Source organism: Rattus norvegicus, chromosome 1 (assembly GCF_036323735.1).
Source record: "Rattus norvegicus strain BN/NHsdMcwi chromosome 1, GRCr8, whole genome shotgun sequence".
In the NCBI taxonomy this organism is placed as follows: Eukaryota; Metazoa; Chordata; class Mammalia; order Rodentia; family Muridae; genus Rattus; species Rattus norvegicus.
The window spans coordinates 187,126-259,214 of record NC_086019.1 but is presented as its reverse complement, the minus strand read 5'-3'; the positions used below and the strand labels follow the sequence as shown (position 1 = coordinate 259,214).

At 40.0% G+C, this 72,089-nt stretch overlaps 1 long non-coding RNA gene and 1 pseudogene across 4 annotated transcripts; both read left to right on the top strand.

The window, feature by feature from the left end:
* The first annotated feature begins 10,334 nt into the window (after positions 1–10,334).
* LOC100910337 (uncharacterized) lies at positions 10,335–17,809 on the top strand. 4 transcript variants are annotated; one of them, XR_005497150.2, is made up of 3 exons: positions 10,352–10,445; positions 12,087–13,572; positions 14,065–17,809. It is a non-coding gene; the product is annotated as an uncharacterized LOC100910337 (long non-coding RNA). The 4 variants fall into 4 exon arrangements; XR_010062736.1 differs by having other exon boundaries at positions 12,087–14,204; positions 15,013–17,809; XR_010062735.1 differs by having other exon boundaries at positions 10,335–10,445; positions 11,082–17,809.
* A 20,334-nt stretch (positions 17,810–38,143) lies between these two features.
* LOC134478860 (zinc finger protein 431-like) lies at positions 38,144–43,276 on the top strand (annotated as a pseudogene).
* Positions 43,277–72,089: the final 28,813 nt, after the last annotated feature.

Genomic DNA, 72,089 nt, shown 5'->3' with positions numbered 1-72,089 from the left:
TCCTGGTTGCTGCCGCTGCAGAGAAATCCTGGGCAGCACCCCGCGAGCAAACTTGAGCCTCGGGACCACAGGTAAGACCAACTTTTCTGCTGCAAGTGACCTACCTGGTGAACTCAAGACACAGGCCCACAGGAACAGCTGAAGACCTGAGAGAAAAACTCACGCCCGAAAGCAGAACACTCTGTCCCCATAACTGACTGAAAGAAAACAGGAAAACAGGTCTACAGCACTCCTGACACACAGGCTTATAGGACAGTCTAGCCACTGTCAGAAATAGCAGAACAAAGTAACACTAGAGATAATCTGATGGCGAGAGGCAAGTGCAGGAACCCAAGCAACAGAAACCAAGACTACATGGCATCATCGGAGTCCAATTCTCCCACCAAAATAAACATGGAATATCCAAACACACCAGAAAAGCAAGATCTAGTTTCAAAATCATATTTGATCATGATGCTGGAGGACTTCAAGAAAGACGTGGAAAACTCCCTTAGAGAACAAGTAGAAGCCTACAGAGAGGAATCGCAAAAATGCCTGAAAGAATTCCAGAAAAACATAAATAAACAAGTAGAAACACATAGAGAGGAGACACAAAAATCCCAGAAAGAATTCCAGGAAAACACAATCAAAGAGTTGAAGGAATTAAAAATGGAAATAGAAGCAATCAAGAAACAACACATGGAAAAAACCCTGGACATAGAAACTCAAAAGAAGAGACAAGGAGCTGTAGAGAAAAGCTTCACCAACAGAATACAAGAGATGGAAGAGAGAATCTCGGGAGCAGAAGATTCCATAGAAATCATTGACTCAACTGTCAAAGATAATGTAAAGCAGAAAAAGCTACTGGTCCAAAACATACAGGAACTCCAGGACTCAATGAGAAGATCAAAACTAAGGATAATAGGTATAGAAGAGAGTGAAGACTCCCAGCTCAATGGACCAGTAAATATCTTCAACAAAATCATAGAAGAAAACTTCCCTAACCTAAAAAAAGAGATACCCATTGGCATACACGAAGCCTACAAAACTCCAAATAGATTGGACCAGAAAAGAAACACCTCCCGTCACATAATAGTCAAAACACCAAACGCACAAAATAAAGAAAGAATATTAAAAGCAGTAAGGGGAAAAGGTCAAGTAACATATAAAGGCAGACCTATCAGAATCACACCAGACTTTTGCCAGAAACTATGAAGGCCAGAAGATCCTGGACAGATGTCATACAGACCCTAAGAGACACAAATGCCAGCCCAGGTTATTGTATCCTGCAAAACTCTCAATCAACATAGATGGAGAAACCAAGATATTCCATGACAAAACCAAATTTACACTATATCTTTCTACAAATCCAGCACTACAAAGGATAATAAAGGGTAAAGCCCAACATAAGGAGGCAAGCTATACCCTAGAAGAAGCAAGAAACTAATCGTCTTGGCAACAAAACAAAGAGAATGAAAGCACACAAAAATAACCTCACATCCAAATATGAATATAACAGGAAGCAATAATCACTATTCCTTAATATCTCTCAACATCAATGGCCTCAACTCCCCAATAAAAAGACATAGATTAACAAACTGGATATGCTACGAGGATCCTATATTCTGCTGCCTACAAGAAACACACCTCAGAGACAAAGACAGACACTACCTCAGAGTGAAAGGCTGGAAAACAACTTTCCAAGCAAATGGTCAAAAGAAGCAAGCTGGGGTAGCCATTCTAATATCAAATAAAATCAATTTTCAATTAAAAGTCATCAAAAAAGATAAGGAAGGACACTTCATATTCATCAAAGGAAAAATCCACCAAGATGAACTCTCAATCCTAAATATCTATGCCCCAAATACAAGGGCACCTACATATGTAAAAGAAACCTTACTAAAGCTCAAAACACACATTGCACCTCACACAATAATAGTGGGAGATTTCAACACCCCACTGTCATCAACGGACAGATCATGGAAACAGAAATCAAACAGAGACATAGACAGACTAAGAGAACTCATGAGCCAAATGGACTTAACAGATATTTATAGAACATTCTATCCTAAAGAAAAAGGATATACCTTCTTCTCAGCTCCTCATGGTACTTTCTCCAAAATTGACCATATACTTGGTCAAAAAACGGGCCTCAACAGGTACAGAAAGATAGAAATAAACCCATGCATGCTATCAGACCACCACGGCCTAAAACTGGTCTTCAATGACAATAAGGGAAGAATGCCCACATATATGTGGAAATTGAACAACGCTCTACTCAATGATAACCTAGTCAAGGAAGAAATAAAGAAAGAAATTTAAAACTTTTTAGAATTTAATGAAAATGAAGGTACAACATACCCAAACTTATGGGACACAATGAAATCTGTGCTAAGAGGAAAACTCATAGCGCTGTGTGCCTGCAGAAAGAAACAGGAAAGAGCATATGTCAGCAGCTGGACAGCACACCTAAAAGCTCTAGAGAAAAAAGAAGGAAATACACCCAGGAGGAGTAGAAGGCAGGAAATAATCACACTCAGAGCTGAAATCAACCAAGTAGAAACAAAAAGGACCATAGAAAGAATCAACAGAACCAAAAGTTGGTTCTTTGAGAAAATCAACAAGATAGATAAACCCTTAGCCAGACTAATGAGAGGACACAGAGAGAGTGTCCAAATTAACAAAATCAGAAATGAAAAGGGAGACATAACTACAGATTCAGAGGAAATTCAAAAAATCTTCAGATCTTACTATAAAAGCCTATATTCCACAAAACTTGAAAATCTGCAGGAAATGGACAATATCCTAGACAGATACCAGGTACTGAAGTTAAATCAGGAACAGATAAACCAGTTAAACAACCCCATAACTCCTAAGGAAATAGAACCAGTCATTAAAGGTCTCCCAACCAAAAAGAGCCCAGGTCCAGACGGGTTTATTGCAGAATTCTGTCAGACCTTCATAGAAGACCTCATACCAATATTATCCAAACTATTCCACAAAATGGAAACAGATGGATCATTCCCGAATTCCTTCTATGAAGCCACAATTACTCTTATAACTAAGCCACACAAAGACCCAACAAAGAAAGAGAACTTCAGACCAATATCTCTTATGAATGTCGATGAAAATATATTCAATAAAATTCTGGCAAACAGAATCCAAGAGCACATCAAAACAATCATCCACCATGATCAAGTAGGCTTCATCCCAGGCATGCAGGGATGGTTTATATACGGAAAACCATCAACGTGATCCATTATATAAACAAACTGAAAGAACAAAACCACATGATCATTTCATTAGATGCTGAGAAAGCATTTGACAAAATTCAACACCCCTTCATGATAAAAGTCCTAGAAAGAATAGGAATTCAAGGCCCATACCTAAACATAGTAAAAGCCATATACATCAAACCAGTTGCTAACATTAAACTAAATGGAGAGAAAACTTGAAGCAATCCCACTAAAATCAGGGACTAGAAAAGGCTGCCCACTCACACCCTACTTATTCAATATACTTCTTGAAGTTCTAGCCAGAGCAATCAGACAACAAAAGGAGGTCAAGGGGATACAGATCGGAAAAGAAGAAGTCAAAATATCACTATTTGCAGATGATATGATAGTATATTTAAGTGATCCCAAAAGTACCACCAGAGAACTACTAAAGCTGATAAACAACTTCAGCAAAGTGGCTGGGTATAAAATTAACTGAAATAAATCAATAGCCTTCCTCTACACAAAAGAGAAACAAGCCGAGAAAGAAATTAGGGAAACGACACCCTTCATAATAGACCCAAGTAATATAAAGTACCTCGGTGTGACTTTAACCAAACAAGTAAAAGATTTGTATAATAAGAACTTCAAGACACTGAAGAAAGAAATTGAAGAAGACCTCAGAAGATGGAAAGATCTCCCATGCTCATGGATTGGCAGGATTAATATAGTAAAAATGGCCATTTTACCAAAAGCAATCTACAGATTCAATGCAATCCCCATCAAAATACCAATCCAATTCTTCACAGAGTTAGACAGAACAATTTGCAAATTCATCTGGAATAACAAAAAACCCAGCTATCCTCAACAATAAAAGGACTTCAGGGGGAATCACTATCCCTGAACTCAAGCAGTATTACAGAGCAATAGTGATAAAAACTGCATGGTATTGGTACAGAGACAGACAGATAGACCAATTGAATAGAATTGAAGACACAGAAATGAACCCACACACCTATGGTCACTTGATTTTTGACAAAGGAGCCAAAACCATCCAATGGAAAAAGATAGCATTTTCAGCAAATGGTGCTGGTTCAACTGGAGGGCAATATGTAGAAGAATGCAGATCAATCCATGCTTATCACCCTGTACAAAGCTTAAGTCCAAGTGGATCAAGGACCTCCACATCAAACCAGACACACTCAAACTAATAGAAGAAAAACTGGGGAAGCATCTGGAACACATGGGCACTGGAAAAAATTTCCTGAACAAAACACCAATGGCTTATGCTCTAAGATCAAGAATCGACAAATGGGATCTCATAAAACTGCAAAGCTTCTGTAAGGCAAAGGACACTGTGGTTAGGACAAAACGGCAACCAACAGATTGGGAAAAGATCTTTACCAATCCTACAACAGATAGAGGCCTTATATCCAAAATATACAAAGAACTCAAGAAGTTAGACCGCAGGGAAACAAATAACCCTATTAAAAAATGGGGTTCAGAGCTAAACAAAGAATTCACATCTGAGGAATGCCGAATGGCTGAGAAACACCTAAAGAAATGTTCAACATCTTTAGTCATAAGGGAAATGCAAATCAAAACAACCCTGAGATTTCACCTCACACCAGTGAGAATGGCTAAGATCAAAAACTCAGGTGACAGCAGATGCTGGCGAGGATGTGGAGAAAGAGGAACACTCCTCCATTGTTGGTGGGATTGCAGACTGGTAAAACCATTCTGGAAATCAGTCTGGAGGTTCCTCAGAAAATTGGACATTGAACTTCCTGAGGATCCAGCTATACCTCTCTTGGGCATATACCCAAAAGATGCCTCAACATATAAAAGAGACACGTGCTCCACTATGTTCATTGCAGCCTTATTTATAATAGCCAGAAGCTGGAAAGAACCCAGATGCCCTTCAACAGAGGAATGGATACAGAAAATGTGGTACATCTACACAATGGAATATTACTCAGCTATCAAAAGCAATGACTATATGAAATTCGTAGGCAAATGGTTGGAACTGGAAAAAATCATCCTGAGTGAGCTAACCCAATCGCAGAAAGACACACATGGTATGCACTCATTGATAAGTGGCTATTAGCCCAAATGCTTGAATTACCCTAGAAGCCTAGAACAAATGAAACTCTAGACGGATAATCAAAATGTGAATGCTTCACTCCTTCTTTAAAAGGGGAACAAGAATACCCTTGGCAGGGAATAGAGAGGCAAAGTTTAAAACAGAGACTGAAGGAACACCTTCAGTGCCTGCCCCACATGTGGCCCATACATATACAGCCACCCAATTAGACAAGATGGATGAAGCAAAGAAGTGCAGACCGACAGGAGCCGGATGTAGATCGCTCCTGAGAGACACAGCCAGAATACAGCAAATATAGAGGCGAATGCCAGCAGCAAACTACTGAACTGGGAATAGGACCCCCGTTGAAGGAATCAGAGAAAGAACTGGAAGAGCTTGAAGGGGCTCGAGACCCCATATGTACAACAATGCCAAGCAACCAGCGCTTCCAGGGACTAAGCCACTACCTAAAGACTATACATGGACTGACCTTGGACTCTGACCTCATAGGTAGCAATGAATATCCTAGTAAGAGCACCAGTGGAAGGGGAAGCCCTGGGTCCTGCTAAGACTGAACCCCCAGTGAACTAGACTGTTGGGGGGAGGACGGCAATGGGGGGAGAGTGGGGAGGGGAACACCCATAAGAAGGGAAGGGAGAAGGGGGATGTTTGCCCGGAAACCGGGAAAGCGAATAACACTCAAAATGTATATAAGAAATACTCAAGTTAATAAAAGAAAAGAATTAGGAAACAACAGTCTTCAAAATAGTCACAAATAATATAAAATATCTTGCTGTGACTGTAACAAAGCAAATCAAATTTCTTCAGGAAGGGAACTTCAAATCCCAGAAAAAAGAATTCAAAAAAGATTTCAGAAGATGAAAAGATATCTCCTGCTCATGGATTAGCAAGATTCATATAGTCAAAATGGTCATCTTACCTAAGCAATCTACAGATTCAATGCAATCTCTATTAAAATCACAACTCAATTCTTCACAAAGTTAGAATAAACAGTTCTCAAATTTATTTGAAATAAGAAAAATCTAATTATAGCAAAAACTATTCCCATCAATGAAAGAATTTCTGGGATCCTCCAGACCCTGTCCTCAAGCTATAGTGTAGAGCAATAGTGATAAAAACAGCATGAAATTGGCACAGATACAGGGAAGAAGATTAATGGAATAGAATTGAAGACCCAGAAGTGAATCCACACACTTATGGTCACCTGTTCTATCCAGTGGGGGGAAAAGTATGCTCAACAAATGGTGATGGTTCAACTGGTGGTCTGCAAGTAGAAGAATGCAAATTGATCCATTTTTAAATCCTTATACAAAGCTCAAGTACAGGCATATCCAGGACCTCCACATAAAACCAGATATGCTGAATCTAATAGAAGACAAAGTGATGAGCAGCCTTGAGTACTTGGGCACATGGTAAAACTTCCTGAATGGCTTATGCTTTAAGAGCAACCGTCAACAAATATACCTCATAAAACTGAAACTTCTGTAAAGCAAAGAACCCTGTCAATAGGACAAAATGGCAGCCCACAGGGTGGGAAATGCTATTTATCAACCCTACATCTGATAGAGGGCTAATATCCAAAATAAATAACTCAAGAAGGTATACTCCAGAGAACCAAATAATCCTATTATAGATTAGAGTACATACTTAGAGAATTCTCAACCAAGAAATCTCAAATGGCTGAGAAGAACCTACAGAAATGTTCAACATCTTAATTATTAGGGACATGCAATCAAAATGATCCTGAATTTCCAAATCACACCAGTCTGAATTGCTAAGTTAAAAAATCCATTTAAAGCAGATGTTAGAGAGGATGCACAGAAACAAGAACACTCCTCCATTGCTGGTGGGACGGGAAGCTGGTTAAATCACTTTGGAAATCAGTCTGGTGGTTCCTTAGAAAATTGGAAATAGTTATTACTGAGGACATAACTATACCATTCCTTGGACTGTACGCAACAGATGCTCCAACATATAACTAGGACACATGTTCTACTATGCTTATATCAGCCTTATATATAATAACCAGAAGCTGGTCACATCCCAAATGTCCCTTAACAAAATAATGTATACAGAAAAATGTGAGAAATATACACATTGGAGTACTATGCAGCAATAAAAACAATGATTTCATGAAATTCACAGGCTAATAAATGGAATAAGAAAATATCGTCCTGAGTGAGGTAACCCAGATGCAAAAGAATATTCATGGTATGTACTCACTAATAAGTAAATGTTAATCCAGAAGCCCACAATGCCCAACATACAACCCACAGAACATTTTGTGCATAAAATGTGAGAAGACCAGGGTGTAAATGCTTCAGTCCTGCACTGAGTGTGTAACAGGATGACTGTAGGAGGTAGAGTGATAGTGGAATCGGGAAGGAGAATAGAGGGGGAAATAAGCTACACAGCATCAGGATCTCGAGGAGATATGCGAGAGTTACAGATGGTCAGGTAATCGAATAAAAAATGTGTAGCAGGGGAGGAATGAGGAACTGGGGATAGCCACCAGAGGTTCCCAGACACCAGGGTAAATGAGGCTCCCAGGACTCAGCAGGCATGATTACTATTACTACGAATAAGAATAAGAATAAGAATAAGAATAAGAATAAGAATAAGAATAAGAATAAGAATAAAAGAATAAGAATAAGAATAAGAAAAGTTGCCTACAAGACTGGCCTGAATGCATGCCTATAGGGAACATTCCTAACTATTAATTGGGGTAGGAATGCCTTGCCTCTTTACTATGGGTGATCCCTGGGCAGGTAGTTCCTAGTATCTTAGTATAAAGAAGGTAGAATGCCAGAGGGAGCAAGCCAAAAACCAACCTTCACCTGTGGCCTTGGCTACAGTTCTTGACCTTTGGTTTCTGCTCTGGCTCCCCATTTTAAAGTCACTTTACATGGAAAGTGTTGGAGGAAATGAACCCTTTCTTCCTTCTTCTTGACTTAGTTTTATGTATGGTGTTTACCACAGCTTCAGAAAACCTAACTTAAGAAAGACCCTAAGTTAGAAAAGACCACTCACCTCCTTCAGTCCCTTAAGTGACTCTTCCCTTGGCTATCACAATAAAGAGCATTGTTTTCAAGATGGTCTAACTCTATACAATGGTGGTACCACCCTAGATAGTTTGGGGCCAGTCTTGTTAAGTTTAACCCCTTCTGGTCACACATAAAGTTGACCGGGTCTTGGGGTAAATCCAGCCTTCTGTGAGGTGGCTTCAAAGGTGTCTTGTTCTAAGATGAGTATGGCTCAGAACAGTCATTCATTCACTAATGCTCTCTATCTGACAGATCACCACTAAGAGATAGTCAGGGTCAAATCACTGACCAGAATCAAACGTCATCCTCTAGAACTTCCTCAGAGCTGCAAATAGACAAGGGATCTTGTTGATTGGTCATAAGATGACAGTGCCTAACAAGCATAAGAAATATTATAAGGTAAAGAGTGTCTGTGAGAGGCTGGAGATCAGAAATTACAACCAGAAGAGCCCTAATAGTGGGAGATGGCATCGATGCTGAAGGCAATGACTAATAATTCTGAAGTAGTAACATGATGATTTTAAGGGATTAGGATGAGAAAAGAAAAACTATTTTAGTATTTATATTCCAGGATAACTGAAGAACAAATTGAGATAAAAATCATAAAAGGGGCCTTGGGAACTAAAGTTATCCAAATATGACCTGACAAGCCATTTTGGAGTTGTGTGAGCCAATAAGTACACAGTAAATCTTTTACATTCTCAATTATTTTGGTTGCTGTTTGGTTTGAGGTGTATTGGTTTTTTTGTTTTGTTATGTTTTGTTTGTTTGGTTTTTTGCTTTGCTCTACTTTCTCAAAATGTGCCTGAGTAGAGTAGGTTTCATCGAGGAAATCATATGTGACTTTCCCTTCCAGGTTGAAGATTCCAGAATGAACATCGTTCAAAATATTTTTTTCTCTATCTTTTCAAACATATTAATCCACTGCCTTCTGGGATGCTAGCTTTCTGTGCGCTGAATAAATGGATGAAGAATTTATGGTGAAAATGTGACAAAGTCTCTCTGTCTCAGCCCACTTACCCTGGAGTGTCCCAAGCAACAGAATGTTTTGTCACAGCATCGCAGTGTCAGTCAGAAGCTACCGTTTTACTCTTTTTACTCTGGATCTAATAAAAAAATAAACCAATTTTTATGAGGATGGATGAAGTAGGTTCTATAAACCAATAGGTAAAACTCAATGTTAGGGTTCAAGTGAAAGTGAACCATCCACTAATATATGTATGTTATCTTTTGTCATTTAGGTTTTGGCAACTTGACACAAACTACAGAAATCTGACCAAGCAGAAGGATCTTAATTGGCTTATAGTCTCTAGGGGAGCATCATGATTGATTGATATCCCTAGGTACAAGGTCATGGCTGTATATATGTATATATACATAAACAGGCAACATCAAGGACAGCAAGCATGTAAGCAGCTTTATTCCATGGTGACTGCCTTGTTTCTTGCCTCAAGAGTCCTGCCATGACTCTACCATGAATTCTACTTATGGTAGAATATGTTGGGATATTTAAGCTAAATAAACCCTTTCTTTAGCAAGTTCTGTTTGGTCATGGTGTTTTAAATTCCAGCAAGAGAAAGCACACAATACTGTGTGAATATACAATGAAGCATAATAGTCTGCAGCTTGTTGCAATTCAAATGATTCCACCTAGTATTATTAAAGGTGAAATCTTTATTGGAGTTTGGTTATCAACTATCCAAGAAAGGGTCATGTATTTGAAGATTGAACCCTGGCATGTGGCCCTGTTTGGGCAAGTTGTAGGAAATCTGGGAAATATAGCTTATCAGAAAGAAATTGGTCATAGGGAATCTAGGGATTGCTAACAAGGTATAACCATCTTGCTCAGGTCTCTACCTTTTCACTGAACATCTTTTCAGATCTTTAGGACTCAATGTAAAGAAAAACTGTGGGCTGTACCCAGCCATCATTGTTCCATTTCAGCTCTAACCTCAAAGAGTACCATTGTGAGGTCATTGACCTTCCAACTTACACTTCCTGTCCTTACAGGGAATGCTTTTGCTGTTGGTTGGAGAGTACTTGGATTTCTGGGCTCGTGAGCCACAGCATATGGTTCTTCATGAATTGTTGAGTCTGAACATAGTGAGTTTCCTTGACATTTCTGTGTTTCAGTTTGGAGGTTTTTGTTTTATGGACTTAAACAACCTTTCTCTTCCTGTCCTTTCTTACTTTAAAGTATGAATATAGACATTTTTATTTTCTTTGTTAATTAGAATTTGACTCCATTTAAAATGTGTTACTTTGCTTGATTTTATTTCTTTCACTGTAGGAACATGAGTTTATATTAACTACACAACATGAGCAATTTCACAGTGATTTTTCCATACATGCACATGAAGAAATTTGACCAACTTCCAATCCCTGATCACACTGGCTCTTGACCAGATCTTCTAATTCCCTCAGTGTTTCCCTCTTTTTGTTCACTTAGTTTCCAAGTACAATACAAATTACTCCAAGTCTTCCTGCTCAGAAGACTGACAGGAACTATTAGATGGTCTCTTAAGCAAGGTCACCATTGTGTCTCTATGCTTCAGAAGAATGCCTCCTCCTACCTGGTTATTGTAGGATCAAAAAGGCAAAAGGCATGATTCCATGTAAGGGGCAAAGGCAATGCTCAAATCCCATTATTTTGATGCTAATTATGGAAGTGGGCATCTATAAAGAATCCAAAGACAGAAGAAAGTTAAATCTAAAAAGAGCCTTTTTTTTTATTTCCAGGAAGAACTTTCCTTGGTGCTCCACCGTAGCCTGGCCCTCTATCTATATGGGTACATCTGTCTGTAGCTATCATTCCAGAGACTATAGTCTGCCTTAAGGAGGGTGAATGCTGCACTAAAGCTAGTATGTTTTTATGCACAGGAGGTAGAGGCAATAATGATTTTGTTAAACCAAAGTATCATGCCTGTGCTCTTGATTCCTACTAGATAAGGAGCTCAAAGAACATGTCCAGGAACAAAAATTGCCTAATTTTGGAATGATTTGCCTAGCACTACACTGAATCCACCTCCAAACATCTGCCTCTTTGGAAAAACACAGGGAAATTATAATGTCAATGATTCTCCCTAACTTTACAACCTAGGCTTGAGTAAAATTCTTCCTCGAATCTTAGGCTTTTCATCTGTTAGAAGGGAGACAGTGGGGAGCAAAAACTTCATGGTACAGCAGCAAATCCCTTTTCAGGTTCCTTCCTGTTCTCCAAGATGTTGATGAGAGGGTGTTTCTATCTTATATGACTTTCTGATTAGACTACTGGAAAGAAAGGCTTTGGTGCTCATTGGTGAAAAGTACCTCTGTCTCCCTTTTATTGTATAATGATTTTGCCTGTTATAATTGCTACCTACTGTTTAGTGTGGAATTTGCCAACATATTCTCTGTCTAAATGACGGTGAACATTTTATTAAGAGAGAATGTTCTCCTAGGACTCTGATACACTACAGTTCAGTGACTTGGCATCTATCATGTAGCTGGTTCTGGGTGTGTCCATTGAGGTACCATTAATGTATAAATTTAAAGACGTGTGATAGGAGTTGTTGGCAGCATAACTTCAAGTACATGGTAAAGGTTGACCACAGCTCTTGCACCTCAGTCATTGATGTGACACTCATCTGTGGCTATGCCCATGTATAACAGCAACCAATAATTTTTGAAGCATTGGGAACATAGATCATGTACAAAACAAAAGCACTCCACTCCTTTCTTTTCTTTTGTTTGCTTTTCTTCTAGGTTTCATGGTACAGGCTCTTCTGGAGCACATGCTGGCCTCACCATCACTATATAGCCAAAGTTGGCTTGAATGTTGCTCATCATGCTGCCACTTTCAAAAATTTTATAATTAGTATGGGCTCATCTTTATGAGATTCTATTGATTTTCCCCTTTAAAAAATGTGTGTAAGCTGACTTTGGAGGGCTCTGATCAGGCAGGGCACAGCTAAGTTGATTGTGTCTAGATGTGTTGTATGCATGTCTGTGTTAGGCCACCTGATTTGTCAAACTTCAACCTCAATACAGCAATAGTAAGATTTTGGAACTCACAAGTAGTAGAGACTTGCTACAGTGCAGAACATGTGGCCTTTAGCAAAGGGATCTATAGAATGATTTCATGCTATTTTTTGACTATCTTAGAATACCTCTACAGTGCCAATTAAAAACAACTCTGTTATGCAATCTGCTACCTTGCTCTTGCCATGCCAACATTAAGATGCACAAGCAAGCAATTTCTGTTGTTTGTAAGGAGACAACTAAAGCATATTTTGAGAGTAGAAGGGCCTATGTTGCCAGGATACTGCTCCATCTTTCACATCTCTTGTTTATAGTGTCCTGGCTGACAGGTATTTCCTTGGTCATGTTAAACATGTCAGCCCCCTGTCCATGGATCATGGGCTTTGGTGAGAAGGCTCAGGCCTAATAAGGACATGGGATGAATGGTGTCCTCTTCTTTGCAGCCCCACAGATTATGGTTTCACACCCTGGGGCACTACAAAAAAACAATATTTTGTCATAACTCCCAACTTAGTAAGGAGCTAACGTCCTTTACCATCCATTAATCTTATTTTAAAAATAACAAACTGAATACTTTGAGTATAGACATGAATTACTAAAAAGTTGTAAAAGCTGGATTCCAAGTGGAAAACAAAACACTCTCCATCTACTAGCTAGTGTGTACCAGAGCCCATACATGAGGACAGACAAAGCTCTGGAGTTCATTGACATTCTTAGGATTTCCGGTTTGATGTTTAACATGGAAACTGTCTGTATTAAAGTTTCAGTGTCAAAGTTCCCACAGAGTGTCCAGTGTTTGAATGTTGTTCCCACCCAGTGTCACGTTTTGAGGAAAGTTAAGGGCCTTGGGCTGTGGGCCTAACAGGAAAAAAAACAATGGATCAATGGACAATATTGGAGACAAACATTTGAGTGTAAGCAGCCCTCTACTGCCCCACTGAGGAAGAACCTTGGAAACAGAAAGCCAGAAGAACCAGTGGGCTCTGCCCAGCCACCATTGGTCCATTTTTGCTCCGACATCACAAAGAAGCATCGTAGGACATCATAGATACCTGTTCACTTACAGATCTGCCTGCGACTGTCTCCTGTCCTTACAGTACTCAAGTTGGCATTTGGTTGAAAAACTACTAGAGTCCGATGCTGCTGGAAGATTCTACTGGAACTTCCAGGAGCTTTTACACATTGACATAGTGCATTTATCTCCACATTGGTGACTTTGATTTACCTTTTTCATAGTGATTTGCATATTTGCTGTCTTGATTTATGCATTTCATTTTTCCATGTTCTTTATTATCTTCCAAACTACTTTTTCTTAATTTAAGTTATGTTTGATAATTTAGAGAATTTTGTTTTCATTTATATGTATAAGTATTTTGCCTTTATGTATGTTTGAGCACCATGTCCCTGGTGTCTTCTGTGTAGGTCAGAAGAGGAAATCAGATTTTCTGGAACTGGAATAGGACATGGTTGTGAGTTCCTATCCCACACCTAGAATTAAAACAATAACATGTTCACTTACCATAATCGGGGTTTTAAACAAACCCAAACTCTTATTAAAACTACCAGTAGTTGCACTTCCAGAAAATCTGATGCCCTGTACTGTCCTTCAAAGGTCATAAATAATGTTACATAAAAAGGTTTGTATAACTTTTTAAAGTGACGTATTGTGCCTGTGACTGTGCTGTGTATGGATGCCCTATAGGTCAGAAGTATACGACCTTCTAGAACTGGATTTAGGGTACTTGTGGACTACCTGACCTGTATCCCGAGAACCAAATACAGGTCCTCTGCAGAAATCATAGACATTGTGGACTCCAAAGCCAGCTCCCCAGCCTGGACCCAGTGAGTTTTGAAGTGTCTGTTGTATCATCAACTCCTCTTGAACCTGATTTTCTTGCTGTGTTGGTTCACAGTGATTGCTGAGATCAGGGGAGAGGAAGGCTGTCCTTTTCAATGAACAGTTCTTAGTGTCTGTGAGCCTTTGTTTGCAGTTGATCCCTGTCAACATGATCTGGCTCTCAGTTTGTATCTACTGCTTTAGAAGGTATTTCATTGTCTTCTCAAGCATTCAATGTGCTTGACTAGCTTGTCTGACATTTTTTTTACTTTTTATTATATTTATTAATTTGTGGCTGTGACAACTACCCCACTTTCCAAGAAAGTTTTCTTTTGATACTGCTACAGTGTTCTGCAATATCATGGTAAGGGACTGTAAGTGGCATGAAATATAAGGACCACAATTTTTAACTGCAAACTATAATGGTGTGTAATGATTAAATGAAAATATTTGTTATGGATAGTCCGATGAAGATTCCAAAATATCATATCAAAGGTATTTTCAATTGTTTCTCCTGTCTTGTTGGGTATTTGTAGCTACAAACATTGTCTTGTGCATGATTTAAAATGTCCCATTTTTAATTCCTCATTGCAATTTTGGTTCCAGTCATATCATGAAGGGCGTGATCATGGAGCAGGACCAGCTGGCCTACTCCTGTATTGATGAGAATGTCACAACTAACTATAAGTTGTTGGCCACCCTGGTTGAAGGGAACTTTTTAGAGGTCTAACTGGCTTTCCATGTCCTCACACTGACCTGTGTGGCTGTAAAAATTTTCCAAAATGTCAAGATATATGTCTTGCTTTTCTGCAGGAAAATCAGCAATGTGAAATCACTTGACCATCCTAACTTTATCAAGCTGTTTCACATGGTCAGACAAGAGAAAACACCCACCAGTTGAAGGATAATGCCTCGGATGGAGAGATACTAGAACAAGTCATTGAAGGTGGGGTCTTTAGAGGAAAGTCTCTATGCAAGGTTCAAAGATGTTTGCCGAGATAGTACATGCTGTGCAGTACTGCCATGACCATCAAATTTTCCACAGAGACATAAAGTCCAGCAAGCTGTTAATCGACAGCAGTAGGAACACCAAGCTGTGTGATTTTGGCCTGGGCAGAAGCTAGCAGATTTCTGGGACACACTTCCTTACAGTGCCCCAGAATTTTAGCAAGCACAGGAACATGAGAGCTACCCTGTGGATATATGGAGTTTAGGGGTCCTCCTGTTCTTCAAGGTGGCCAGGATCTCAGCTTTCTGCGGCAAGTATTTTGCAGGTGTGAAACTGCAGATTATCAAGCACCACAAACTTTAGCATTCCTTTTTATGTTTCCATTTATTTTTTAAGGTCATCATTGAACTATTGATGGTCAATTCCAGAAGAAATCCCACCATCCACAAAATCATGATGTGCCTCATGATTAGTGAAATGAGGCATGTTTATTACCTCCTTCCTGTGTATTTCTGCTTTGAAGTTTTAAAGAGGACCAGAAGCCAGAGAGTAGGAATGTACAGGCTCTTTTAACAATTTTATGGTAAATATAATCCTCGTATCAGCATCTGACTGAAACATTCTAAGACCCAAGTATATCCATGTGTCCAATCCTGGTTTCAAACGGTGGAGGTAAATTTAATATTTAGGGGAATGCACCGTTCCCTTGTTTTAGAATTAGAACCTCTACAACGGGAATCTGGGACATGTATATTAGTAGGACGGGAGCAATTATAAGTCAAACAACACAGTGTATTAGGTGATAAAATTCTTAAGAACAGGAGAAAGGGGCCAGGCAAGAAAGCTAGAGGGTGGCCCATTGAGAGCTGGTGGAACAACGAGATCAGGTGATAAATAGCATTCAGTCACACAACTAAACAAATGAGGAAGCTTTCTTGGGACAAAAAGGCCAGTGCAAAAAGCAGCACAAGCTTTGTGTCTGTGATACAGAAAGGCAAGCACATACACCTCTTGCACACTCACACCTGTATTCACCTTATTGATTCTGTGAGACTGGTGTCCAGCCAGCTCTAAGATCTGTCTGTCTCCCTCATACTCCACGATACTGAGGTTACAGACACATCGGCACCACGCCTAATTTGCAGGTGGGTTCTGGGCATTTGAACTCAGGTCCTCATGCTTGCACAAAAATCATTTCACCACTGAGCCATCTCTTCTGTCCCTCTAATTTGATGACCTTAGACAAAAGCGTGGCAGCTTAAAACAAAGGTTTTGCATACCACATTCTTACACCAGCAGGCTGTCAAGATTTTTCCAGCCTTTTGATTATCTAATAGGTAGAGAAAATGAAGCTGACCAAGTCTCCTAAGTGGTAACGTAATATAATAATAATAATAATAATAATAATAATAATAATAATAATAATAATAATATAATAAGGGTGCTGCTTACTGCCTTGTTCACTGTGGCCTGCTTAGCCTGCTTTTCTATAGCGCAAGGGACCCCCAGCCCAGCGATGGCCCCACAATGGTCTGGGCCCTCCCACATCAATGACTGATGAAGAAAATGCCTTACAGGTTTGCCTGCAGCCCAGTCTTACAGAACATTGTTAAATTGTGGTTCTCTCCTCTGAGATGACTCCAGTTTGTGTCAAATTGACATAAAACTAGCCAGAACATGAATGTTGACCAAAAAAAAAAAAATTCTGAAGAATAAACTGATGGTGGAAATCTGATTTCTTAACTTCCAATCATAAGTACTAAATTTTTCATTTTTAATTCCGTATTCTTGGACCTAAGCCTGGGAGTCTTTCAAGAAGGGATTTATAATATCTTTTAGTAGCTTAGTGTTACACTGAGCCACATAAAATTAATGTTTTTGAGAGTTAGAGGCAGCTTAATATGCATAATGTAAGGTTTATCCTATCACCAAAGTACAGGTGACCTGGTCTACATTGAACAATTGTTGTACATGGAAGGCTCTGTGTAAGACTTAAGATGGTGTTGGAATATTATAAAGACAGAATCAGGCATGAGGAGTTCATGGCGATGAGAGTGAGTGACAAGCCACTCGGGTCTCCTGTCTGAGAGTTGAGCTGCTTCCTCACAGATCCGCGTACAGAGGTGAGGCCGGTGTCAGTCTGTCCCTTGTTCATCCTCCCCAAATAGAGAGAGAGATTGGTCAATTAACTTATCAAAAGTGTGTTTTCAGTTTATATTCTTGTAGATTATAGTTATATAAAAATTTAGAAATAATATATACATACATGCAAACATACACTCATACATACATGCATACATACACACACACATACATACAGACAAACATGAATGACTGGAAAATCCACACTTAAAAAGACATTAGGAAGTAACCTGGGGCAGCTCGTTACCACCCCGTAGGTGCTGAAAGCACACAGTAATCTCCTTGGTTTAGATGAAGATGTTTTAAAATAACACAAGTCACAATAGGAGCAGAAACAAGGAACAGAACAAAGATTTGAAAAAAACAGAGCTCTTTTTCTCCTCTCTTCTCTCAGTGCCCCTTCCTCTCTCCTACTCACCCCCTTTCCCCATGGCAACTTCCTTGGCCTTGGTCCTTGGGGCCAGTGAACTTGCCCACCAGAAAGCATCTTCCCAATAAAGCCAACTTTAATATAAAAAAGGAAATATTTGAAGAAGCAATTCCTGATAAATTTTAAAAATTGATTGATACCAGCAACATAACTTAAAATTCATAAAATATTAAAAAGATAAATAGATCTGGAAATTAAAAATATAAAGCCTTATATATCATAACTCCAACCAGCTACATCTGTAACCAAAACAATAAGCCTGTCAAAAACCTATACACATCATTGTGTCACACTTGAATTTCTGAGAAGAAATGATTTTGAAGGCAACCAGAGAAATAGTAGCAACATTAATGCAGAAAGTGAAGATAAAAATTATAGTCATTGTCATACCAGAACTTGTAGTAGCTTGAAGGTATCTTTAACCTGGCCTATGGGAAGAAACTATGAATCCATAATTCTACACACAAAGTAAAGTAAAGAGAATGAAGACTTTTGCAGGCAGAAAAATGCTGAGTGCACATCATCTGTGTAATCAATTCAATCAGTGGATCAATTTCGTGATAAAATGTTTTCCAGGAAGGAAAGACTATGACACCAGAGAGAAACCAGGATCCATACTGTGCAGAAAACATATTAAGAATCACATAAATGAACGTTTAAATAACTTCTATTTTAACATTCTCTAAAAGAAAATTAGCAGTGGTAAAAATAGTATCAACAGTCTATTTGTTTACAGAAGACTCAGAGGTAAAATATGTGCTAACGCTAATAACAGCACCACAAAGTTAGGAAGGAACATTGAGAATTTATTGTGCTAAGGTCTTCATAGTGCATATAATTTGAATGTAGACTCTGATTCATTAAAGCATACACTGTAAAACCTGGGACAACTAGAAGTATTAAACATAATTGTGATTTCATATGAACACAACATGCCCTCCAGGACAAGGAAGACCTGGGGTTTTAGAACCATGAGGTCCTTTACTGCAGGGACAGCACTGGAGCCTCTAGCGAAGTCAGAGTAGAGCTGACCCGGGACGTAGGTCTGGCCTTGTTGGAGGACATGTGTCACTGTAGAGCTGAGCTGTGACGCCTTATGCTTAAGCTCTGCCCAGTGCAGGAGACAGTCCCTTCCTAGATGCCTTCAGATCAAGAACTCTCAGCTACTTCTCCAGCTGTCATGCTTCCTGCTAAGATGATAATGGACTGAACATTATCTGAAACTGAAGGCAGTCCCAGTTAAATGTTCACCTTTGTAAGATTGCCTGGGTCATGGATCACTTCACAGCAATGTAAGCCTAAGTCACTGGTTCTTGGTGGCTTGAAGTCTAATGTAGAGAAATTCATTAAATGTTAACAAAATGCTTTTCAAAGAGAATAACTAGGAATGAGTAATAATCCAACTGTAATGATGAAGTGAATAATAAAAATGTCCAATTTATAACTAGAAATGCCACAGATTTTAATATTCAACACATAAAAATACATTAATCAGGAATTGTTTAAACACACCAATTAAAAGACAGCAAGTATTGAACTGGTTGAAAAGCAAATTAAACTTTGTACTGTTTACAAGAATGTTTATGGTGCAAACCTTAACCAATAGAATTCTGAAGTCGCTATACTAATGTGGGACCAAGTAGAACTCAGAAGATAAAATTATGAAGAATGATGTTACTCAGGAGGAAAAGGCTAATTACTAGGAATATATAGCAATCCAAACAGTAAATGCATGGAATGTGAGAGTTTCTAAGGAGGTGGAATAAAGCCTCAAAAAGAGTCCAGGTGGTGGTGGCTCAAGCCTTTAATCTCAGCACTTGGGAGGCAGAGGCAGGAGGATCTCTGTGAATTCCAGCCTGGTCTACAGAGAGAGTTCCAGGACAGCCAGGACTACACAGAGAAACCCTGTCTCAACAAACAACAATCAAACAAAAAAGCAGAAGAAAATGTGCAAACCCAAAAATGTAAATTCAGGACTCCATTTTTGAGCTGTGCTTGGTGGTTTTCATGGCTGTAATCCCAGCATTCAGGAGTCAGAGGCAAGATGATTGGATGTTTGACCCGGGCTACCCTCATTCCCAACTGTACAGCCCCAGGCTTATGTGCAGCTGAGCCTTCGGGTTCCAGCTAAGACTAGAAAATGGACACTTTTGGGTTTAAACCTCGATTGCCAGATGCCGTCAGGTGTCTGCTGAGACATTAATCCAGTTGGGTTTGCCATAGACCTTGGGCAGACAGCTATGCCCAGGCTGGCAGGGCATGATTTAAACGACACAGGGCCGTTTGCCATCTTGACTATGGGATAAAGAAGGGGGAGTCATAGCTTCACTGACTTAAGGGCAGCCACATGGCTGGCAGCCGTCTCTGTTATGGGTCGGAAAAAACAAAAGCAGAAACAATGGACCTCGCTTGGTGGCCCTGACAGCCAAATCTTGTCACATAATAGTAACCCACTTGGTATTAATTGTGAAGGCATCACATTGTTTTCAGTTATTAGAAGTTAGTCTTTGTCTTCCAAAAATTATGGTTATGCTCTGTCTTTACTCTTTAAAAGGTATTAATTTTATTTTAACACACAGGGACAGTTTAGAGCAGGATTAGGGTTAGGGTTAGGGTTAGGGTTAGGGTTAGGGTTAGGGTTGGTTAGGGTTAGGCTTAGGGTTAGGGTTAGAGTTAGGGTTAGGGATTCAACCCATGCCAAATTAGAGTGTTTTCAGATTTATTGGGGGCAATTCTCTAGTGGGCTCATTGATCCCAAGGATAGAGTTCACTAGTCCCAAAGAAGTCATAAAAGTCGATTGGGGATTAAGGATAACGAAGGGTGGGAGAAAGAGAGAAAGAGCAAGCAAGGCAAACAGGGAGAGAAAAATGATGTAATGGAGGGTGGTGACAGGGAAAGTGGAGGGAAGAGAGGGAAGGATGGAAAGGGGAGGGGGAGGGAGGGAGAGGCAGAGAAACAGAAAGACAAAGAGTACAAAATTTCTGGATTATATAGGAAGAGCTTCTGGGGAAGGGAAAGCTTGGCCCCTGCGCTGTAAAGTTCAAGGTACAAGGTGGGCTATGCCAGACAGGCCCTGTTACAGGTGGGGACTGAGGAGTGCTGGGAGAACCTGGAGGCCCAGACAGCTTTGGTGTGTTAAATATATGAAGGTCAGCTGATTGTCGGGTTTGAATCCCAACAGCCACAAAACAAAACTCTTGTTTCCTCAAATCTCTCTTTAATTGTTAATCTCTTGGGCACCCTTCCACTTGTGGGACAGATTAATAACCCCACTGCAAGTTGAGTATGGAGGTTATGAAAGCTGTATACCTTGATTCCAGGAGAAGGAAGGGAAAGAGCCTACTGAGTGTTGTGAGCTGAGTTCAGGTTGAAGTGAGGACCTGGTGAGCACAGGGTCACTGCCCACAAAAGGGAGGAGCAATAGGCTGAGCAGTGGTAGGTGGCCTGGTGGGTACTTCCTAGGGCTGGGGGGGCGGGGGAGACAGATGAGAATGCTATTGGAGGACAGGCACAAGTGCTCCTGAAATGCAAATCCCTGTAGATCTGGAAATGTTCTGGCCCTGGGCTTGAAGCTTAGGCTGAGAGCTAAGTCACTCAAGACTACTGGCCAATCAGAGTCTTCACTGGACGTGCCAATCAGAATAGAAGGCGGGCATTTCCGGGTGCCTTGTTGCAGGATTCGCTTAGTTTTCAAGCCTTCTTAAATGGTCCTGGTTGCTATGCTCTGTGTCCCTCGGTTGGATTCTGTGAGGCATGCTCAGGCAAGCTCCAAAGTTGCGACATGGTGAGCACATTGTCAGGGCACACAAAGGGGCAGGAGACATGGAGGGACAGCCAGGCGGGCGCCGGGGCGGGGGCGGGCAGGGACTGAGCAGTGGGAGCTGGTGTGGTGGGTCTTTCCTGGGGCTGAGTGGGAATTGGCCACTACCTGTGGGGTCTTAGCCACTCACTGGACCCAGAGGCAGTTTCTGAATAACTTCCCTGTAGGGGTGGAACTGTGCAGAGCATTTGGCTTGTGTATGGAAAGATCCTTTGCATGATCCCAAACTCAGAAGCCTGGTTTCTACAAGTTCTCTTCATAGCATTTAACATTAAGGTGTAAGATCCATTTGGAGTTATTTTGTGGAGGTTGTGGAAGGCATCTCATGTGCTGGGTAGCAATCCAATATCAAGCTGTAATGTAAGAGTAGAATTGATGATGTAAAGGATTTGCTAAAGGTTAGGAGATAGCAAGGCACACCAAGTAGAATTTAGCTGAGAGAGGACTGCCTGCAAACACCTCACGTGTAAGTAGTAAGCTAACCAGGCCTGTTAGAGATTAGGATGCTAGGATACACAAGTTTGTTCACCAGGATTGTCCAGAAATATGGCACCAGACCCTGATTTGCAACCAGCCACTAGGCCCATCTCCATATCAAAGAGCAGGCATCTAACAAGCCGATCAGTGGGGCATTACAGGATCACAATCAACAGTAAGGCCTGGTGTGCCATAAAGGTTCAGTTTTCTTCTTAAAAAAAGCATAATTCTGCCACATGGGCAGGATGATACTGGGTGCAACCATTAGAAAAGGTAAAACAAGGGGTTGGGGATTTAGCTCAGTGGTAGAGGAGCGCAAGGCCCTGGGTTCGGTCCCGAGCTCCGAAAAAAAAAAAGAAAAAAAAAAAAGGTAAAACAACAAAACACTGTTTTATTGAGTGCAGGCCTGATCAAGCTAAGCTTTCCCTCCTTTTCCTGAGATCCCCATGTTGGAGCTCCTTCTGAGACTCAGGGACATGCTTGCTAGAGCCAGTAACCATCTAGGGCCTAGTTATTGGGAGCTTTCCCTGGGCCCCTGGGTATAGAGATAAAACAGTTTCCCTAAAACCAGGAATATGCTTGGTGCCAGGGCATTTGGGAGAGGCTGCTTAAGATTCTGAGAAAACAAGTCTTCCCTATTGTGGTTTGCCCTGAAGTTTTCTGTATTTTGATGCTAATTCCCCTGCCCCAAGGACAGCTGCCTAGTCACCTACTCAGAACTCAGGTGACTTCACCAGATCCACCTCCCCATTGAATATGTAAAGTACAGGTGAGGGGCAGGTACAGGACAGAAGGAGGCCTGTCATTGGAGGAGAAGGAAGGATGGGCGGAAGAGGTTTGAAAGAGGAGGAGGAGACTAGGACAGAAAGGAAGAGGCAGGAGAGAGGAGAGAGGGAAAAGCCATGGCAGGTGATGTTAAGAATCTGCTCTGTGTATTTACAGGTTGTTATCAATGTTCCTAAGGGATGGTTGGTCCGGGGCTGTGTATGTTTAAGACGGCAATTATATCTTACCAATTGGATCTAACATTATTGTGTTGTGTGTTCTTTATGTGGGGGTTTCAGTGTAGGAAAGTGTGGGGCTGGGATGTGATTCTGCCAAGATACATAGCAGATATCTTGGAGCACTGCTGTGCTGGACCTAGCGGGATAAAAGACCAACAATACCCTCTTTATTTTTACATTTTTACAACATCCCTTCCCACCTTATGGGGCTATGGTTCCCAAGGCCACTACAGGCTTGGTAAGGAATATTTTTGAAATACACTGAGTTCCTTGTGCAGCACTGTTTATTAGACTTTTCCTGAGTGTGTCCCATAATATGATGTTTCTGCTAAGTTCATAGTTTAATCTTTCTGCTGACTTCATAGATGTCTCCCGGTTCTTTCCATTTACCTTTTCTAAACCATATGCAAGGTGCTATTCTTCTTAAGCTTATTTAGCTTAAGACCACTCCACCCCCACCCCAGTTTTTATACTTTCTAGCTTCTCCTTTTCCTATGTTTTTCTTCATCTGAGACCTTCCACTTAGGACACTGTCGCTAACCTACTGTTTTAGGGCACAGGTGTACTTAAGAAACATCCTGGAAATGTTTGCTGTGTAAATGGCCTATCTAAGTGGCCAGACTTGTAGCCTCCAGTTTATATTTAAATTGTTCAAAACTTAACCTGAAAAAAAAAATGGGCTGGGGAGATGGCTCAGCAGTTAAGAGCACTGACTGCTCTTCCAGAGATCCTATTCCCAGCAACCACATGGTGGCTCACAACCATCTGTAATGGGATGCTGTCTTCTGAAGTGTCTGAAGAAAACCACTGTGTACTAACATATAAATAAAATAAATAAATCTTAAGAAAAAAAAAAACTTAACTTGGAACCTGAAACTAAAAGAAACTTAAGGGTGACAGCATACATGGACTGTAAAATCTACCTAGGCTAGATCCTCTTTTAGCATTTTAGACCCAGCTAACTGGATCTGTGCTAGTCTTTGCTACTTTGTGGTTTCTTTTTCCCCACTCTTAATCCCCCTCCTCTGCCCCCCTCCCCCCCAACCTCGTTTCACCCCCTAATACCAGATAAGAGAGAAACAAGCATGGAGGAGAAAAAGATCCTTGAATCTAGTTCCTTGTACTCGAACCAGCAGCATGAGTCGAACAGTCTCTGCTGGGGGCAGTGAATATGCAAAGCCAAGAGTTAGATTTGGGGGGACTGCTGGTTAATACAACTGCCTCAAGTTTGTTTTTCATAATTTTTATTCCCCACAGTGCCATAGAATGCAAAGCTACAAGTTAACAAACAATTCTCCAAAATACGTACAGAACATAGGGATGAGGTTATGAGAATCATCCTTTGGCAATACTTGGTTAAAATCCTTTTACCTTTCCACTATCAGCAGTCACAGTGAATGGAGTGATTCAGGGAAATTCAGTTCCAGAGTCCAAAAGGAGTTTCTGAGATGCAGAGGTTTCTCAGGTGTGCAGGGTGGGGTGTAGGTAGGCAGGGCAGATTCTACATCATTACTAAAATCCACATGGCATCATGTAGAAGCAGACATTAAGTTATTCTTCAACCTTCGTTTGTGTGTGGGTTTGGGGGGCTGGGTTTGTGTGAGATCACACGGGGCATTGGGAGCTGCAGAGCCATAACCCTCCTTTCTTACCACCTCCACATAGAGAGCTCTAGAGCGTGGGGTCAGTAGTGGCCGGAGGGTCAGAAATATAGCAGTTTAGGGGTCAGTTTGAGTTATTCTTGTGGGAGTTTGGACATCTGTGTTTTTTCTATTTGAATACACATGCAATCATAGGTAATATTGGTCAAGTTCACACATTTCCTGGCTGAGTTTCCTCAGGTCTTTTGATTAAAACTTGACTATAATTTGGGGCTTATGTTCTTGCCTTTTTTTCTCTACATCTCCTTTTTTCACAAATGTGCTAAAACTTTTGATCGTTGTAGCTCTTTGATAAGTACAGATGGAATCTATACTGTGCCAAAATGTGTACTGTTTCTTCATAATCCTGTTGATGATTCTGAGGTTTTTTTCACATGACAAATAGCTTTGAAATCAGCTGTCCTGTTATATATTATTAGACGTTTTCTTTAAATTTTGAATTTTGCTGCAAATTGAACATACCCAACATTCCTTTTTTAACATCACTATAATGGTGTTGTTTACAGTTATATAACTTGGTAAAAGATATTCTACATAATAATTCATTTAGCAAGCTATATAGTATGTGTGCAAAACTGAAACTGATGTGAAATAATGTACAAAGCCATAGAAAGAGGAATTTAGTGTAGACTTTAGTGACACAGAATTCATCCTTAGGCTCACATAGACTAGATCTTTATAAGTATGACTTAATTGAGAAAGCAAAAAGAGTGAAAATAAAGCATGGTCCAGAATTGGACAATGAATCTGGATGTGACACAGGCTTGTGTCTTAGCAGTAAACTCTGATAGCAGTAGGTTGGGATTTTCCATAGATACCTACTAAAACTAGTTAAGACTGTGTTTCTATAGTTGATATAAAATTGTGCATGTTTAACATATGTATTCTGATACATGTGTACATAATACCTACACTCAAGCAATCCCCATCCTATGGAGTGTTGTATTGGAATTGAGGCCCGTGCCTAGACAGACCACACCTGGCCAGTATGGTTCCACGGGAGAGACTTTCATTGGTGCTGGGGATGGGGGATGCACAAAGGAGGAAAAGAGAAAGAAGGGGTGAAGGTCAGGAGGGGTTGGCTTTTTATTTGGGTAGGGACATAACTTCTTGCAAACAAGGGTGGGAGATGGACTAGGAGGACACTGGAAATATATGACAACAGATGCACAGGTCCCTTTCACCTCTGGGTGATGTCACTGCTATCGCTGGGTTTGGAGACAACCTGCAACCATAAAGCCGGTTCCTCATACCAACACTAACTTCTCATAAAAATGACAGAATTGCCATGGATCCCAGCAGTCTTCTCAGTATAGTTTCCATGCACTTGAAATTAGTTTTAAAAAGCACCAGAATGCTCATGTTTCTTGCAGTTGTATTCATACTTGCCTAAATATGAAAATAACATCAATGCTCATTTGTTGAGGACCAGCTAGGTGCCTCTAGGCAACCTAGGGTGCCTTGGGTTAAAGGAGTGGATAAAGGATTATGCACTTGTAAAGACTCTCACAGTCAGTGGTTTATTGGTCATAAAACAGCATGTAATTATAGCTTAAGCATTATCAACCCATTTCTTTCTCCCATATAATTTTAACCTTTAATGCACTCTTATTATCAGATGGATATGGGAGCTTGAACCATGTTGTCAACATTGTAGGTAGCACTCGAATATGAAGGGTGACCAAGTCAACTCAGTCAGTCAACAGGGTCTCAAGGGAGGGAGTGAGGATTGGAAGGAAATAGAAAATTAGACAATATATAGCATGATTCTAGCCAGTGCTGAGGCTGAAGCGGGTTTATTTTTCCTAGTCTGCTTTTCTACCATTTTTAGTACAAGCAAATAATAAGGTCAATTATAGGTCAAGGAACAAACAAGGCACAAAGTCCTGTGATCATTGTTTCTAGGGGCTCATCAGTTTGATAAGAGAAAAGGAATGTTACTAGCCCAAATGTAAATATTCTTACCTGAACCTACTTCCTAAGTCATAGTCCATGGTCAAATTCCCGTCAAATTCGTATAGAAGGGCAGAAAGCAGAGAATCCAGCTGAAACAATCTCCTTCAAAGGTTTTTTTTTTTTTCCTAATGTTTATTTAGAACATTATGGGGAGAAGAGAAATGAAATATCAAGTTTTCTGTAGCAAGAGTTGTTATAGATGAGAAGCAAATGTGCTATTGTAGTATGCTATAAAAATGCAGAAAGTGGCTTTATTTGGATGGCATGAGAGCCCTCTGCCAATGAGTCATACTGCATGAAGAAGTAAAAACGAGGTTAAGAAACAGATTGAAGGGGTTTGGGATTTAGCTCAGTGGTAGAGTGCTTGCCTAGCAAGCGCAAGGCCCTGGGTTCGGTCCCCAGCTCTGAAAAAATGAAAAGAAAAAAAGAACCACATTGATTGTTTTGTTTGAATTTAAATACTAACGATAAATTAGAGTTGAACAAACATGTACAAGTCTTAGATAACTGACTCGGCTCTTTGTTTTCTCTGCCTTATGTAACTTAGATGGTAACACTTTCATTTTTGCTTTGGAGAAAGCGTTTAAACATTTAATATTTTTATACATTGGTTCATTTAGGCTTAATGCATAATATAGTTAATGTAGCGATTTTGTGCAACATCTCATTTATTTCTGTTTGAATAGTTATTGAAAAATTAGTTTTTCTTAAGAACAATTATGAGTATTCTTTTGGAATGAAATGAAAAGCATTGTAATTCCACACTCCAAACTAGTGAACGCTAACACAAGAAAGTGATTGCTTTTGTTTCCTGCGTGATATATATTTCACATTGCTGAGAACACAACTTCTGATTTCACAGATATAGACTGGCCCCAAGATGAGTTTGTCATGAACTCCTGTGTTGCAGAGTATTTGATGGCATTGTGAACCCAGAGACTGTCCAATTTGCTGGACTCAGGGTTGGCGGGGGGTGGGGGGGGCTGTTTCTATCTGGTATGGCTCAGCCCTTAGTACACAGCTTTGCTCTCAAACGATGAAGGTAAACATCATTTTTGAAGGAAGTGCTCATGATCGTAAGTAATGTATAATTGAGTGGGTGAAAAAATGATGAATCAGGGAAAGATCTGACAGAATAGGATATGCCCAACTCTAAAGAGAAGAGGGAAAAGAGGCAATATAAGAGGAAGCAGCACAGAGGGTAAGAGGAGGAGGCAGTTTTACCTGGAGAATTTTACAGAGACAGGCAGGCTAAAGACAGAAAAAGAGAAAATGAGTGAGAGAATGAGAAGAGAGCAGTTTACTAGAGTTGGTTTGAGGCCAAGCACAGCAATTCAGTCAGAAGTGAAAGAAGCAATTTGAATTGGTTAGAGTGAAGAGTAAGAGCTAGAAGAGCAGAGTTGACCAGCCAGAGTTCAAAAAGAAGAAGAAAGGGTGATTATTTAACAGTTAAGTCTCTGATGCCCAAAACACTCAAGTGTCCAACTCTACTGAGCCCCCTCGGTGTTTGCCCCCTGCTGAGCCTTGCTGATGCATGTGGAAGCTTTAGTTCCTAACAAAGGAACATCTTGATCTTTCTGTTTGGCACCTGGGCAGTAACACACAGTTCCTGATTTTTGTTCCTGTTTTTGTCCTGAGGACATAACCTATTTTTCCACTGTGCTTTCGGGAGTTCTCCACCCAGTGAACTTGGGGTGTATATTCTGTGAACCTCAGTAAAGCTTTGGCATTTTCTTAGCAAAAATGACACTAGTCTCTGTCTTTTGTTGAATCCCCCAGGCCATTCTAGACCTAGATAAGATTGTACAGAAGCTATAAGCTTCCTAGGCCTAGATTATCAGAAGGAGGAAGTAAGCCTTCTAGGTATTTTTACATTCCTATGTGATAGTCACTGTCTACAAAAATAGAGCAAGTACTGTATGTATCACAATCTTGCTGTCCCTATCTTTATGATTTTGCTTTTCTTTGTTCACTATAGCTTCCCTTCTTTGCCTTTCATTTAAACAATATTGAATTAAGTTTTTATATGAGGGTAGATTCTCATATAATATATCCTGACCACTGTTTCCCCAACCTCCACTCCCAACTACCCCTCACTTCTATCCTTTCCCCAAGGTCCACCCCCCCCACCCATTTCCTCTTCAAAAAGGAGCAGACCTAACAGACAAAACAAGATGGAAAAAGACAAGGTGAAAGCCTTCATGTTGGACAAGGCAACCTGATAGGAAAAATCTCAAGATCAAGCCAACGAATCAGAGTTACACCTGCTTCCACTGTTAGGAGTCCCTCAAAGACACCAAGCTAACAGCCATAACATATCAGCAGAGGACCTGGTATAGACCCATGCTGTCTCTATGCTTGCCATTTAAGTTTCTGTAAGATTCCTAGAAATCCAGTCAGTGTTAGTCATGGGTTCCCTCTCATGTCAAAGGCCTCAAGTTAAACCAAACATTGGTTGTTCACTCAAACAAATTTGTTACCCTCATGCCCCAGCACATCTTAGGAAGGACCAATTGTAGGTGTGTATGGGTGTTGGGGGTGGAGGGGAGTTTCCAGGTTTCTCTTTCTTCCTTTTAGCCTGTAGAGTACCTTCTCTCCTCAAAGAGACTAGAACACAGGGGTGAAGGTTCCGAGCCTGTACTAGCTTGACCTCTGCATTCAGTGAACTGTGTGGAATTTGTCCTTAATGATCAGTCTCTGCTGTCAGTTATCTGAGAGCAAAATTTGTCCTTGCATCAGCAAGGATTGTTGAAGGATCTCAAGGGACCGCCTTGGCCAACAGCTCAACAATATGTAACTTATTAGCAACATCGAAACCCTGCCTGGTGTCAAAGGATGGTCAGTTCAGACTCCATATCCTCCATTACTAGGAGTTTTCATTAGTGTCACCTGGTCATCCAGGAAGTTGTCATTGTACTGGATTTCTACACTAACTCCCAAATAACCCCTAATTCCAGCTGTTTCTTCCTGCATTTTACTTTCCCCTGCATCCCCCTCAACTGATCCTCCCTACTCCTGTTCCCATCAAACTCTGGTCTACTCACAGAAATTATTCTATTTCCCCTGTAGAAAGAGATCTGTGCTTCCTCCCTAGAGTCCACCTCTTTAACTAACCCCTCTGGGTTTGATTACTATTTACCTAATAGGCAATATTCACTTCTAAGTAAATGCATGTCATGTTTGTCATTCTGGGTGTGATTTCTTTAGTTGCATTTACTTGCCTGTAAATTCATGATGGCATCTTTTTAAACAGCTGAGTGATACTCCATTTTATAAATGTACCACATGTTTTGTTTACCCTGTAAGGTCAAAGTGAGTCTTAACTACCAGGAGATTCCCCCAAGTAAGGCATGAGAATGGAGTTTAATGCAAAGGCAAGAATTTATTTTCGGGTGTGTCAGGGTCAACCTTTAATCAGCCCCTCGTAATAAGTGACTGGAAGGTGACCCCAGTGGCTGTGACAAGCAGTTTTTATACTTTCAGAGGCACAGGTTACATTAGCAGGTTTACAGTTCACACTTATATGGCATGCGTTTGAGCTCTTCATCTGGGACCAGAGGGTCAGGCTACTATCAGTACATTCTGCAGGATTTTCAAGAATGCCCCTGCTCCTCCCAAGAACTGTGGGTGGAGAATGGAACTTGTCCTAGCCTTGGCCCGAGGCGTGAAGCTGGGTCGTGCCCTAATCTTCACCAGAGGCAGTTGATGTAAAGCTGGCAAAAGCCCTTAGGGTCCCCATAACCTACCTACTTTCCACCAGGCCAAGCCTCCTGACAGCTCTTAGGCTTCAGTAAGAACTAGGGTCCTTCAACCCATTCTTCAGTTGAGATACTTTTAGGTTGTTTCTAGGTTCTGGCAAGTATGAATAAACAAGTATGAATGAACATAGTTGAGCAAATGGCCTTGTGGTAGGGTGGAGCACCTTTTAGATAGATGCCAAGAGCTTTATAGCTGTGATTTGAGATAGATGGATTCTCAGGGTTCTGAGGCACCAGGACTCTGAGGAAATGCTGATTTCCATAGTTGCAGTATTAGTTTGCACCCTACAAGCATGGAGAGTTGTTACCCATTCTCCACACCCTTACCAGCATGACTTGTCACTTGTATTGATCTTAGCCCTTCTGACATGTGCAAGATAGATTCTCAAAGTAGTTTTGCTTTGCATTTCCTTCATGGCTGAGATGATAATGATTTCTTTAAGTATTTCTCAGCTTTTTGAGATTCCTCTTTTGAGAATTCTCTCTATAGATTTATACCCCCCCTTTTTTTTAAAGATTTATTTATTTAATGTGAGTGAGTACACTGTAGCTGTCTTCAGACAAGCCAAAAGAGGGCATCAGATCCCATTACAGATGGTTGTGAGCCACCATGTGGTTGCTGGGAATTGAACTCAGGACCTCTGGAAGAGAAGTCAATCCTCTTAACAGCTGAGCCATCTCTCCAGCCCCTTTACCCCATTTTGTAATTGAATTTTTTACTTTGAAAGTTTAATTTCTTGAGGTATTTATGTATTTTATATATTAGGCCTCTATAAGATATGGATTTCTTTAAAAAAAATATTATCCCATTCCTTAGGCTGCCACTATGCCCAATTCCCTGGGATTTTGCCACAGCTAATCCCATTTATTTATTTATTTATTTATTTATTTATTTATTTATTTATTTATTTATTTATTTATTGGCAAAGATGAGAAACAGAATAGACAGGATGAGTATTGTCCTGTAATTTCATAAATTTGTTATTACACTCTTGTAGTTCATGTTTAAAACACTTTCTGTCACCTTTATCTTCTGAAAATTTACTATGTTATGAATTTCTTGAAGTTTTGATAGTTCGGGAAAAAGTTTTAGTGTCCTCTTCTAAAGGCTTGCCTCTCCTCATTTCTTGAGAAATCTGTGTTTTCCAGTTTTTGTAATCATTAATTTTGATTGTGTGTGTGTGTGTGTGTGTGGTTTGTTTGTTGTTTTTTTTGCTACTTAAACGATATTGTTAACACATTTGATTTGGGTTTTTTAAACTTTCTGATATATTATTACCTTTTTGTCCTAGTTAGCTTCAGTTGTGAACATTTTAGAGCCTACAGTCATCCGACGGTCTCTCTTGAGGGCATGCCCTCATCAAAATGTCTGGATGCTGTGTCAGTGAGAGATTGTGTTGTGATGATTGATGTGGGAAGGCTCGACACTGAGTGTGGTAGGATCGCTGAGCAAGTGGGCCTGCGCTGGGTAAGAGAGCTGGGTAAGTATGAGACAGTGACCAAGCAGAAAAGAATAATTGTTCATGGTCTTTGCCTTTTCTTAAAGCTTGAGTTTCTATCCTAAGCTCCAGAATTTATGGCTGTCTTGTGACTGGTCCAAACACGTGAACCTGTTTATTTCCTGAGATGCTTTTGGTTAGAGAATTGAATCAAAGTAGGAAAGTAGCAAGTTAGAACAAAAAAAAAAACAAAAAACAAACAAAAAAACCCGTTATTTTGTTGCTGGACAGAAACTAGAGAAACTAGAAATGTTCTCCTTTGGAGGAAAGTGGTAAATATCAGGGCTTGAGATGGCAAAAAGCATAGAAAGCTGTATTCAGAGCTTAATTAGCTGTTGTTGTAGCACCTGGATGACTGGAGTCATGCAAGTAATGCAGTCAGAAGTTGAGGTCATAGGATTTCAGTGGAAAATAGACTCCATGAAAAATTTACCTAGAGGTCATTTATGTGGTATTTTGACCCCAAGTCTTTCTTATTCCACCCATGCTCTGAGAAATTGAGCAAGGCAGAATTAAAAAACAATTAGCTATATTTCTTAGGTGAAATTTTGAATCTGTTAGGTGATTATTACTAGTAACTCATTCTGGACTACAAGAAAAAAACAAGTTAAGCAGATATAAATGCAAAGTCTGTGGTTTGTAGAGAAAAGCAGACCTGGGAAGTTACACATGGCAGCCAAATGCTGAGACAGAGGCATGAATTTTCAGAGAGATTATCACCATTAAAGAGAAGGAATTTGCTCAGGATTGGAAGCCTAGGAAGGTGAATTAAGGGAAACAGTCCCTCCTGCTAAGCCTTCAGTTAATGGAAGGGGGAGTTGGCAAAGTCATTCCTAGACCCAGGAAGGAACTTCATATATAACCTGCTACTACTGGTCCAAGCGTGGCACCCAAGTTCTGGAAATAAGAAAGATGGAAAATGTAAGGTTATGGCTTCTTCCCCCGTGGTTTCAGTTCAGCACTGTTCCAGCCATCTATGTTTGGCAGAGTCAGAGCCCCAGTGAGAGAGGACACTGTGAGAGTGCATGGGATGAATCTGAGGATGAAGCCTGAGTTGCATTTGAGACCACAAGATATAGAGATACCCAAGTTATGAGACACCTGTCATGGAGAGCTGCATATAGCAAGTGGAGGTAACAAAGCCGAGAGATGTATGAGAAGTTGCAGGGATATGGCCATCTAAGCCTTTTGAATCTGAAGCTCCTTGTGTCTGAGACAGAGCTGCATGATTTGGTGTTTGTCCTGCTGGGTTTCTTGCTTTGGTCCAATCTTCCCTCACTATGTACACATTCCTCTCCACTGGAATGGGAAGGGGTATTCTGTGCCTTTGTATGTTGGAAAGATATAACTTGCTTAATGATTTTACAAGATGTGACAATCAAGAGTGTCAGAAGTGATTTGGGGCATTTGAAGAGTATATGGGCTGCTGCAGGCTATTAGGGTCATTGGAAGCTCCTGATTAGCTGCCTGTGGGGGATGGTTTTCCTAGAATTGACTTGTTTGGACTTTTCCAGTTCTGGGAAACAGAAACTTAGACCTAGCTTCCCAGTCTGTCAGTTTACAACCTGTCATGGAGGAGTCAGCCTTGCTCTGGCCAACTCAGTTCTCTCAATAGAAGCTGTTGTAGGAGGAACCTATCTAGATGATTAGTTATTGGGGATGACATTTGGGTGTCTATAGACTCAACCCATTCCCTGTGTGGGGTGTGTGTGTGTGTGTGTGTGTGTGTGTGTGTGTGTGTGTGTGTGTATTGTGTAGTGGTTGTACCTGATTAGTCAGCTTCCTTCTTATGTTGTCTTGCCTTCAGCATTGTAGACTCTAAACCTAAATCACATAAGATTCACTTGAAGAAATTGCTATTCAGTGCTAAGGTATTTTGCAAGCCTGGTGTTTTTTTTTTTTTTTTTTTTTTTTTTTTTTTTTTTTTTTTTTTTGCATCTACTTTTGAACTTTATTACCTTGACTACAATAATCTACTACTTTTACATGGTTTCAGCTTTCAGAAAATCAGGCAGTTAGAAGTCAGAAAGAATTAGCAGTTGATACATATATATATATATATATATATATATATATATATATATATATATACACACACACACATATATGCACAGAGGGCTTTTGCCAGCATTCAAAAATGTTGTCATATTTGAGAAAATGTTCCAATATGGTACATATGCTCATTCATGTGTGTAAACCTATGGTTTTAGTGCCTTGCCAATACAAATATGGTTTGCATTATAAGCTGAAATGAGGGCAAGATTGCATGTTTATCCCTCAGAATCAAAGTGCCCACCTCTTTGTTTTTGTGCTTCCTTTGTTTCTTTTCTTACTCTTGCTGTTTCACTTCTTGGAGAAAATAGTGAGGGATGTAGGGATCATGTTAGTTTCGTCAGTGAATTCATTCTGGTTCTCTCCATACTTGTTCTTCCTTTCAAGTCTACTGACACCTCTCTTTTAATCTCCATCATGGCCAGAGTTTGGAGAAGAGGCCCTACGTCTCAGTAGAGTGGAATTATGATTTCTTTTTTTTTTTAAATTTAGAGAATACTTTATTAGTTTTTGTAATCAAACCCACGTAGATAAGACCTTACATATTTAATACAGTGTGTTACCCCTGTACAAATGGAAAAAACTTAAGTTCAACATTTCTAGACCAATATGGCTGTTAATTTTTGTACAGTGAACTCAACACAGTAAACGGGGATACTTTTTTCCAAAGTTGACAGCACAGCTAAAGTTTCAAAAAATTCAAATTATATATCTGTATATATATATTTATATTTATATAAAAAGACCAATAATAGCAGTGTGTTATGCATCAACAGCAGCAACAGCTTTTCCAGGTTCTGCAGTCATCTGAACAAAACTGTAGAGACATCCAGCACACTCCATTAAAAAAAATAGTAAAAAAACAAAACCCAAGAAAACAGCACAGTTCTGTTACTCTTGTGGTACCTGGCACCATTTTTTTTTTAAATTAGCTTCTCAATCATCATCTGGAAAGAAAACATTCTGAGCAACATCATTAAAGACAGCTCTTATAAAGCACGGTCACTACTACGTATCATAAAGCAGGTACAAGCTATTTTACATCCACAGAGGTATGATACAGTACTGTCCTACATCTATAATACTAGAGGATACAATTTAAAAGGCATTATTTGAGACTTGATTCTACTTTTCCAGCAGAGGGCCCAAAGGATGGTGTGACACAGCTTTGTAAAGAAACATACTCTAGACAGGATTTCCTTTCACTAGTGGCACAGTTCTAAGGATTCATTCTCTCCATGAATGTCAGCTAAAACTGTTATTAAAAAAATGAAATATCCGTAGAACAAAACCGTATAACCACCGGATTCACATGAAGATGACCTAGTGGAGACAAGCTGGACCTCACCTTACCAACAAGCTATCAAATCTGTTATGTTTAAACAGTGAGACCTCCAACGAAGGAGATGCCAAGTAGTGCTTCAAAGCTTCGGACCACAATCAAACACAGCATCCTTTTCAACAGAAGCAGAAGCACATCGGAATATGCTTAAGGATGCTGACATCAACATTTAATCATCTCCTCACTCATCCAGGAAGAAGGGGAGATCAGTTACTACTGTACTTTATTGTGTTCAACCAAATCACCATGTTACAAAAATAGCAAGCTGCCATAATAAAAAATAAGGCTCCTCTATCCAGCACCAGATAGCATCATTTTACTTTCAAGCCTAGAAATTGCACACTTGTATATAAACCAACCGAAGATGAGGATTGAGAGTTCATCTTGGTGGATTTTTCCTTTGATGAATATGAAGTGTCCTTCCTTATCTTTTTTGATGACTTTTAATTGAAAAGTGATTTTATTTGATATTAGAATGGCTACTCCAGATTGCTTATTCTGACCATTTGCTTGGAAAGTTGTTTTCCAGCCTTTCACTCTGAGGTAGTGTCTGTCTTTGTCTCTGAGGTGTGTTTCCTGTAGGCAGCAGAATGCAGGGTCCTCATTGCGTATCCAGTTTGTTAATCTATGTCTTTTTATTGGGGAGTTGAGGCCATTGATGTTGAGAGATATTAAGGAATAGTGATTATTGCTTCCTGTTATATTCATATTTGGATGTGAGGTTATGTTTGTGTGCTTTTCTTCTCTTTGTTTTGTTGCCAAGACGATTAGTTTCTTGCTTCTTCCAGGGTATAGCTTGCCTCCTTATGTTGGGCTTTACCATTTATTATCCTTTGTAGTGCTGGATTTGTAGAAAGATATTGTGTAAATTTGGTTTTGTCACGGAATATCTTGGTTTCTCCATCTATGTTAATTGAGAGTTTTGCAGGATACAGTAACCTGGGCTGGCATTTGTGTTCTCTTAGGGTCTGTATGACATCTGTCCAGGATCTTCTGGCCTTCATAGTTTCTGGCGAAAAGTCTGGTGTGATTCTGATAGGTCTGCCTTTATATGTTACTTGACCTTTTTCCCTTACTGCTTTTAATATTCTTTCTTTATTTTGTGCATTTGGTGTTTTGACAATTATGTGACGGTAGGTGTTTCTTTTCTGGTCCAATCTATTTGGAGTTCTGTAGGCTTCTTGTATGCCTATGGGTATCTCTTTTTAGGTTAGGGAAGTTTTCTTCTATGATTTTGTTGAAGATATTTACTGGTCCTTTGAGCTGGGAGTCTTCACTCTCTTCTATACCTATTATCCTTAGGTTTGATCTTCTCATTGAGTCCTGGATTTCCTGTATGTTTTGGACCAGTAGCTTTTTCTTCTTTACATTATCTTTGACAGTTGAGTCCATGATTTCTATGGAATCTTCTGCTCCCGAGATTCTCTCTTCCATCTCTTGTATTCTGTTGGTGAAGCTTTTATCTACAGCTCCTTGTCTTTTCTTTTGATTTTCTATGTCCAGGGTTGTTTCCATGTGTTCTTTCTTGATTGCTTCTATTTCCATTTTTAATTCCTTCAACTGTTTGATTGTGTTTTCCTGGAATTCTTTCAGGGATTTTTGCGATTCCTCTCTGTAGGCTTCTACTTGTTCTCTAAGGGAGTTCTTTATGTCTTTCTTAAAGTCCTCCAGCATCATGATCAAATATGATTGTGAAACTAGATCTTGCTTTTCTGGTGTGTTTGGATATTCCGTGTTTGCTTTGGTGGGAGAATTGGGCTCCGATGATGCCATGTAGTCTTGGTTTCTGTTGCTTGGGTTCCTGTGCTTGCCTCTCGCCATCAGATTATCTCTAGTGTTACATTCTTCTGCTATTTCTGACCGTGGCTAGACTGTCCTATAAGCCTGTGTGTCAGGAGTGCTGTAGACCTGTTTTCCTGTTTTCTTTCAGCCAGTTATGGGGACAGAGTGTTCTGCTTTCGGGCGTGTAGTTTTTCCTCTCTACAGGTCTTCAGCTGTTCCTGTGGGCCTGTGTCTTGAGTTCACCAGGCAGGTTTCTTGCAGGGGAAAAGTTGGTCCTACCTGTGGTTCCAAGGCTCAAGTTTGCTCGTGGGGTTCTGCCTAAGTCTTCTCCGCGGCGGCAGCAACTGGGAAGATCTGCGCCGCTCTTTCCGGGAGCCTCCGTGCACCAGGGTTCCAGATGACGTTTGGTGTTTTCCTCTGGCGTCTGGATGTGCACAGAGTGCAATCTCTTCTGGTTTCACAGGCGTGTCTGCCTCTCTGAAGGTCCAGCTCTCCCTCCCACGGGATTTGGGTGCAGAGAACTGTTTATCCGGTCTGTTTCCTTCAGGTTCCGGCGGTGTCTCCGGCAGGGGTCCTGCCGCTCCTGGGCCCTCCCCTACGGGAACCCAGAGGCCTTATATAGTTTCCTCTTGGGCCAGGGATGTGGGCAGGGGTGGGCAGTTTTGGTGGTCTCCTCCGCTCTGCAGCCTCAAGAGTGCCCACCTGATCAGGTGGTGAGGTCTCTCTCCCATGGGGTTTGGGAGCAGAGAGCTGCTGTGGGCCGGGATCCGCGGGTAAGCCTGGTGTTTTTTATAATTTTAATTTTGTTTTTGTTTTTGAGGACAAAGTTTCTCAATGTAGCCCTGGCTGTCCTGAAAGTAGCTGTTTAGAATGTGGGGCCTCAGATGTAAATGGTCCACCTGCCTCTGGCTCCAGAGTGCCAGGATTAAATGTGGGCCAACATGCCCCGCTTTCTCTTTGTTTGTTTGTTTGTTTGTTTGTTTGTTTGTTCATTTTTATGTTATTGGCTGATGGTTGGACTGTGGGTTTTGGCACATGTCAAGCATATGCTGCTGTGTTGATCTTCATCCATGTTATGAATTTTGAAATTTGACAGATAGCATGTTCTGTTTCTCAGGATGGCATGTATTCATGACATTCATACATATCATTCATGACATTCATATGCACATCATGTATGCCTAATCCCCATAGTAGTCAGAAAATGGCTTCAGAATTCCGGAACTTGGAGTAATCAATAGTTGTGAAGCTCCCTTCTAACTACTGGCAATTGAGGCCAATTATTTTTAAGACCAGCAAGAGCTCTTCACTGCTGAGCCAGCTCCTGTCCTATGTTGCTTATTTAGGATCAACATTTACATTGCCAGTATTTTCAGCTATCTGTTTGTATCTGTTTAAACATTCATTCCCTTTTAGTAAGATCTCATTACTGTTACAGTTAAAACTGGGACACCTCAAGATTATGGAAGAAGAATACAGAAGTGCAGTGAATGTAATTCTTTGTAGGAACTCTAGTAAAAACCTCTGAGTCCTTTCTATCTTTCTTGTTTGTTTGTTTGATTGATTTTTCATAGGGGAGACAGGGTCTTAATATGTACCTCTGGCTGTCCTGGATAGACCTCAGATATACCTGCCTCTGCCTCCTGAGTGCTTGAATTAAAGACATGAGCCTATATGCTCACTTGATATTTTTTTGCAGTTAATAATTGTTCATACAATTTCTCTGTGTGCTCAATACTGCGCCCCCCCTCCATTAATTAGCATTTCTCTTGCAAGGCTATATCCTACCCAAAGAGCAAAGATATGACAGAGGTGAACCTTATTACTCAGTTTTCTTCTAAGATGATTTCGTAATTACATTAGAACATCTGGGTCAAGAAATAAGTGGGTTAAGCACAAGAAGCATACATTTACAGTGATATCGGTATCATGGTTACTGTTGTACAAATGTGTGGGATGTTTCAGGATGCATTGACCTATGATGATGTACATGTGAACTTCACTCGAGAAGAATGGGCTTTGCTGGATCCTTCACAGAAGAGTCTTTACAAAGATGTGATGCAGGAGACCTATAGGAACCTCACTGCTATAGGTAAGACAGTGAATTTTCTTTCAGTTTTTAAAATAAGGAAACAAATGTTCCTTTGTTACTGTTGCTTTTCTGTAACTTCAATTGAGAATAAAGAAGAATGAGGTGAAAAGGTCAGGTTCACTGAAGATAGTAACTTAAATGTTGCCTAATTTCCAATAATATATCATACATTTTCTGGTACTGTATTTTAGGTTACAATTGGGAAGACCATACTATTGAAGAACATTGTCAAAGTTTCAGAAGACATGGAAGGTAATTTTCATGTGCAAGTTGGTATGAATATGCCTCTGAAGGCACATTAGTATGTCCTGGAACTTTTAAACAAACGCAACAGTGTAAAAAAAAAAGCCCTTCTTTAAGTGTATTGATTATTAAATTCTCACAAATCCATGTACCTCAATGTCAGGTGTCTGACTGGTTTTTTGCAAGGCATTCCTCTAAGAAAGAAGACAAAGACACAATGCCTTAACAGATCTTACCATTTGAATCATAGCCACATTACAGCTACTCTGTATACCTGCCAATCTGTTTAGTCTCATAACACACACACACACACACACACACACACACACAGAGTAGGTGATAATTTTATTTTTCAAATAGGCAAATATATCATAGTAAAGCTGATTGCTCATATACTAACATTGTTAAGTTTAAATGAGAGGGACAGTTTATGAGAGTCAAGAATGTTGTTGAAGAGAAACCTTGATTCTTATACCATATGTCTATGATGAACAAAAAGTCAAACTGTGTGAATACAATGTGGAAATCTTTCGTTTGATATTTTTACAGGTATATCCTGTGTCACAATGGATACAAGCCATGTGAGCACAAGGATAGTGAAAGGAGCAATGCCCCCCACCCCCAGAAAAATTAAGATATATGTAGTAGTCCACATTGAGCAGACTCTCTCGTTGTGATACAAGTTTATAATTAGTTGTTTTCCCAACTCCATTGGGAATATATCCAGAAAGTCACATAGCAGAAAATCCCTAAGGATTCTAGGATTGTGGAAATCGCTTTCTGTTTGTCCTGATTCACTTGGTCGATGTGGTATGCAAATGTAGTGTATTTCACAATAAAGGAAAGCATATGAATGTACTCAATGTGGTAAAGCTCTGAGCTCTTCCATTTCTCTTCAAATATATGAGAAATCTCATAGAGCGAAAGGATGGTACAAATGTGACCCATGTAATAACACTTTTACCAACCCATAGTAAATGGGAAACCATGAGTGTAAACAAAGTGATACAACCTTAAGATGTGATTCTTCTTTACAATTAGACCAAATTATAAAATTGATTTCCACAGGTAAAAAGATTCTTTAGTTTAGTGAATGTGGTAAAGCTTTCCCATGGGCCAACTATCTATCTTTGCAGGCATGAAAGATGTCATACTGGAGAGAAGCCCTCTGAAAATACTCAGTGTGGTAAAGCCTTTGCACAACATAGTCATCTCCAAAGACATAAGAGCACACATACTGGAGAGAAACTCTATGAATGTAAGCCATGTGATAAAGCCTTTACATACGATTCTCAGCTTCAAACTCTTGAAAGGATTCATACTGGAGAAAAACCCTACAAATGTAATCAATGTGGTAAAGCTTTTGAACGTCGTTGTAATCTTGGAAAGCATAAACTAATACATACTGGAAGAAAATCCTACAAATGCAATCAGTGTGGTAAAGCCTTTGCACGACACAGTCATCTCAAAACGCATGGAATAACACATACTGGAGAGAAACCTTACGAATGTGATCAATGTGGTAAAGCCTTTGCATATCATAGTTATCTCCAAGTACATAAAAGAATACATACTGGAGAGAAGCCCTATGAATGTAATCAATGTGGTAAAGCCTTTGTAGGTCAGAATGATCTTAAAAGGCATGAAAGAATTCATACTGGAGAGAAACCCTACAAATGTAATGAATGTGATAAAGGCTTTGGACATCACCAAAATTTTCGAATGCATAAAATGATGCATGCTGGAGAAAAACCCTACAAATGCAATCAATGTGGTAAAGCCTTTTCACAAAACAGTCATCTCCAAACACATAAAAGCACACATACTGGAGAGAAACCTTACAAGTGTGATCAATGTGGTAAAGCCTTTACATCTCATAGTTATCTCCAAGTACATAAAAGAATACATACTGGAGAGAAGCTCTGTGAATGTGAGCAATGTGGTAAAGCCTTTACATCTCATAGTTATCTCCAAGTACATAAAAGAATACATACTGGAGAGAATCTCTATGAATGTAATCAATGTGGTAAAACCTTTGCATCTCATAGTTATCTCCAAGTACATAAAAGAATACATACTGGAGAGAAGCTCTATGAATGTAATCAATGTGGTAAAGCCTTTGCATCTCATAGTTATCTCCAAGTTCATAAAAGAATACATACTGGAGAGAAGCTCTATGAATGTGATCAATGTGGTAAAGCCTTTGCATCTCATAGTCATCTCCAAGTACATAAAAGAATACATACTGGAGAGAAGCCCTATGTATGTGATCAATGTGGTAAAGACTTTGTAGTTCAGAGTGATCTTAAAAGACATAAAAGAACACATACTGGTGAGAAACCTTACAAATGTAATGAATGTGGTAAGGCCTTTGTAGGTCAGAATGATCTTAAAAAACATAAAAGAAAACATACTGGAGAGAAACCTTACAAATGTAATGAATGTGGTAAAGCCTTTGTATGGAATGGTAGTCTCCGAACACATAAAGTAATACATAGTGGAGAGAAACCTTACAAATGTAATGAATGTGGTAAAGCCTTTGCATGTAACAGTAGTCTCCGAACACATAAAGCAATACATACTGGAGTGAAACCTTTCAAATGTAAGCACTGTGGTAAAGCCTTTGTAGGTCAGAATTACCTTAAAAAGCATGAAAGAATTCATACTGGAGAGAAACTTTACAAATGTAATGAATGTGGTAAAGCCTTTGTATTTGATTCTAGTCTCCGAAAACATAAAGCAGTACATACTGGAGTGAAACCTTAAGAATGTAAGCAATGTGGTAAAGCCTTTGTAGGTCAGAATGACCTTAAAAGGCATGAAAGAATTCATACTGGAGAGAAACCTTACGAATGTAATGAATGTGGTAAAGCCTTTGTATGTAATGCTAGTCTCCGAAAACATAAAGCAACACATACTAGAGTGAAACCTTATGATTGTAAGCAATTTAGTAAGTTCTTTGCCTCTCATGATCAACTTTGACAACATGAAAGAATTCATACTGGAGAGCAACCTTACAAATGTAGTCAATGTGGTAAAGCCTTTTCACAATCAAGCCACCTCCAACTACATAAAAGAACACATACATACTAAAGAGTAACCCTATGAATGTAACCAATGTAGTAAAGCCTTTACTGTGATCTTCAAAGGTATGGTGGTTTAAATATACTTGGCCCATGGCAAGTGGCAGTGTTAGGAGGTATGGCCTTTTTGGAGTAGATGTGGCCTTTGAGGAAGTATGTCACTGTGGGGGTGGGGTGGGCTTTGAGTCCCCATGCTTAAACTCTACCCAGGGCAGAAGAGTCTTCTGGCTGCCTTCTGATCAAGATGTAGAACTCTCCTCCAGCACCATGTCTGCTTGGACACTGACATTCCTTCCACCTTGATAATAGACTGAACCTCTGAATCTGTATACCTCCCCTCCCCCCATTAAATGTCCTTTCTAAGAGTTGCCTTGGTCATGGTATCTTTTCACAGCATTAAAACCCAAATTAACACAAACAGCATAAAAGATACCACATTAGAGAGAAACTATGAATGTACTAAACATGGTGAAGCCTTTGCACATTTCAATAGTTCTCACTATAACAAAAGTATTCATACTTCCATTCACTGAAACCCTGTGAATGCAGAAAATAACATTCTTGAGAAAAGCCTTATGAATGGGCTCAGTGTGGTAAAGTCTTTGTGAAATCTGCATAAATACCTAACAATTCAAAAACATGGTCAAAGTAAATGCCAGGAGTCTATTGGAAACAAGCTGAGTTAGAAGGGTAGGGGTTATGAATAGTGTGGTTGGGTGTGCAGTTAGTGCTAGAAAGTTAGGGGTTAGGGTTAAACCGTTGCGGGGCAGTGTGGGTTAAGGTTGGGGACAAGACGGGTAGGGTTAGGTTGGCGTTTAGTTTTAGGGGGTTAGGAAAATGTGAAATTGGGGAAGGAAATGGGAGGAGGTTGGCTGTGGTACAGGGAGGGATAAAAATGATATATAGTATTCATAAAATCCTGAAATACAAAAACAATCAAGTTGAAAAGCTTCAATGTAAATAGTTTGAGGGGTAAGGAGAGTTGTTACTACATACATTAATGAAATTCAGAAAAATCATTAGCTCTTATCTTAGAAATCATTTATTCCAATAAAGTGGAAAACTCTAAAATAAAGCACATAGATTTCTGGATGTATATAACCTACCAAAAGTAAATCGTGAAGAACTAAAAAAAAAATAAAATTGAAAAAAAAATTGAGCAGCTTTGTAGAAAGCAGTACAAGTGAAGTAGTTGTGGTCAAATATTTACCAAATAAAATTACCAGACCTTCAATGAAATACTAACACAAATCCTTCTCAAACTATGCTATTAAATAGCAAAGGAAGGTTACATTACCAAACTCTTTATGAAGTTACTATTAGACTAATACTGAAACCAGATAAACACAGAACAATCTCTACCATTTATGGTGCAATTTATATGCAAAATTTCTTTAAAAATACCTTCAAACTATTCAAAAATAAATCAAAAGATTACCATGGTCAAACTGGTTTATTCGAGAGATGTAGTGCTGGCTCAATATGTCAATATATTTTATAAATTTCTCTAATCTTTTGTTTTTTGATAGAATAGAAATCATTTCAATCCTGTCAAACATCCCATAGAAACTCAGAATATACGAAACACATCTCACCATAATAATATGTATGTCAAGCAGTAGCCTTATCAACCAGTAAAAATGTACTGGGAAAGGAATCTGGGAAATAATCCCATTCAAAACAACGTAAAAATCTCTTGAATTAAACCTGACCAATGATGTGAAAGACCTCTATAATGAAAACTTTATAGATACTGAATAAAATTAAAGAGGACACTAGAAGATGGAAAGACCTTGCATGCTCATGGGATGGCCATACTTCCAAAATCAATCTACAGATTCAATGCAATCCCAAGAAAAATTAAGGGGGAATATTGTCAAAATACATTACATAATGCATGAAAACCCTATAATCCCATTATTCTGTATAATAAGTATTAAGACATTTTTGAAAGCTTTAGATCCAAGCTGGTTTTAGGAACAAAGACAGTCACACACATGCATATGACAAAACTGCAAAATACCAGTCAGACATATGATGTTCTGCCAGTAAACCCAGCTTTGGTGAGCTGGTGCCTGGGATTCATTGTCAAGACAGCTTAGCCTAAATTATTGATCTCAAGTGAGAGACCCATCTTCAAAAATGAGGTCAACAATTGTTCAAGAAATGCATGCAAACACTATATGAAAACACTATATACAAATGGAACATAATTCAGAGTAAAAGCTGTGGCACATACCAGAACATAGATGCCCCAAGGGATTTACACAAAAAGAAATAACCCAGTTGCCAAGAGAGAAATACTATATGATGTTATTTGTACAAGGAGCCTAGAGACAGCAAATTGGAAGCACTAGAAAGCAGCATGGTGGTTGCCAAGGGCTGTGAGAGGGAGAAGTGAAGAGCTGGTATTTATTGAATATAGAATTTCAGTATGAAATGATAAAAGAATTGTGATGCATGGGAATCATAATCCCACAATACAGTGAATGTCCTTCATGCCAATCAAGTATCAACTTAATCAACTTAGATAAAAATGATAGCTTTCATATTATGTATATTTTACAAGAATAATAAAAGTCCTCCATCGCCATAAAGTGATAAGGAGGTTGGGCCCTGTATAGCTGCAACTCGGTAACAGCAATGTTAATCTACTTTGGTGAGTTTCATAATTGTTTCACTGCATTTAGATACCTGTACCTTGAAAATAAAGTAATGTTAAAATGTCTACCAAGGTCTTTTCTGAGGTATCTTGAAATCTCAAAGGAAACTCCTTTGAGTGACTTGGTGTAATGGCGGCAGCTGTTGGTTGTGAGGTGCTGAGAAGAAAGCAGAATCATGGAGAAGCCTGAGTGCTCTGCACAGCACTAACTCCCAGGCAGTACTTAGTTTGATTTCCTTTATAAAACTTTACAGAATGAAATTGTATGCCTATCTGGTTGATTAACCACATGTACTTTCACAAGAAGTCAGCATTAGATGCGTCCTTTGTCCTCAAATGTCTTTTTTTTTAAGGTATGTCACTGAGGCTAGGGTACATGTTACATGAACACGCCCCACCCCCTGCTGCTGTGGTGGCGGCCTGCAACATGCAAGGATTTTTTTTCTTTACTAAATGTTTGTGTCATATTTTTGCTGTCGAGAGATGTTTAAATTCATGCTGGCATAAGAATATATGCTCAATGCCTCTTTAGATATTTAGAGTAAAGTTTTGTGTAACAAATATCACTTTATTACTCCTAGGATGGCAAGCCTCCTCGAGACAGAATAAGCAGTAAACAACACAACACTTAGCATTCAAGATTGAGGGAAACAGATTCCAGCTCTGAGTCCCAGACCAATGGAGTGCTAGACAGCATCTTAGAACCTTCAACTGTAACACTGACTAAATAGCACATACCATTCGGGATTACTGTAAAACTAGGGGTGAAGTGTGTAAGACTGTGCAGACCCTGTCACCTAATGGACACCAAATAAACATTAGTTATTATTTCTGTCAATGATATTTGTGTTATTAGAGAGCCTATGCAGGATAGGGGACAACAGTAAGTGCACACTTACTGTTTAAAAAGCATGATCCCCCCCCCCCTCCACCACACACACAGAATTAGGAATGATGAGAGATTGAGACTAAGACAACTCTAGCAGTTAACATTTTGGGTTATTTCAATGACTACATTTTCACTTGGTCTTGCTACCTCTGAACATTGCTAATATCCGACCCACCTTTTTATCTGTTTTTAAAAACAAAAATACATAAAATGGACTATTAAGGCAAGCTGACAACTGCTTTTTCTTTTCTTTTTATTTTTAAATTATTTTTAAAGATTTATTCATTTTATTATATATAAGTACACTGTAGCTGTCTTCAGATAAACCGGAAGACAGCATCGGATCTCTTTACAGATGGTTGTGAGCCACCATGTGGTTGCTGGGAATTGAACTCAGGATCTCTGGAAGAGTAGTCAGGTGCTCTTAACCACTGAGCCATCTCTCCAGCCCGCTTTTTCTTTTTTTTTAATATTTATTTTTAGTATGTGTGGGAGTGTGAGGCACCCTCAGAGACTAGAAGCGTCTGGTCCCCTGGAGCTGGAGTTAGAAGCAGCTGTGAACCTTCCAATGTGGATGCTGGGAACCAGGCCTTGGTCCTCTTCAATGGTAGTCTGTGCTCTTAACCACTGAGCCATCTCTCCAGCCCCAAAAATGCTTCTCTTGAAGAAAGGAACACATGTTTTAAAATTGTATCACATTACCTAGTAAGACTATCACAAACAACAGATGCTGTAAAAAGAAAAATACAGGTTGTGATTTAGAAATTAAGAGTGAGAAGACATGCACAGTGCAACCGGTGTCCCTCTCACTGACCTCAGCCTCTGTCAGATTTGCATCAGATGTAGTAATGGAGACTCAGGTGGGAGGTTCTCCAACATTGGACACAATATTTATTTCCCACCAAGTTTGCAGAGTAAATACATGTTATCCCAAACTATTGTATAGTTTTCAAACTTCCAACTTTCCCTAAATGATTTTTACTATTTGTTCTAAAAAACAAAAAAGCTCAACAACAACAAGAGAAAACCCCAGCATGCTGCTTCCTGATATTTTCTGTATTTCATTTCCCCTAGAAAGAGTGGGGCCGAAAGCTTCTGAACCATGTTGTGCTGTACTTAAGGACAGTAATGCATTAACACACTTTTCTCCCATGTAATTTATTTTAATCAGTTTATTCCAGCAAATCTTCAGAGGGCAGAGGGGAAATTCCATTCACCCCTATCATATTCTGCCCTGCCCTGCTGCAAATCAGCTCAGTGGCTTACCAATGGCAAAGTTTTAATGCAGGTTTTTTTTTTTCTTTAAGATCAGGGGTACAGTGTTTCTAAACAGAAAGAACTGCACTAAGTCCATTAGTAGACACCAAATAGCTTTGAGACTAGGTCTTTCTGGAAACACCTTCAATAATGTCAGTTTAGGGTCCTAACAGAAGCCACTTGAGAAATTATTTTAAAGCAAAACAAGGAAATCCACTTAAGAAAGGGTTAATAAGTCAGTATAAGGACCATACGTTGGAACTGGTGAAAGTCAGTGCACACCGACTTTAAACATCAATTAAGATAGTGGTAATTGTTCAAATTCTGAAGGTTATGATAGGATCAATGAAAAAACATCTTTCTTAGTCAATCATAAGGGAGAAGCTTATGATTTGACTCATTTCCCAGTCAATGGAAGCTTGTGGTTTGAACTTGTTTTCTAGTTGATATAGTCACAGCCTTCAATAGGTCAGAACCAAAAGCCATGTACTTTAGAATGCTTGTAAGAGGCTCATCATTGAAAGTAGGAATTATAAAATTATAAAATTTTGATACCGTGTAGCTAAATCAATAAATATATTTATTAATATTTTTGAATTAAATATTGCAAAATAAAATAACTTTAAAATATTTACTGACTTGTGTGGGTGTATGTACCTACTTGCACACATGTGAGTGCCACAGTGCACATGTAGAGACAAGAGGACAACGTTCAGAAGTTAGTTCTCTGCTTCCTCCATATCTATTCTGGGGCTAAAACTCAGATCATCATCCCACGTAGACATCTCACTGGCTCTAAATAAATTCTTTAAATCTCTATTTACATCCCTTAAAGTTTCCATACTCAAGTTGACAAGAAAACAAAACAAAAGATACTACTATCTTAGTTTATTTTCTGGCCACAGCCTGGTCAATTTTTTTTAAAGAAAATAGATTTGTTGGGCTCTTGACTGTGGAGACTGGGAGTTTAAAGAACATAGCAACAGTGTCTGATTAGGGCCTTCTTGCTACATCATAACATGATGAGGGCATCACTAGTGAGAAAGGGCAGATGTGATAATGAGGTTTCTCTACTTGTCCTTATACAGCCACTGTGCCATCATGGGGATTCTATTCGTGGTCGTATCTAAACTCAAGTTAATGAAGACACTGAGCAAAAGTTCTGCTTCTTAGCACAGAGGAACAAATCTTTTATTGCTTTGAAAAGAAGAAGTATTGCTTCATCAAACCACAAATAGGCTTGCCCATGACAAACTGAGAAGTGGATCCCACCTTTCTCCCTGTGTCTTCCTTTGAAATGTGCTATTGTCCCTGTGAGTAATGGGCACTTGCTGTGCATAGAAGTGGGGAGATCATTCCGGTTCATAGTCTTTAATGTACTTCCTCTAGGTGGCCTCCCAACAGATATGTTCAGAGTGAAGTTAAAAAGCAGAGAGCAATGAAAGTTATTATTCTGTTTTCTGCCTTCTTTTTCTCTCTGGACAACTCTTGTCATAGATCAATCTACTGAAGAGACAAGACGGGAATGGTCTTGGTGATCACTGTTTGACTCCATGCCATCTCCCTCACACTGACCCTGTCTAAACATACATGGGCCAGACTCGTCTGTATTAATGACTCTCCCCTTAGATTCTGATTATCACCTCAACAATTTCCATAAGGTGTAGTTACAGTCAGCATACAGTCAGTTCTCTGTATGCTTGGGATTTTTATTCCAGGTCACCTCATAAATATTACATCTAGGAATGGCCAGGTCTCCTATGTAAAATTGTGTAGTAATAGCTTAAGACCCAGATACCCCCTCCTTACACCATAAATCAATTTAGATATTTTACAATATTCAATACAATGTTGCTTCTAAGAAAACATCTTGAATTATTAGGAAATTGTAACAAGCAGATAGATCTCTGTGTGTTTGGTACAGAAACAACATCTTTTAAATAGTCTCTTCTTCCTTCTCCTCTCTACTTTCATTTGTCCTCATTGATATCCTTCTACATCTACTTTTCCTTTCCATTTCTTTATTCCTCATGAGGACAGTGATGTATTAAGATAGGAACTCACGTGTAGCTCAGGGTGGTCTTGAATTGAAAATCCTCTTACCTCTAACACTTGAAGGTTGAGTTATAGGTGTGTATGTAGTGCCTAAGTTTTTTGAGCAGAAATCCATGGATGTGGAACCCTGAGCTACAAATTAACTGTCTAATCTTTGGGAAATTCCTAAGATGATGACAATATTGAGGAGTATACTCAGAGAATACAGCCATGCCTCCACTTCTGTTAGCTCCTGGAAGCACATTACGGTAGGGATATAGAATAAGCCTAGGCACTGGTTCTTTTTTTTTTTTTCCGGAGCTGGGGACCGAACCCAGGGCCTTGCGTTTGCTAGGCAAGCGCTCTACCACTGAGCTAAATCCCCAACCCCTAGGCATTGGTTCTAAAGCAGTCTATTTCACTTGAGAAAATAAGAAGCACCAAAATGACCAAGAGGGACTAGATCTTAAAACATCATAAATGCCCTCTCAAGTCAGACAAGGACTCCAGGAGATGCTCTAACAGATTCAATGATTCCTGGCCAGAGAGGAAAAGGTGTAAGAGTGGGTTCCAAGGTCCTTCCTTCTGGCTTCTCACAGTGTTTATTTTCTTTAAACACTAGCATTTATTTAAACGAAGACACATATTCGACAGGGTAGAGATGAGTATCTTAAGATTCACATGGCAGTCTTCCTAAACCATCCTCCATGTCCACCTCCTTGCCATTTAACAGAGCATCAGAACATGGGATCTGCTGCTGACACTTTTAAGCAGTTCCAGAGAGATCCCTGTTATGTGACTATTAGTTTTCAAAATGTTTAATTCCAAGCTGTTCAGAATTTGAAAGGTTCATAGGAAGAATACACAAGTGCCTATGGCTCTGTTAGTGATGGGCAGGGAAAGAAAAGTCCTAGGGGTTTCCCTTAAAGCTTTCCCTCCTGTGTTCCTTTACATCATGTGAAGCATGAACTGGGATTGGTCTCTGAAGACTCGTGCCGCTTCTCTTTGGTAATGTTGTCTGATGAACAGGTAATGAATTCTGGTCTTTGATGTGCATGCAGAGATCATTCCCTAGTAATTGAATATATTTTCTTAGAATCAATATTTTATTGAGTACTGTAAAACATCTAAGCTGATTTACAGTATAAGGAAGATGTGTCTGGGTTCTATGCTATTTCTATACAATTTTACATGCATCGAGCATAGTTTAACTCAACAGTGTTGTTGTGGCTGCTCAGTATTGCTTCTTGACAATCTAACTTACAGGAAGCATATTATACTTTTTTTTCATGAAATTTGCACTGGCAAACATTAAATCAAAAAGTGTCATTTCTCAGGGCTGGAGAGATGGCTTGGTGGTTCAGAGCACTGACTGCTCTTTTGGAGGTTCTGAGTTGAAATCCCAGCAACTACATGGTGGCTCACAAACATCTGTAGTGAGATCTTATGCCCTGTTCTGGTGTGGCTGAAGATAGCTATTGTGTACTTGGATACATGAAATAAATCTTTTTTTATAAAAACTGTCATTTCTCTGGAGTATGCTCAGCAATTAATTTTGTATAACCAAAGTAGGAGAGCAGCTTTCAGATGCCCACATTTACAATTATTGGAGTCTGCTTTTGAAAACTGTTGTGAAGTGTGATGCAGATTTCTTCCATCTAGTCCTCTTGACCTACTATAAATTTGTTCATTATCAGAAAATTAAATTTAACTACTTAACTAAATTATGGATATAGTGATACTGGGAAATTGTATTAAGAATAAAAATACAAAACCTTTGCCATAAAAGGAAGAAGAATTTTTGTCTCCCCTCCTTAAGAAGGTAGGTGAAATTTATTTGAGATGAGAAAGGGCTCTATGGCCCATTTGAAGAAGAGGCTGTGTTAACTAGATGCTTTAATTAGCACCTAAACTACAGATCAGTATATTCCCTTTTGTATAGGAGGACAGTCATGTAAAATACATGTAGTTGAGCAATTTTGCACATCCTGTCCCCCAGCTAGAGTCCTGATCACACTGGGAATAGGCTACTGAAGTCTGCTTCAAAGATTCACTCACCCAGAAACAATTTTTCTTTTAAAACTAAAAATCATGAAAACTTTTTTAAATTTAATTTTTACTTTAAATCTTTTATTTTTAAATGTATTTATATAGATAATGTAACTAATTGTTTATGAAAACTATTATAAATTTTTCTAATAAAATAAGCATCACACATGAACATTTATTTAAAGGAAATTCACTGTACACAGTATAGCACCTTTCTCAACTTTTATCAACTCGTTATATGAGATTGGTTCAGTAGAAGCCACCAGGGGGCACCTTCTAGTTGTGTCCTACTTAAGGTGTCCTGGACACAAGGTGACACTAGAAAATTGATGTCTCTAGGAATGCTGCACCCTATTAGACTAGTTCAACAGGAAAAAACATGAACTTCAACAAAGGAAATGACAGTGCGGATGAGTAGTTGTTCAGTGCTGTGGAAGAAAAATAGAAATAGAGATCCTGGTGGAAACAAGAGACTGTGATTCTCATGACCACTACCTACTAACAGTCCCTTCTCCACATCCACAATCTGTAACTCCCCTATACCTATTTGCAGAGTGACACCATGAGATGTCACTGATACACCTGCTGCTGGTGTATGTCTTATGTGTGAAAATCTCCTTCAGTCATGAGGAAGAGTTTTCCTTAAAATATCATCCTCAGAAGCAACAGAAATTACCAAGTCCCACAACTCCTGTAGTTAATAACATGCCTGTTCTCCACTGGCAGCCACCATGGCCCTTCCTCTTTCGTGCTTGCTCCTGTGTGATATCAGAAGAATCAAACACCTCTCTTTTCTCTGTCTTTTCTCTTTTCTCTTTTCTCTGAAGATGCGATTAAAGGTTGTGGTTGAAAGAATAAGAGAAAAAGAATAGGCTAGAAAAGCATCTACCACAAGTCCAGCACAGCAGTATGGGGGCTTTAATTTCTCTAGAATCTTGATTAAATGTCAACTCTGCATTATAAAGGGTAGGGAAAAAGGAAGAGACATGTGGGCATTTGAGAAAACTATTTACATAAGAAAGTATTTCTAGTCTTGAAGTCATGCTTCCCAGAAACATTCATTCTGTATATTCTCCTCACCGTGCCTCCCTCCACCTCCCCTACCTAGACAGTGGCTAATGATCACATAGACATTTTAAAGCTGTGCGGTTTCTTCCTACCTGTGACAGTCCGAATGAAAATGGCCTTCATAGGCTTTTAAGGAATGGGACTATTAGGAGGTGTGGCCTTTTTGGAGGAAGTTTGTCACTGTTGGGTGGGCTTTGAGATTTTAGATGCTCAAGCCAGGACTAGTTGCTCCCTTTCTCTTCTTGATGTCTGCTAATCCAGATGTAGAAATCTCAGCTACCTCTCCAACACCATGACTGCCTGCATGCCGTGTGCTTCCCACCATGATGAAAATGGACTAAACCTGTGAACTGTAAGCCAGCCCTAACAAATTGTTTTCTTTTATAAGAGTTCCTATGGCCATGGTGTCTCTTCACAACAGAAGAAACCCCTAATAAGACACTACTCATTTGATTTGGGGGACCTTCTTAGTTAGGTTTTCCTGGGATCCCAACTGAGGGCTTAGGAAAATTCTCAGGGCAGGTGGGCCTCTTACCTGTTCCTTATTTTATTTTTTGAGACAGAGTATCACTATGTACCTCAGGCTGGCCTCAAGCTTGCAGTCCTCCTGCCTCATCCTCTTGATTGCTGTTATTGTAGGTATGCAGCATCGAACCAGAATAGACTCACAGACTCCACTCTGGAAACTTCAGTGTTTCTGAACAATCAGGAAATGGGTTCAGGTAGGTTAGATAGACCAGTCCTTGTTTGTATTGATTTACAATATTTAATGTCTCAGCTCAATGTCTCAGCTCAAAGATGTTTAGTGGTAGGAAACTTTGAGAAATAGCCAGTGCGGGCACTCTGACAGCCATCAGAACTGACAGCTTGATAGAGTTAGTGGTAGCTAGCTGACTCCAGTCCCACCATTAGCCAGACCTCACATTGGAGCTGTGCAGGAACCAACAACCCCAGAATTCCTGGTAACTTCCAAGATGTCCTTGTGCTCGTAGCCTCATTAAGTATTTAATATCTATTAAGATACCCTTGGGCCATCAAGAAGAGTAAGTATACTCTGTTCATTCTGAATCCTAAGGCAAGCACTTACATAATACACTTAATTAACATTAAAAATTACTAACACTTACTGAACTCTGTGTGCCAGGACTCATGTTCCATGCTTTATAGGGATTATCTCATTGTAGAAATATTCCCATATAAAACAACTTTAACCAAAAATATTGGTACTTAAACTTTAGTTGGCTGAAAATTGTACATATGTGGAAAACACTTTTACTAAGAAGGCTTTGGTTAAATGATGGCTTCCATAGTCTCCTTTTGGACTGTGTGTTTGCATTAATCCTGTCAAGTCCATTCAGTGTGTATTTATGTACTGCTCTCTGTCCTTCAGTAGTAGTAGTAGTAGTCCCTTAACCATGGCAAATGCATGCCAAGACTCCAGTGGAATATCATCAAGCCTTACACATGCTGTTTTTCTGTACAAGAATGTTGTTGATAAACTTTAGCCTATAAATTAAACACAATAACAGGTTAACAGCCATGTTTAACTGTATGCTACAGTAAAAGTAACACAAACTGGCTGTTTTGCCCTTAAAATATTATGTGCACTGTTCTTCCTGTGATGATGTGCGATGGCAATGCCACTCCATAGTAAGATAAAGGTGGACAGAAAACACAAGCACTGTGGGAGCAATGGGCTTCTGTGGAACGGTTATCTGAAGTGACAGTAGATTTGGGAGAGACAGTGATGGAGCAGCACATGGGTTGGTGACATACACAGACCGTATACAGACAAAGTAATGGTTTACATCTTAGGTGTGAAACCGAGGAAGACAGCACAAAACTGTGCTGAGGGCTTTTCTGTTCCTAAGCTAGTCATGGCACAGAACTTCAGGGGACACCTGCACTGCTCATGTTGCCTTCCACCTCCACCTTGGTCCCTCCTCTCTGAGCTTCTGCAGCCCTCACTTCCTGTGCATTGGGTGCCAACTAACTCTTCTACTCATGTCTCATGTTGATAACCCCCTCTTCTCTGGACCACAAGCAGCTGGAACTGAGGCTCTTCTGTCGGCTCCTCGGATGCTGTCATGTCACTCCTCCATTGTCTTCTGAGATCGTCACTTTTCTCAATGAACAACAGGGATTATATTGCGCACATCATTTTGGCCAATATGTACATTACTCTAAATAACATGCAAAGCGATTGCCACACTAATATTTGTTATCTGTAGTGCAATTTGTATAAGATCCAATGTACTAAAATATGGTATTCATATCACATTTATTTTTAATGTTTTTGATAAAATTATTGATTTGTATTGTGTGTATAGTGTATGATGAATGGGTGGGCACATACATATTATGGCCTATGTGTGAAGATCAGGAAAATTTTGTGGAATTGGATCTTTTTACCTTTGCATGAGCTCAGGGACTTGGACTCAGGTTTAGGTTTATGTGCTAAGTGCTTTTGTGTGTGTGTGTGTGTGTGTGTGTGTGTGTGTGTGTGTGTGTCTGAGCCATGTTGCAAGCCCTCACATAGCTTTCTAGAAGTATATTGTTAGGAATAAACATGGAACAATCTGCCCAGCCTAAGGCTTGACCAGGGACCCATCTACTGCTTCTACATTGTCATCATTAGCCCCTAAGCCAACCTTCTCCAAAGACCTAGACACTCAGATTTCTTTCTCAATGATTGAGCCACAGGAATACTAGATAATCTGTGCTCTAGAGTGAATGTTTATGTCATCCTGAAATATGTGTGTGGTAACGGGGACCACATGTGATGTGATTATGAGCCTTTGGCAGATAACCAAGTCACAGGTATGTTTCCCTCATGGAGTACTCATGAGTGTGGTTCTGTCCTCAGAAAAGAGACCGGAGAGCTCTGCTGTTCCTTCTGCCTTGGGAACACGGCAAGAAGATTGTAGTCTGGGAATGGACATCTGTGGACCTCAGCAAACACCTAACCTGGCACCCTGACTTAGTATTACCAGTGTTTCTGTGCTGGAAATTTATGTGACTTTTTTTTTATAATGACGGACAATCTATGTTGGGCTCCTGAGGTGGAAACATGCATGTGCCATGCACCATCTGCACAGCAGTCTATAATGATGTGTAGATGGCAGCTTTATGAGAGCAAAGACCAATGCCCACATGGTCTTGTAGAAGTGAGGCAATACCCCTTGTCTCCAATTTCTTATTTCTAGCTCTATTCTTTCTAGTAGCTTTCCTGATAAAGTGGAAGATGCTATTTCTCTGTAATTATATTTTTCTTACTGCTATTTTCTGTCAGCTATTTTTCATTTAAATTAAAAAAGCATTCTATCTTCAACCATATATTCTGAACTTAAAAGAAAAATAAATTTAAGAAACTAGCATGAGACAAATACCTTTTCATTACAAAGAACACCTTCCCCAATAAGGAACTAATAGAACAATCAAATTATGTGTTCCCTAGAATTATGTTATGAGTCGGAAGCATTAAAGAGAAGCATTTTGTTTTCCAAAGCATATTCTGTATTTTACAAGCACTAGTTAGTGGTACTTATAAAATACAACAGAGCCAGCTTGTTACAAGATGTTCATGATGTCAAAGAGGAGCCAAATCACTTTTTTTTTTCGTGTCAGGCCAGGAGAGGAAGAGAGGAAGAGAGAAAGAGAGAGAGAGAGAAAGGGAGAGAGAGAGAGAGAGAGAGAGAGAGAGAGAGAGAGAGAGAGAGAGAGAGAGAGAGAGAGAGAGTAGAAGAGTGGAAGAGCAGAAGAGAGAGTAAATCACTTTTTTTTAAATGTTCAAATCCACAGTCTTTATTTAGCATTCATGTTCTTTCCGTTTCTTTAGACTTCGGCACTGTTTACAATTAATTTCAATCATCAATTTATAAGTGCTACTGAGAGATAGAGTTTTAAACTAGCTCAAAACTCAGCAACAGGATCTGACTCAGGAAGACAGATGGTTAAAAGTGCAGGACGGCTGGTGCAGACTCACTGACCCTCCGGATGTCACTGTAAGTGAGTAATGGGTTCTGTTCTGCCCCTGTGATGTTTGTTCAAGCCCCCATTGTGTCCTGCAGATAGTATTCCAGGAAACCGGGGCCAAAGCCTAGCCAGATGTGTATCAGATGCAGACGCTTCGTCAATTCTGACAAACATTTACCCTAAAGGACAGGAATCAAGATCTGTTCTCAGGAGAATGAGGGCTTGATCTTTCCTCTGATTTAAACCCTAGTGTCTTAAGAACAATCCTGTGACTTTGAGAGTTTCCCCTTGTGTCATTTTTGGTATTTCCTTTTGACGTCCCCTCATCTCCTGGGGCTTGTGACTTCTTCCTTTAAATAGCCCTTCTCCCAGCCACTCAGGTTCAATGCCTCTGTCTCCTGCATGGGATACATGTAGACTGGGAGCTCCGTAATAATCCTCACCTCTGCTTATTGCATCAAGATTGGTCTCTCATGTGTCTGGGTTCTGCGACTTCCTGAGACTTGAGTGGGTTTCTCCCTTCCAGGATGTTTCATTTGGGGGTTCGTCCGGGATCTTCTCGACCACCCCAGGCCCCAAAGACCCATTGGAGGTGAGTTGGATGTTTATCTGAGAGTTTCTGAGTGAGCAGCGCCGCATCTGTCAGTCTGTTTGTTCCTTACTTTCGTTTTTATTCGTCTCCTGGCAGGAGGGAAGCAGATCTGCTTTTAGGGCAGCTGTTGAGGAGGGCCATGAGGACCCTGCAACTGCAGGGGACAGATGTGTCCGGCACTGCAGGCTGCAACCCTGGGAGACGCCTCGAGGGTGGAGGGGGCCCAGAAGGAACTGGTTGCCTGGTTTCAGGTTCACAGTGAGGAGTTTAGACTCCTGGAGGTAGAGTCATGGAGGACTTTGCCTAGTGATCTGGCTTTTAGTCTCTTGTGAAAGAGTCGCACAGGGCAAGTAGATTTAGACATCCTTGTCTTTCTTGTCATTTTGTTAGTCTTCTTTTTTGGGTTTTTGTCCTACTATGTAGACAGAATGGGACAGAATGTGACGAGAGCCCCTTTTCCCTGACTCTTGACCACTGGACTGTTGAAGTGAAGAAAAAAGAAATTGCAGACTTTCTGTTCCTCTGAGTGGCCAATGTTGGATGGCTGCCAATAATGACTTTTAATTTAGATGTTATTTGTGCCGTTAAAGACATTATTTTTTCCGAGAGAACCAGGGTCCCATCCAGACCAGCAGCTGTACATCACTGTATGGCAAGACGTGGCTCAGGAACCCTCCTTGGGACCAACCCTTGACTCCACCGAAGTCAGGCCCCAGAGCCCTGGCTTTGTGCTTGCCCCTTGCCATCAGATTATCTCTGGTGTTACTTTGTTCTGCTACTTCTGATAGTGGTTAGACTGTCCTATAAGCCTGTGTGACAGGAGTGTTGTAGACCTGTTTTCCGGTTTTCTTTCAGCCAGTTATGGGAATAGAGTGTTCTGCTTTCGGGCGTGTAGTTTTTCCTGTCTACAGGTGTTCAGCTGTTCCTGTGGGCCTGAAGAGTTCCTGTGTGTTCCTGTGAGTCAGGAATGTGGGCCGGGTGTAGTCTCTTCTGGCTTCTCAGGCTTGTCTGCCTCTCTGAAGGTTTAGCTCTCCCTCCCATGGGATTTGTGTGCAGAGAGCTGTTAATCTAGTCACTTTAGGTTCCAGCAGTGTCCCGGGTGCAGGGGGTCTGCAGCTCCAGTGCACCTCTCTACCGTTTCCCAGAGGCTTTATACAGTTTCCTCTTGGGCTAGGGATGTGGGCAGGGGTGGGCAGTATTGGTGGTCTTTCCAATTCTGCAGTCTCAGGAGTGCCCAACTGTCCGGGCGGTGAGCTCTGTCTCCCCCGGGGTTCGGGAGCAGTGAGCTGGGGGCAGGGCTCAGCAAAGTTTGGAATCCAGCTAAAAACTGGAAGTGTCCGGTCCTAGAGGAATTTTGCCTTTGTGTGTCCTGACACCACCAGTCAGGTCATTTGGAGCAGAAAAGTTGGTCTTACCTGTGGTCCCGAGGCTCAAGTTTGTTCGTGGAGTGTTGCTTGTGAGCTCTCTGCGAGGGCACCAACTAGAAGGGCCTGCGCCACCCTTTCAGGGAGCCCCTGTGCACCGAGGTCCCAGATGGCATTTGGTGTTTTCCTCTGGCTTCAGAAATGTGGGCAGAGTGTAGTCTCTTCTGGCTTCCCAGGCTTGTCTGCCTTTTTGAAGGTTTAGCTCTCCCTCCCACGGGATTTGGGTGCAGAGAGCTGTTAATCCAGTCCCTTTAGGTTCCAGCAGTGTCTTGGGTGCAGGGGGTCTGCAGCTCCAGTGCACCTCTCTACCGATTCCCAGAGGCCGTATACAGTTTCCTCTTGGGCCAGGGGTGTGGGCAGGGGTCGGCAGTATTGGTGGTCTCTCCCACTCTGCAGTCTCAGGGGTGCCTACCTGTCTGGGCGGTGAGCTCTCTCTCCCCCGGGGTTAGGGAACAGTGAGCTGTGGGCAGGGCTCAGTGAAGTTTGGAATTGAGCTGGTATTACTTTTTAAACTTCATTTTCTTTATTTACCACTGCTCTAATCTCTTGTTTCTACTCTCCAGTGTTTTCTGGTCATTAAGAACTCCATTCCTTTTGCTCAAGTGCTTTCATATTTGTTTCTGATTTGAGCAACATCTCCTATAGCTTAGCCTTTCTAGGAAGGGAAAGGTGGGGGAAGGAAGAGCCTGTAAAAAGATCCTCCTTGGCAGTGGAAAGCTGTGGTGCTTATCACTCTCCAGTGTGCACACACAGGAGTACAGTAGGAAGACAGATTGAAAAACTAAAAGTTTGGTTTCTAGAAATTCTGAACCTTACATTCCATATTCAGGGATTTTTTATGACAAATTTTATAAGTAGTTATGGAAGTGGAAGAAAGGAGGTGATGGGATAATCCTTCAGCTGTACTTGATTAGAGTCTTTTTACCTTTCTACTACCACTATCCGCCCTGGCATGATTCAGGGAAATTCAGTTTCAGAGCACAAAAGGAGTTTGTGAGATGCAGACTTTTCCTAGGTAGGGACAGGATGCATAGGACAGCGTCCCCTTCTTGTGCCTTAATCCATGTGGCTGGAAGCAGACATTAAATTATTCTTCAACACTGTTTTGTATGTATGCTTCAGTGGGGATGGGTTTGCCTGAAACCACAAGGGGGCAGTGGGAGCTGCAGAGCCATAGCCTACCTTTCTAATCATTCTCTAAAGCATGGGGTCTCTCTGTTTGGAAGAGAGATCAGTACGAGCTGTTAGGGGGGTGGGGTCAGAAATATAACAGTTTAGGGGTCCCTTTGAGTTGTTTCTGGAGGAGTTGTGAAATCTGTGTATTAAATTTGTATACTTTACAAGAAAGTTGTATCTTCTACTACTAGCCAGGCTGCCATTGTGCTTGCTCCCTGACTTCAAAAAATCCCTGGCTCAACTATCAAGTGTGTACTTTTCTGATAAATTGTTCCTCAATATTTTCTACATCAAAGTGGCTTGAAAAACATCTTACCCTAACTTTACTTACAGTCTTCATTTGCAAACTCACTGTAAAGTTGGTGATTATTAGTAACAATCTACACCTCTAAGTTCTTTCCGAGGGTGTTAGTTGAATCATTAATTCATTCTCATAGCAATACTTGAAAAAGATCAATGACTATTAATGCGAATGCCAAGGACACTGCCCAGTGAGGGGATGGAAACCCCCTTAGAGTTGTCATATAACTCATAGATTAGGAGGGATGTGATGACCACAAAGACAACAAGCGGAATGAAACTTCATAAGTGCATGAAATCCTTAAGATGCAATCCTATGCATCATGTGTCTCTCTAAGGCACCACCACCACGGTTGTGCTAAGCAATGGGTCATACTCCGCAATGAGTTCTAACGCTGTTTGCTATTCCTCTCACATGGGCCTTGACAGAAGATAGCCTCAGAACTCCTGAACTTGGAAGGATGGGTAGTTGTGAGCCCCATGTAAGTAACTGCAAAACCAGCAAGTGCTCTTCACTGCTGAGCCATCTCTCCCGCCCTGTGTTGCCTATTCACGATCAACATTCACATTGCTAATATCTTCATCTGTCCATTTGTAACTGTTTAGACATGCATTCCCTTTTAGTAAGATCTTATTAATATTATAGTTTCAACTGGGGTACTTCAGGTTTCTGCAAGAAGACACAGAACTAAAGTGAATGTATAATTCTTTATATAAGCGAGGTCTTTTCCCTTCCTTCCCTTCTCTGAGAGGGTAGGGACCTACCTGAGTATCTCCCTACCCTGGCTCATCAAGGTTCCACCAGAATAGGCACATCCTCTCCCACAAAGCAGCCTGTTGTAGAACTGAGAGCCTCAACTTCAGTTGTTGTGGTGCCACATGGAGACTGAGCTTCACCTGTGCTATATACGTGCCGGGGGCCTTGTTCCAGGCTGTGTGGGTTCTGTGGTTGGTGGCTCAGTCTCTCTGAGTTCCCCGAGGTCCAAGTAAGATGACTCTGTTGGTCCTCCTGTGGGGTTCCCATCTGCATCCAGAGCCTTCAATCCTAGCCCCCAAATCTTTCCTAAGACTCCTCTACCTCTACCCAATGTTTAGCTGTGGCTATCTGCATCTGTTACAGTCAGCTGCTTAGTAGAGCAGTTATCTTAATGTTCTGCCCCAAGCATAGCAGAATATCATTAATAAGGTCAGGGATCGGTGTTTGCCCATGGGATGGGTTTCAACTTAGGCTGGTTATTGGTGGGTCATTTTTTCAGTCTCTGCTCCTCTTTTGTCCCTGCATTTCTTGTAGACAGGGCAGGTTTTGGGGTTAAAAGTTTTGTAGGTGGGTTGGTGTCCTTATCCCTCAGGCATCCTGCCTGGCTATAGGAGGTGGCCTTTTCAGATTCCTTGTCCCCACTATTAAGGCATTTCAGCCATCTGCATTGGCTCCTTGGATTCTCCCCAATCTCAGGTCTCTGGGACTTCCTAAAGATTCCCCCAACTCTCCCACTACCTGCAGCTGCAGATTTCTATTCATTCTCCTGGCCCTCTGTGCCTCTTTCCATCTATAAACACACCTGATCCTGCCCCCCATTCCCCTCCCCCTCCTTTCTTCCACCCACTTCCCTCTCTTTCTCTGCCTCCTATGATGATTTCATTCTCCCTTCTAAGTGAGATTCAAGCATTCTCATTTTGACCCTCCTTCTTGTTTAACTCTTTGGGTCAGAGGGTATATCCTGGGTATCCTGTACTTTATGGCTTTCCTGTTTACAAGTAGAGATTTTCTGCAATGCAGAAAATTAAAAATTGTCTTATTTTTAATAAGTCAATTGAAAATAACTTGTATTCTTAGTAAACAGCACTGGGCTTATTTGTGGACAAGGATAGGCATTAAAAATTAGTCTGGTTTACAGAAATAGCATTATTTGGTTTTCCTTTAGGTTGTAAGCCCTCAAGAGTTAAGAGTATATTAGAAGTTATATTTGCCTCAGCTCTAGTAGAATATTTGTATTCTTTCTAGGCCTTGTGGTTGTCCACCAGTTTTACAACTGGGTAGGACCTGGATATGATTTCACTATTGGAAACATTTATAACCTCTTCAGTTAAGCTGAATTATTTTCCTCAGAATGGAAACTTCCTATTTTTAGTTTCAGCTTAGCACTTCTAGGTTCTGCAGCTGAAGTATAAGGTACATTCAGGAAAAGGGCATAGATTCTGGGATGTTGTTGTAAAAATATAAAAAATAAATTGCTGACCGACAGGAGCCGGATGTAGATCGCTCCTAAGAGACACAGCCAGAATACAGCAAATACAGAGGCGAATGCCAGCAGCAAACCACTGAACTGAGAATAGGACCCCCGTTGAAGGAATCAGAGAAAGAACTGGAAGAGCTTGAAGGGGCTTGAGACTCCATATGTACAACAATGCCAAGCAACCAGAGCTTCCAGGGACTAAGCCCCTACCCAAAGACTATACATGGACTGACCCTGGACTCTGACCTCATAGGTAGCAATGCAAATCCTAGTAAGAGCACCAGTGGAAGGGGAAGCCCTGGGTCCTGCTAAGACTGAACCGCCAGTGAACTAGACTGGTGGGGGGAGGGCGGCAATGGGGGGAGGGTTGGGAAGGGGAACACCCATAAGGAAGGGGAGGGGGGAGGGGGATGTTTGCCCGGATACCGGGAAAGGGAATAACACTTGAAATGTATATAAGAAATACTCAAGTTAATTAAAAAAAAAATTGCTGTTTTTTAAACAGTCAATGTCTGACACTGTGGTACCCCAAGATATCTGCTAGATATCTTAAGTTTCAGTCTGCAAAGCCTCTGACCCGCTTTGCTCCATCCCATATCACACTGCCAAAGGCCTCTCTCTGAGCCTGGCAGCAATTTCTCTACCTATCTAGTTCCCAAGGCTGGTCTCTATGCCAGATACCTACATCCCAGTGCTGAGGCAGCCCAGCATCTCTAGCAGCCGCACACTTTCTTACAATTAAATCTAGACATTGAAGAACACACAACACAATAAAATTTGATCCAATTGATAAGATATAATTGCCCACCTAAACATATAAAACCCTGTACACATTTATAACAACCTGTAAAGTTACAGTACAGAATCTTAACATCAGCATCCTTGTTCTATTTTGGTGGCTTCTCTCAGTCTCCTACTCTCTTCTGTTCCAGTATTATCCTCTTCCTTCAAAATTCTCTCCCACCCCTCCTTCCTTCTCAACCAAGGACAGGCCTCAATCTCTCTTGCACCTGCCTCATCTGTGATATCATCCCACACTGGGAGGCACTAAGATGAATGACCATAACACAGTTTTCACAGCATTTTCAATTCCCCTATACAATGTCTAGAAATACAGTTTCTCCTATATGATACTGAATTTCATATTAGAGTGTCTGTGGATCTTGGAAGGTTGCTATCAAGCTAAGTAACACAAATATTTTGAATAATACTAAGTTACTGTATATACATTAAAATATTTTGTACATCTAATTCTAGTTTTTTTACACATATTGTTTTTTTAATCTTTATATTGGTTATTTTACTCATTTACAATTCAATTGTTATTGCTCTTAAACAATTCCCTTCCAAACCACCCCCTATTACACCTGCTTCTATGAGGTGCTCCCCCATCAATCCACCCACGCTTGCCTCACCACAGTAGAATTCTGCTAAGCTGGGACATCAAGACTTAACAGGACCAAGGCCCTACATTTCCATCCATGCCAGATAAGGCCATCCTCTTCTACAAATGCAGCTGGAGCCATGGGTCACTCCCTTTTTATTCCTTGGTTGCTGATTTAGTCCCTTGTTCATCTGGGTATTCAAGTTGGATGATATTGTTGTTCTTATGAACTTGCAAATAGCTTCAGTTCCTTTATTCCTTCCCCTACCATCACCATTGCTGCCCCTGTGCTATATCTGATGCTTGGGAACAAGCATCTGCATCTGTAATGATAAGACTCTGGCAGAGACTCTCAGAAGACAGCTACATCAGTCTCTGTCAGCAAGCATGTGTTGACATCAGCAAGAGAGACTGGATTTGGTGACTGAATATGACATGGATCCCAAGGTGGAGCAGTCTCTGGATGCCCTTTCCTCCAATCTCTGCTCCACTTTTTGTCACTGTATATCCTTTAGACATGAGTGAATCTGGCAACATTTTTGAGAAGAGTGGGTGGTCCCATTCCTCAACAGGAGGCAGTGCCTTATCTCTCCAAATGGTCTCTACAGGTTCTCTCTTCCTTTGTTGAGTATTTCAGCTAATGTCATTCCTATTGTATCCTGGAAACCTCTTGTTTTCCTGGCATCTGGGACTTTCCACTAACTACCTTCAGTTCCCCATCCACTATTGCTATACACTTCTGTTAAAAATCCTTACCCTCTCAAACTTTCCCTCTTGTTTTCTCACCCTTGATTCTGCCCTGCTTTTGCCAATTATCCTCTGCTCTTCCTCCCAAGTCTGTCCCACCCTCTAACCTCCCTGAGTATTTGATCCACCTACTAAGTATGTCTGAAACATTCACAGCTTGGTCTTCGTTCTTGAACTTCATACTTTTTCTGTGTTGTATCAGGGTATTCCAAGCATTTTCCCCTAAAATCCAATTATCAGTGAGTACATACCATACAGGTTCTTTTGTGACTGATTTTCCTTCACTCAGGATGATATTATTTACTTCCATCTATTTGCGTGTGAATTTTATGAAGTCATTGCTTTTAATAGCTGAGTAGTACTGCATTGTGTAATTGTACCACAATTTCTGTTCCCTTTCCTCTTTTCAGGGACATTTTAGTTGTTTCCAGCTTCTGCTACTATAAATAGTCTGCTATGAACATAATGGAGCATATGGCCTTGTTACAGGTTGGAGCATCTTTTGGCTGTATGCCCAGGACTGATACAGCTGGGTCCTCATGTAGTACTATGTCAATTATCTGAGGAATCATTCCACTGATTTCTAGAGTGGTTGTACCAAATTGAAATTCCACCAACAATGAAGGAGTGCTCGTAGTTCTCCATATCCCTGCTAGCATCTATTATCACATGTGTTTTTGATCTTAGTAATTCTGACTTGCGTGAGGTGGAATCACATGTTCCTTTTGATTTCCATGACCCTGATGACTAGGCATGCTGAACATTTTTTAAGTGTTCCTAGCCATTCAAAATACCTCAGTTGAGAATTCTTTGTTTAGCTCTGTATCCTATTTTTGATAGGGTCATTTGATTCTTTGGAGTCAAGCTACTTGAGTTCTTTTTATATACTAGATATTAGCCCTGTATCAGATGTAGGATTGATAAAGATGTTTTACCAATCTCCTTGTTGCAGTTTTGTCCTATTGACAGTATCCTTTGCCTTACATAAGCTATGCAATTATATGAGTATCCCATTATCTATAGATGATCTTAGATCCTGTGCCACTGTTTTTCTTTTTTTTCCCATCGTTATTGACTTGATTATTTCTTATTTACATTTCGATTGTTATTCCCTTTCTCGGATTGTGGGACAACATCCCCCTAACCATTCACCCTTCCCTTCTATATGGGTGCTCCCCTCACCAGCTTCCCCCCATTACCTCCCTTCCCCCAATAATCACATTCACTGTGGGTTCAGTCTTGGCAGGGCCAAGGCCTTCCCTTCCACCGGTTCTCTTACTAGGCTATTCATTGCTACCTATGAGGGGTCATTCCTCATGCAATTCCATGTATAGTCTTTGGGTAGTGGCTTAGTCCCTGGAAGCTCTGGTTGGTTGGTATTGTTCTTCATATGGGGTCTCAAATAACTGAAAGTTCCTTCAGTCCATTCTCTAATTCCTACAACTGGGGTTCTATTCTCATTTCAGTGCTTTAATGATGGCATTTGCTTATATATTTGCTGTATTCTGGCTGTGTCCTTCAGGAGTTATCTGAATCCGGTTCCTGTCAGCCTGCACTTCTTTGCTTCATTCAACTTATCTAGTTTGGTGGCTGTATATGTATGGACCACATATGGAGCAGGCCCTGAATGGGTGTTCCTTCTGCCTCTGTTCTAAAATTTGCCTCCCTATTCCCTCCCAAGGGTATTCTTGTTCCCCTTTTAAAGAAGGAATGAAGCATCCACATTTCAGTCATCTTCTTGAGTTTCATGTGTTCTGTGCATCTAGGGTAATTCAAGCATTTGGGCTAATAGTCATTTATCAATGACTGCATACCATATGTGTTTTACTATGATTAGTTTACCTCACTCAGGATGATATTTTCCAGTTCCATCCATTTGCCTATGGATTTCATAAAGTCCTTGTTTTTGATAGCTGAGTAGTATTCCATTGTGTAGATGTACCACATTTTCTGTATCTGTTCCTCTGTTGAAGGGCATCTGGGTTCTTTCCAGCTTCTGGCTATTATACATAAGGCTGCATTGAAAATAGTGGAGCATGTGTCTTTGTTATATGTTGGGGCATGTTTTGGGTAAATGCCCAAGAGAGATATAGCTGGGTCCTCAGGTAGTTCAATGTCCAAATTTCTGAGGAAGCTGCAGACTGATTTTCAGAATGGTTGTACCAGTCTGCAATCCCACCAACAATGGAGGAGTGTTCCTCTCTTTCTCCACATCCTCACCAACATTTGCTGTCACATGAGTTTTTGAACTTAACCATTGTCACTGGTGTGAGGTGAAATCTCAGGGTTGTTTTGATTTGCATTTCCCTTATGACTAAAGATGTTTAAAATTTCTTTCGGTGTTTCTCAGCCATTCAGCATTCCTCAGCTGAGAACTCCTTTTTTTAATAGGGTTATTTGGCTCCCTGTGGTCTAAATTCTTTGAGTTCTTTGTATATTTTGGATATAAGGCCTCTATCTGTTGTAGGATTGGAAATTATCTTTTCCCAATCTGTCGGTTGACATTTTGTCCCAACGAGAGTGTCCTTTGCCTTACAGAAGCTTTGCAGTTTTATGAGATCCCATTTGTCGATTCTTGATCTTAGAGGATAAGCCATTGTTGTTTTATTCAGGAAATTTTCTCCAGTGCCTATGTGTTCGAGATGCTTCCCCACGTTTTTTTCTATTAGTTTCAGTGGATGTGGTTTGAAGTGGAAGTCTTGATCCTCTTGGACTTAAGCTATGTATAGGGTGATAAGCATGGATCGATCTGCATTCTTCTACATGTTGACCTCCAGTTGAACCAGCACCATTTGCTGAAAATGCTATCTTTTTTCCATTGGATGGTTTTGGCTCCTTTGTCAAAAATCAAGTGACCATATGTGTGTGGGTTCTTTTCTGGGTCTTCAATTCTATTCCACTGCTCTATCTGCCTGTCACTGTACCAATACCATACTTTTTTTTTAATCACTATTTTTCTGTAATATTGTTTGAGTTCAGGGATAGTAATTCCCCTGGAAGTGCTTTTATTGTTCATGATAGTTTTAGCTATCCTAGTTTTTTTGTTATTCCAGATGAATACACAAATTGTTCTGTCTAACCCTTTGAAGAATTAGATTGGTATTTTTATGGGGATTGCACTGAATCTGTATATCGCTTTTGGTAAAATGGCCATTTTTACTATATTAATCCTGCCAATCCATGAGCATGGCTGATCTTCCCATCTTCTGAGATCTTCTTCAATTTCTTTCTTCAGAGGCTTGAAGTTCTTTTTTTTTTTTTCATCTTTATTAACATGGGTATTTCTTATTTACATTACAATTGTTATTCCCTTTCCATGTTTCTGGGCCAACATACCCGTAACCCCTCACCTTCTTCTTCTTCTCTATGGGTGTTTCTGTCGCCATCCTACCCCCATGACCGTCCTACCCTAAACAATCATGTTCACTGTTGCTTCAGTCTTGGCAGGACCAAGGGCTTCCCCTTCCACTGGTGCTCTTACTAGGCTATTCATTGCTACCTATGAGGTTGTAGCCCTGAGTCAGTTCATGTATAATCTTTGGGTAGTGGCTTGGTCGCTGGAAGCTCTGGTTGGTTGCCATTGTTGTTCATATGGGGTCTTAAGCCCCTTCAAGCTCTTTCAGTCCTTTCTAAGATTCCTTTTGGGGTCGCTCAAGTATACTATCATATCATCTGCAAATACTGATAATTTGAAATCCTCCTTTCTAATTTGTATCTCTTTGACATCCCTTTGTTTTCTGATTGGATGTGCTACTATTTCGAGTACTATATTGAATATGTAGGGAGAGAGTGGACACCCTTGGCTAGACCCTGATTTTAGTGGGATTGCTTCAAGTTTCTCTCTGTTTATTTTAATGGTGGCTACTGGTTTACTGTAGATTCCATTTACTACATACGGCCCATGAACCCCTGATCTTTCTAGGACTTTTATCATGAAGGGGTGTTGATTTTATCAAATGTTTTCTCAGCATACAATGAAAGTATCATGTATTTTTCTTTGTGTTTGTTTATATAGTGAATTAGATTGATGGATTTCCATATAGTGATCTATCCCTGAACCCCTGGGATGAAGCCTACTTGGTCATGATGGATGAAATTTTGGATGTGTTCTTGGATTTGGTTTGCTAGATTTTTATTGAGTATATATGAGTCAATATTCACAGCTGAAATTGGTCTGAAGTTCTATTTCTTTGTTGGATCTTTGTGTGGTTTATATATAGGCATGAGTGTAGCTTCATTGAAGGAATTAGTTAATGTTCCTTCATCTACTTTGTAGAATAGTTTGGAAACTATTTGTTTTAGGTCTACTATAAAGCTCTGACAGAATTCTGCATTAATCCTACCTGGTAGTGGGACATTTTTGATTGGGAAACTTTTAGTAATTGTTTCTATTATTTTAGGAGTTGTGGGAATGTTTAGGTGATTTATTTGGTCCTGATTTAACTTTGGTCCCTGTATCTTTCTAGAAAATTGCCCATTTCATCCAGATTTTTCCAGTTTTGTTAAATATAGCCTTTGTAGTTCAATCTGATCATTTTTTGAATTTCATCAGATTTTCTTGTTATGTCTCCCTTCCATTTCTGATTTTGTTAATTAGGATACTGTCTCTGGGCCCACTTGTTATTCTAGCTAAGGGTTTACCTATCTTGATTATATTCAAAGACCAAACTCCTGGTTTTGCTGATTCTTTGTATATCTCTTTTTTATTATACTTGATTGATTTCAGCTGTGAGTTTGATTATTTCCTGCCATATACTCCTCTTGAGTTTGCCTTTTTTTGTTCTACACCTTTATGTATAGTGTCTATCTGCTAATGTATGCTATCTCCAGTTTCATTGTGGAGGCACTCAGCACTATGAAACTTAAGATATCTAGCAGATATTTCATGTACCACAGTGCCAGACGTTGACTGGTTAAAAGACAGCATTTTATTTTTTGTATTTTTACAACAACATCCCAAAATCTATGCCCTTTTTCTGAATGCACCTTATACTTAAGCTACAGAACATGAAAGTACTAAGCTGAACCTAACCAGGATGTTTCCATTCTGAGGAAAATAATTCAGCTTTACAGAATTAGTCATGAACATTTCCAATAGTGAAGTCAAATCCAGGCCCTACACAGTTGTTAAACTTGTGGACCATCATAAAGCCTAGAAAGAATACACATATTTTACTAGAGCTGTGGCAAATGTAACATCTAATATACTCTTAACTCTTGAGGTCTTAGAACCTAACAGAGGACCAAATAATGCTATTTCTGTAAACCAGACTGATTCTTAATGCCTATCCTTATCCACAAATAAGCACAGTACTGTTTACTAAGAATACAAGTCATTTTCAATTGACTTTTTAAAAATACCAAAATATTCCATGACAAAACCAAATTTACCCAATACCTTTCTACAAATCCAGCCTGACAAAGGATAATAAATGGTAAAGCCCAACATAAGGAGGCAAGCTACACCCTAGAATAAGATAGAAACTAATTGTCTTGGCAACAAAACAAAGAGAAGAAAAGCACAGAAATATTATCTCACATCCAAATACCAATATAACAAGAAGCAATAAGCACTATTCCTTAATATTTATCAACATCAATGGACTATATTCCCCAATAAAAGACACAGATTAACAAACTGGATATGCAATGAAGACCCTGCATTCTGCTGCCTACAGGAATCACACCTCAGAGACAAAGACAGATACTACCTCAGAGTGAAAGGCTGGAAAACCATTTTCCAAGAAAATGGTCTGAAGAAACAAGCTGGAGTAGCCATTCTAAAATTGAGTAAAATTGATTTTCAACCAAAAGTCATCAAAAAGATAAGGAAGGTCACTTCATATTTATCAAAGGAAAATCTGCCAAGATGTACTCTCAATCCTAAATACCTATGCTCCAAATACAAGGTCACTTCCATATGTAAAAGAAACATTACTAAAGCTCAAAGCACACATTGAACCTCACACATTAATAGTAGGAGATTTCAACACCCCACTCTCGTCAAAGGACAGGTCATAGAAACAGAAATAGAACAGAGACATATACAGATTAAGAAAAGTCATAAACCAAATTGACTTAACAGATATTTATAGAACATTCTATCCTAAAAGAAAAGAATACACCTTCTTCTCATCACTGCATGGTACTTTCTCCAGAACTAACCATATAATCGGTCATAAAACAGGCCTCAACTGATACAGAAAGATAGAAATAATCCCATGCATCCTGTCAGACCACCACGGGCTAAAGCTGTCTTCAGTAACAATAAGGAAAGAATGTCCACATATACACGGAAGTTGAACAATGATCTACTCAATGACAACCACAGAGACAAAGGTAGAGTCAAGGAAGAAATAAAGAAAGAAATTAAAGACTTTTTAGAATTTAATGAAAATGAAGGCACAACATACCCAAACTTATGGGACACAATGAAGCTGGGCTACGAGGAAAACTCATAGAACTGAGTGCCTGCAGAAAGAAACAGGAGAGTGCATATGTCACCAGCTTGACAGCAACCAAAAAGCTCTAGAACAAAAAGAAGCAAATACACCCAGGAGGAGTAGAAGACAGGAAATAATCAAACTCAGAGCTGAAATCGACCAAGTTGAAAGAAAAAGGACCATAGAAAGAATCAACAGAACCAAAAGTTGGTTCTTTGAGAAAATCAACAAGATAGACAAAACCTTAGCCAGACTAACGACGGGACACAGAGAGTGTGTCCAAATTAACAAAATCAGAAATGAAAAGGGAGGCATAACTACAGAAAAAGAGGAAATTCAAAAAATCATCAGATCTTACTACAAAAACCTATATTCAACAAAACTTGAAAATCTGCAGGAATTGGACAATTTCCTAAACAGATACCAGGTACCAAAGTTAAATAGTAACAGATAAATCATTTAAACAACCCCATAAATCCTAACGAAATAGAAGCAGTCATTAAAGTTCTCCCAACCAAAAAGAGCCCAGTTCCAAACGGGTTTAGTGCAGAATTTATCAGACCTTCATAGAAGACCTCATACCAATACTATCCAAATTATTCCACAAAATTGAAACAGATGGAGCACTACCGAATTCCTTCTATGAAGCCACAATTACTGTTATACCTAAACCACACAAAGACCCAACAAGAAAGAGAACTTCAGACCAATTTCCCTTATGAATATCAATGCAAAAATACTCAGTAAATTCTGGAAAACCGAATCCAAGAGCACATTAAAACAATCATCCAACAGGATCAAATAGGCTTCATCGCAAGCATACAGGGTTGGTTTAATATACGGAAAACCATCGACGTGATCCATTATATAAACAAAGTGAAAGAACAAAACCACGTGATCATTTCATTAGATGCTGAGAAAGCATTTGACAAAATTCAACACCCCTTCATGATAAAAGTCCTGGAAAGAATAGGAATTCAAGGCCTATACCTAAACATAGTCGAAGCCATATAAAGCAAACCAGTTGCTAACATTAAACTAAATGGAGAGAAATTTGAAGCAATCCCACTAAAATCAGGGACTAGACAAGGCTGCCCACTCTCTCCCTACTTATTCAACATGGTTCTTGAACTTCTAGCCAGAGCAGTCAGACAACAAAAGGAGATCAAGAAGATACAGATTGGAAAAGAAGATGTCAAAATATCACTATTTGCAGATAATTTGATATTATATTTAAGTGATCCCAAAAGTTCCACCAGAGAACTACTAAAGCTGATAAACAACTTCAGCAAAGTGGCTGGGTATAAAATTAACTCAAATCAGTCAGTAGCCTTCCTGTACACAAAAGAGAAACAAGCCGAGAAA